Raw genomic sequence first — 72,089 nt, forward strand, 5'->3', positions numbered from 1 at the left:
AACCCTGAAAGCAGCCATTTATTGCCACACACTGAACTAACCAAAAACCAGCCAAAACTGGCTGGGCTATCCCCGAATAATCTAACTCAGTTGCCTTAGCAACACAAGATTCTATTACCACACCAACCAAATGCACAACATATTCCTCCCTCCTTAATAAGAACATCCCCTAAATAAAACAAACACTAAACTAGAGAAGGAGGGTAGACTGCCTCCGTTCCCGGCTAAACCGCTGGGATTATTGTGCCCCGTAACCATGGGTTCACCCTAGCTAAAGATCCAGCCATTGAGGAGGCCTTCTGTCTCTAGGTGGATTACGGTGGACTTCTGGTGGTGTTGCATCTAAAAGTGTCTTGGGCACAGGCCTGACAATGGGCTCAGGGTTCGTAGGGCAAATGGGTGAGGATGTGGTATCAGCTAGTGCCGGGGAGAGGGGTATCTCTGCCACCAGCAATAATGGAGGGGAAAAGTCAGGAACAGATGACTCTTGATTCGGTGTCTCGCTGGAAGTGGTGAAGTCCGGCAACTCAAATGAAGATGTGTCCTGAGGACTGGTATGACCTGGTAGCAGCTGATCTACATGTTGCCACCAGGTGAGATCCTCTGCAGTCCAGACTGCGTAGGAAACAGGCCCTGTGTGAGCGATAACAGTGGCAGGGACCCATTTAGCTCCAGAAGTACAATTCCGAGCCAGAACTGGCTGTCCCGGGCTAAAGGTTTGGTCTTTTGCTCTGGATGCACACCTGATGACTTGATCTTGCTGCTGACGTTGCACAATTTGTCAGGGTTCGGAAGGTTTCAGCAGATCAAAACAAGTGTGCAGCTGTTGTCCCATTATTAGAAAGGCCGGGGATACCTTGGTTGTAGCATGAGGTGTGTTTCTGTAGGATAGTAAGAAGGTAACCTGATGTTTTTGAATGGATAATTGTCCCTTCTCCAATTTCAAAGCTTGTTTCATTGTCTGCACAAATCCTTCAGCTAATCTGTTGGTGGATGGATGATATTCTGCTGAAGTGATATGGTGTATCCCATTTGCCTTCATAAAATTTTGAAACTCCTGAGAGACTAACTGCGGTCTGTTGTTGCTCACAAGTTGTTCTGGCAGACCGAAACGACTAAAGAGTCCTCATAGTTTTTTGGATAGTACGCTCTGCAGTAGTGGACTGCATAATAGAGACTTCTGGCCATTTAGAATGGGCTTCTACCACCACCAAGAACATGCTTCCTTCAAGGGGGCCAGCAAAGTCAACATGAATAAGTTGTCACGGGTTTTCAGGCCAGTCCCATGGGTGTACGGGGGCCCATTGGGGTGCATTCCTCACACCCTGACATGACATACAAGCTCTTGCCTTCTCTTCAATAGCACTGTCCAATCCAGGCCACCAAAAATACCTTCGTGCAATTTCCTTCATGTACACTATTCCACAGTTACTGGAATGTAGCTGTTCTAACATCTGTGATCTCAGTGGTGGTGGGATAATGACACTTCTCCCCCACAACAAACAACCAGATTGGATCGATAACTCTGTCCGCCTGGACATGTAGGTAACAAGCTCGGGTGAGACCGGAATGGTTCATCGAGATGTGCCATGCATCACCAGGTCCAAACTTGGGACAATACTGGGTCAACTCGAGTTGCCTTCTTTACCTGAGTAGCAGTGATGGGTATATGCTCTATCTGTTCAAAGTAAAAGATTTCCTTCTGGGTTGACGTTTGACTGGCAAAGGCAGCCTTGAGACACCATCTGCATTGCCGTGCAGAGTGGATTTCCAATATTTGATTTCATATGCGTGTGCGGAAAGCAACAATACCCAGCATTGCATACAACTAGCAGCTAATGGGGGAATGCCTGTGTGGGGTCCAAAAATTGAAGTCAGGGGTCAATGGTCTTTGAGAAGAGTAAGCTTCCATCCGAACAGGTCCTGATGAAACTTCCTAATTCCGAAAACGATTCCCAATGCCTCATGTTTGATTTGGGCATAGTTAGTTTCTGCTTTGCTTAGAGTGCGTGAAGCATAATGTGTGACATGACTGCTCCCACTCCATAAGGGGATTCATCGCAGGCCAACTGTAGGGGTAAGGATGGAACAAAGTGCATCAGAACTTCAGTATTTAGCAATGCATCCTTAGTTTTGTTAAATGCAACATCACAGGCATCACTTCGGGGCCTGGTTCTGCTCAAGGAGTTCGTGAAGTGGTTTTAGCAGTGTGGCTAACTGTGAGATTAACTTTCCATAATAGTTCAATAGTCCTAGAAACGAGCGAAGCTGGCTAACATTTCGAGGAGGGGGAGCCTCCACAATAGCCTTAACTTTTGCAGGGGCCTTACGAAGACCTGTAGCATCAATGATGTGTCCCAAATATTCAACAAAGGCTAGAAGAATTCACACTTGTCTTTAAGGACTCATAGGCCATACTCTTCCAGACTTTGTAGGGTAGCTTTTAAATTCTTTAGGTGATCCTCCTCATTCCTTCCAGTGACCAGGATGTCATCCAGATAGCACTGGACTCCTGGCAAGCCAAACAAGATCAGGTCCATAGCCCTCTGGAACAGGGTGGGAGCAGACGTTATTCTGAAGGGTAGGCGACAGTATTGATAAAGTCCCTTATGCGTCACAATAGTCAACAGCTCTTGGGACTTTTCATCAACGTGCATCTGTAAATATGCTTGACTCAGATCAATCTTACTGAACTTTTGTCCCCCAGCCAGGCCTGCAAAGAGGTCATCGATGTGGGGAAGCAGGTATTGCTCTGCACACAACACTGCATTGACAGTGACTTTAAAATCACCGCAAATCCAGAGGGAGTCATCTTTCTTCACTATTGGAACAATTGGAGTTGCCCATGGGCTATGGGTAAGTGGTATTAGGACTCCATTTGTGACCAGGCGCACCAGGTTCACTCCAACCTTCGGCCTGATGGCATATGGCACAGTTCTGGCTTTCTGATATTTTGGTTGACTGTCACGTTTAACGTTCAGTGTCATAGTGATTCCCTTCATACTTCCCAGATCCTCTCCAAAAACAGCAGCATGTTTCCTTAGTATAGCAGGCAGACTGGTTTCTTCTTTAGTCATTCAGTGCATTTCTACCCACATCAGCTGGATCTTCCTAAGCCAAGACCTACCCATTAAGGCTGGGTAATTACCTCTCACCACAAACAGTGGCAATTTAGCAGCCTGTCCATTGAGCTCCACCTTAACATCAGTAGTGCCCAACATGGGCACAGCTTCTCCCGTATATGTCTTCAGAACTGTTTTTGTTGCTTTAAGTGGAAGATGCTGTAGCTTTTCTTTATACACAATCTCAGAGACCAGCGAGATGGCTGCACCGGTGTCCAGTTCCATGCGTATAGGTTTACCGTCCAACGACGGGGTTACCCAGTATTCATGTGAGCCCACTGCCAAAGACAAAATGTGGAGTGGCTCTTCTTCTTGTGATGAGGTGTCTCCTTGTCATCCTGGGTCTGCTCTAGGATTTGCAGATTTCCCTTTTTGGTCGCCCAGACCACAGGCCTCTTTTTCTTTTGTTTACAGGCACACTCAATGTATCCCTTCTTGCCACAGTGTTGACACACCAGGTCCTTACACCAGCATTCTGATGCATGGTGACCCGGCTTACCACAGAGGTAACATTCCTGACTCCCCACAGTTTTGTGAGTAGGTTCTTGTCACACCGTATGCACCCTAGGGGATGCACCGATGGATCGCGCCTCCTTTGTTGCCAGTTCCGTAGAGACCGAAATGTCAACAGCCTTCTGTAAGTTAAGCTGAGCCTCTATCAGTAGGTGCTTCCATATTGCTTCACTGTGCAGGCCACACACTAACCTGTCACGTAGGGCATCATTTAATATCTCCTTAAATTCACAGTGTCCTGCAAGCTTTCTCAAAATTGCTACAAATTGTACAACTGTTTCATCTTCTTTCTGGTCTCTTTTGTGGAACCTGTATCTTTCAGCAATTCCAAATGGTTTTGGAGAAAAATGGGAGCCCAGGATTTCCACAATGTCACTGTAAGATTTAGTCTCTAGCTTAACAAGGTGTAGTAAGCCGCTTGGTAGGGAGTAGGTTTTAGCCCCTCCAACACTTTAAGAATATTGGCACCTTCTTCTCTTCTGTAATGTCATTTGCAATAACAAAAAGCTCAAAACACTCAGTATATACATGCCATTGCACTATAGTCTCCTCAAAAGGTTCCAGTGGCCCTGTAAGTGTAGCCATGATTTTAGTTGCAGTTTGCATAGTCAGTTCAAATAAGCCAGTTCTCACCCCCTTCCAGCAGCAAAAAGAGTTTTGGGTTTTTTTATCTTAACTTCTACTTCCTTCTGTTGCTGGGGCAGCACAGACATCCAATCCTCATTGTCATGTTGTTATATCCTTGGGGGCAACAGTTTTAGGAAGAAATCACTGGAGACACAGAGAGTTGTAAACCCTAAAAGCAGCCATTTATTACCACATGCTGAACTAACCAAAAACCAGCCAAAACTGGCTGGGCTATCCCCTAGTAATCTCAATTGCCATAGCAACACAAGATTCTACTACCACCACAACTAAGTACACAACAAGTTGTGCTAATACTTTTTTTTTTTTTTTGGTTTGGTAGCAAAACAGAAAACAATATTTATTTCAGCAAAATGACTAAATAAAGTTTAGTTTCATGCCTACTGCAATATTCTGATCAACCCGAAACAAAAGTTTTCAAGGTTTTAAAAATGTTTTAAATTTTTTAAAAATAAAATTGGAAATTCTGAAACAAAAATACCTTTCCAAAATGAAATGTCAAAATTTCAGAAATGCAGAAATAGAACTCTTTTGACACTTCTGAATCCCCTTCCCCCCTTTTTTTGGCAGAAATAATTTGCCAAAATTGACTTCAATCTAGGAATGGTTTTGGTTGACCTGAAAGTTCGACCTTTTTAGTGAAAAAAGATTTTGCATGAAAAATATCTCCCACCTCCATCTGTATGTTTAATTTATGAAATCTTCTGCATTGGCTGGGACAGCAGCTGGGCACATATTGCAACTAAAGGTTTGAAAGACTTGCTCAGGACTTTGAAGGAAGCAATGATAGAGAAGTACAACTGTGTCATGAAAGAAAAGGGCAAGACCTATAATAAACAGGCTTCTTGACCTTTTTCCTTTTGAAATATCTTATGTTTCTCTTTACTAGTGAAAATTCGACAAACTTTGGCTTTTCCTATGAAAGTCTTTCCTGTTGCCAGCCCTCCCTTTCCTCAGTTATTGGGATTTGGTGTTATGCTCATTGGATTGTGATGTAATCCCTAAAGTAAAATTCAAATGGGGAGATTTTTTTTCTCAGTACAAAGGGAATATGGGGGAACAGAAGGAACAATCCTATATAGAATTCCTTTAAAGAACATTGTTTCTGTTTGGTATGAGATCACCTTAATTTTCTCTTGAAGAAAGGACTCTTCTATTAGTGCTATTCTACATATGATCTCAAGGCCTGGTGGGAAAAAGACAAGTATGGCAGAAAAGAGACCAGTGCGGTTTTCAGAGGCACCACAGAACAGAGCAAGAAGATAATAATCCCTTTCTATACTTTGATGGAACAGTCACCCCTAGAATAATAGAGGGTGTTTGTGTAAATCAAGCTGCGGATAGAACCAAAGACTGAACAAACCAAGTGTCATCCCTCTCAATACTGAGTGCAGATGGTCTCTTCTCCACATGACTCTGGCTTCTTCAGCGCAGCACTGTTCCTCATTTCCAGGCCCTTCATGATCAAGCAGTAGAGGCTCATGCACTAAGCTCCAGAGGTCCTAGGTTTGATCCCGTCCGCCAACAAGCGGGGTCTCTCAGTGTTACAAGTGGGGGCTCGTTCAGGATTTGAACTGGGAAGTCTCTGAAGCTTGGGATGCACTTCCTCAGCTAGGGGAAGTATGTAACCCACACACCTCTCCTGGGTGCGGTGTTCTGTTCCATCTTGTGGCACTAAAACCACTTAGAGCAAGAGATTAATGAGTCTGCTTTTAGCTCATGCAGTAGAGGCTCATGCACTAAGCTCCATAGGCCCCAGGTTAGATCCCGCCTGCTGATGACCTGTGTCTGTCATCAGCAAGGTCTTTGCTTCATGCAAGGTTTCATTGGATGAAACCTTGCATGAAGAACCTTACTGAGTTTTCATATGCCCCTGCCTTGGAGGTTTCACTGGGAGAAGGTACAGTTCTACCCCTCCAATTGGCTGAACAGCTGACAGTGTGACTAAGAAAAGGTGTAAAATTTGGCAGATAACATTATTTCTTCCAAAATAAAAATGTGCACTTGGATCAAGTTGTGTCAGGTTATGAGCTAAAACCCTGTGTTCTATTCTCATATGATGGTGTGATGTGCTGCATCAGTGTCAGAAATCTACACAAAGAGACCTACATCCCCAAAGGTTTGAGGAGATCCTTAATTGCTCTATCTCTGGCCTGTTTTAGTTTTGTTCTTGCAATTTTAGCTTTCTTTGCAGTTCAAGAGTAGGTTAGATGAGCCACATTGGATTATATTTTCATAGATGAAACATGGTGCCCAGCAGTGTTGGTCATGCAGAGTGAATTTGATCTCATTTTTTTTGGTTCTTATCTTGTATGTGCTGACCCTGTATTTTTTCCTCTCAGCATTTCAGCACGAATAACACTTACAATGGTGCACTCAAAGTTGGTATAATTAACGGGTATGTTTACATTTCACTGACAATTCTCAGGGTTTTATAAATCAACTTTAAACATTTCATTTTGGTCAGTGTTTTCTGTATATGAGTATTAGAGCACTTATTTAAAGTATAAAACACCCGTATATAGAATCACAGAAGTTAAGAGATGGAAAAGACCTATTAGGTCATGTAGTCCATTCTTCTGCCAATGCAGGATTGTTTGTTCCCTATTGTACATTTTCAATATTGGTGTTAGTATTTTTCCCAAGTGTGAAATTCCAAAGGTTTTCATATTATTCAGTTTAAATGTTTCCATTAATTTTAGTGACATCCCTATACACACCTAAATTCCTTTTTCTGCTTAATGTTTAAGCTCAAGTTAGTAATACACTTTTATGTTCCCCATGACATTGTTTAGTGTCTATACATATGTAATACACATAATCTTTCCTTGTAACTCAGTCAGAAATGTTTCAATTTTGGGGAGATATTTTTCTGTTTTTTTTTTCCCCCACATCAGCATGTGAGGAAAGAATGTGAGCTTGGGTATGTTAGCCTTAACTGTGATTTACTTTACGGGAGTGAATGATATGTAAATAGTATTTTGTTGCTTACTGAATGTCTTGTCTTTTTGTTCTTGTCAATTTTTTAGTGAGCCCAATTAAAGTAAAATTTTAATCTATTCTGACCTGAAGTTTCAATAAAGAGTCAGTCAGGATAGTAGCAATCAAAAAGGTTCTGTATCTGGTTGTATTGTTCTCTGTTGTTTGTTGTGCTTTCCACTTTGGTATCAGCTGATAAGCACAGTTCAGGGAACAAAAAAAGCTTTGTTGATTGTCAGTGGATGCAACAAAAATTGATTGTGTTCTGATGGTATTTTAAATGGGGAATTTTAAAAATATGCAAAAGGTTAAATGTTCTATTAATATTTGGGTATTTTTCTGTATTGGGCTAAAAATATTGAAAGGAAGAAAAGGCAGCATGACCATAGTGTTTTTATGCATGAGGTACAGAACAAACCATACAGAAATTTTTCTGCCTGACCCATCCAATGGATCGCATGATGGCCTAATTCCTGTCCATGCCCTGTTGTTAAAGAAGAAAATGGGCCTGACTTATCCTTAAAGGACCCCAAATTATATAAGTTATATCATTTGCAATAAGTATTTCTCTGGTATATTTGAGAGATAACAGGGCTAAATTACATATTAGGAGTCCAGCAAAAGGCACTTCTCTGACCCGAAGACATCAAAGGCCTGCTGCAAACAATGGAGGTGTTAAAGCTCTTCAGCAAAGGTTACAAGAATTATTATAATTGGAAGTCTAAATGTAGGAGTTATTGTTGCTCCCCATAGGACTAATATTTATATTAGGTCGCATGTGGAGGAGAAAATTGCGATCAGTGCCCCATTGTGTTAGGTGCTCTGTATAAGCCCCAATCTCTCACTGTAGCTCTACATGGTATGCCAACATAGACTCAGTGGATCCAGAGAATGACATGTTCAGATTCACTTTGCACTTTGACAATATTTAGAACTGAACTATCAAAGATCTGCTGAATGAAAAATCTTGGGATCAGATGAAATTTTATTAGCTGCTTTAATACAAAGGTTAGATGTGACACTTAAGTTTTCCAGAGACAGCAGCTTTCTCAAAACAGTACTCTACATTTTAATCTTGTTTTTTAAAACAATGCTGGTATAAAAGAAATATTTATTAACTTTGTAATGGGATTAAAGAGAATTGGAAGAGTGTGATCATTAACCCAAGGGATAAACGTTATATATCCAGCCAGCATTATTCAAGCCATCATTCATTTGGAAAACCAATTTAAGTTAAGCCTTTTTTAATTGCTTCTCTGTGTACATTAACTCAAATCAAGGAAGGGGCAGAAGCATTTATTTTCACTCTGCCAGATTTTTGCTGTGGATCTCTAATTTTTTATGAATATAATGGACTTGAACAGATATGTCAGCCTCCCTATGTAAATGGCCCTGTCTGCTCTAGGAAAATAAGTACCTGTATTGCAGCAACAACCATCAAGGATGTAATAGGATTGTTAGACAGGATTCAGGAATTTTTAACACCATGTCACAAAGAGATTAGTAGTAAAAATGCCTGTGTTCTGTTTATACTGTTGGCTTAGCACAGTGCAGCTGCATCATTGCTGCAGTACAGGTATGAATTTTTCTAGCATAGTTAGTCACAATATGAAAGTCCTTGACTGCTCACCGAAGTGAGAAAAAATTCACGTGACTAAAGCCTTGTGGGGTTAAACTTTAGGTTGATATTGGTACTTTTTTTTTTTTAAAGCTTTCACCTAAAAGCACAGCCATCAAATGGGAGTTTTTGTCTCTCTCCTCACCCCCATTTTTTTCACCAGCCTGAAAATCTGGTAGCAGAGGCCACCCCTGTCCCAGCAGAGGTGGTGGTTCTGCATCTGAATGCTGTTTGAATAGCGTTGAATCTGACTGGGTGCATTTTAACATTTTGATAATAAGACTTGCCTGCTAAGATGACAGGAGCTTTAAAAAAAAAAAAGACAAAATAGGAAACATTGTTGTTGTTATCATTAGTAGCATGGCAGGATCCACCAGAGATCAGGGCCCCATTATCAGGCCCGTTGACAGCAATTCTGGGCTCCAGGGCAGAACAGTCAATGGGCTGCCAGGCACGCACAAGCCTCGCCCACATGGATGTGGTTCACCTGGCATTTGGGCAGTGCTGTACCTGCACTGGCTGGTGCCCAGTGAGCTGCCGGCTGCGCTGCTGGGCCTGCTCTTCTGGCACGGCCAGGGCTTCTACATGCCTGCCCGGTAGGGTTGCCAACTGTCTAATGTGCCAACCCAGAGACCCTAGCCCCCAACCTTCCCTGAGACCAGTCCCCTGTCCCACCCCTTCTTCAATGCCCCACCCTCTACTCACTCCATCCCCCTCCCTCTGTCACTCACTCTCCCCCACTCTCACTCACATTCACCAGGCTGGGGCAGGGGGTGGGGGTGCGGGGTGTGGGCTCTGGGAGGGAGTGTGAGTGCGGGAGGGGCGGGTGGGATCTGGGAGGGAGTTTGAGTGCAAGGAGATGTGGGGTGCAGGCTCTGGGAGAGAGTTTGGGTGTGGGAGTGGGTGCGGGGTACAGGCTCTGGGAGGGAATTTGGGTGTGGGAGGGGGGCTCTAGGCTGGGGCAGGAAGTTGGGGTGCAGGAGGGGGTTAGGGGGTCATCACTTACCTTGGGCAGCTCCTGAAAGAGACTGGCACACCACTCTGGCAGCGGCTCCTAGGTGGGGGGTCCAGGGGGTCTCCAGTGCTCCTGCCCGCAGACACCGCCCCCACAGCTCCCATTGGCCGCAGTTCCCAGCCAATGGGAGCTGCAGAGTCCGCGCTCAGGGTGGGGGCAGCATGCGAAGACTCTCTCCTCCCCAGGGGCCACAGGGATGTGCTGGCCGCACCGCTTCTGGAAGTGGCGCGGAGTGAGGATGGGCAGGAAGCCTGCCTTAGCCCTGCTGCACTAGCGGCAGCCAGGACTCCCTGGGCCCTTCTAAATTGCGTAGGCCCCTGGGCAATTGCCCCTTTCCCCTCCCGCACCACATTGGCGGGCCTGCCTATTGTGCTAGGCATTGTACACACACACATAGTGAGCGACATTCCTGTCCCTGAAGAGCTTACTGTCTACAGTCAGTGTTGCCCAACCTTATTACATAGGAGGGCCACATAAAGCTAAGCACAACCTTGTGTGGGCCAAACAGATTCTAATAATATTTAAAGTCACCTGTATTGATTTATATTTTACGTTCAGCTTGTTTCGTATGTATTTAGATAGATTGTTTCTATGTACAGTGTCTATTTACAGACTTGTGTAAACTAAAATGATGTAAACAATGACAAAACGCTAATGAATCAGCCATTAGTATGTTGTGTTGAAGCAGGCCACTAGCCTTATGAAATGCTCTGGTGGGCCGTGTATAGCCCCTAGGCTATAGGTTGGGCACTCCGATCTACATAGACAGACCAAGAGTAGGAGGGCAAACAGAGGCACAGGGAGGTGAAATGACTTGCCCAAGGCCTCACAGAGGTCAGTGGCAGAGCCGGGAACAGAAACCTGAAAATCCAGAAACCAAAAATAGAAAAATGAAACTTTTGGTTTCCAAAAACTGAAACAAAATGGCATTTTAAATCAAAGGAAAGGAAATTCTTCAGTTTGCTTTGTGCTGAAAAATCCCTTGGAAAAACCAAAGCTTTTTGACCAGGAAATGTATCGGGGTTTCCAACAATGTCTATTGTGTAGTTTTATTGCATTGTGGTAAATAGCTGCTGCAGTTATGTTTCACTCCACATTTCAGTTATGGCTGAGCGATCTTGTATGTTTCACTTGTAAAGTGTTTTGGGATCCTTTCAGGTGAACTGAGCAATATAAGTATAGTGAATTATTATAATATTTGGGTAGGGACTATGGGACATTGCTAGCTGTATTTCAGTGTGGACCTTCAGACCCACCTCCTTCATCATGCACGTATTAGGCTTTGAGACCCAAAGACACATTTTCACAGATGCAATAACCTTTCTACTTGTGGTAAAACTGGGAAAACCTCCCAGGTATTTAAATTAATTTTTTATGTGAGAAAAGAAACAGTAAAAAGCTAAATTTTATCAGTTCCTTTTAGGTGCATAAGGTCCCAAAAACCTCGACATAAACTATTTTCCCTTTGTCAGCACACCAGAAGGTAAATCCTGAGTGCTAAATCTTGGAACTGCTTGTATATGGAACTTTATGGAATGCCTGTCAGATGTTCTGATTCATTTTTAAGAGTCTGAAGTATCACAGCTATAAAAGATTTAAAAGTTCAGAACAGATCTAGCCACTCAACTCAAAGCACTGTATCCATTCCTTCACTGTTTACCTGCCCTTTACATGCCCTCTGCACTCAAAACTGGAACTGGCGTGTTAACAATGAGCAATGCACCAGCATTATGCTAATGTTCCTCTTTATTCACTCCCATGCCATTCTGCAGAAATTCTTTAACTTTCATGGTATGCTGTTCTTAAAGAATGCAGAGACATTAAAAACGAGGCAGACACATCTGAAAGTTCCAAGGACAATCAAACAGATCACCTCTCTCACACACCCAGACACATATTTACTAATGCGAAATATTCCTACTTAGGGTTGATGGAAATTTATCATAATCCTTTTAACCATTGTTTCTTTCATTGCAACTTCATGACAGACAGAGTAGCAGAAATATGGACAGGTAACCCTAGTCTTGAGAGTGCTATTTCAGTAGTTTTCAACCTTTTTCATTTGCAGACCCCTAAACAATTTTGAATGGAGGTGCAGACCCCTTTGGAAATCTGTTGTCTATATATATAGTTGAATTCTGTTTAGTCCCTTTTCAGTCAAAGTCTTTTGCAGACCCCTTAGACCTAGTCCGCAGACCCCCAGGGGTCCACAGACCATAGGTTGAGAATCACTGTGCTATTTAACCATGATGACAACAAGGCTATGGGTCAAGGTTGTTTTACTTTCATGGTGAAGACTTCTGTCCTGCATGTAAGACTGCAGGATATAAATTTGATCCCCTTACTCATCTTTAAAGCTGCTGTGGATTCTTCATAAGAAATAATGAAAGTCAGTTAGTGCTTGAAATTGGTTAAAAAAGATGCACACAAATCATTAGCAGGCCCCCTGAGTCCTCTACAAAAGGGCTGTCTTTTATTTAACGTGAAAGTTGCTATAATTTCTGGCAGTCACTCATGTGATGGTGAGTGCTGGTATATTTCTGTTCTGTATTTGCTTTGTGGGAGATGCTTTGGAATGTAAGCCTACCTAATGACAGTGGTCTTGTCAGGTTTACTTTTTAATAGCAGAGAAGTAATCTTGCTGCTTTCAATGGCAGCAACTCTCTAGGCAACTGCGGAATTCAGAACAATACAGATGGTGCCTGCCATTTCTTTTTTCAGCACCATGCTGCACTACTAGTCTGACATGTGGAACTTGTTTTATACCATAATGCGGCAGCTGGAGACACTTTTCTGGGAGGTAAAAGCAGTTGTGCTTCCTTTTTTCTCAGCGGCATTGAATTTTATCCACCTGCAGGCAAGATTTATTTTTCCTTCCAAGGTGGCAGATCTCATGACGATCTGATTTGAGTTTTTTGGCATGGTGCCATTCCCTCTGACACACAGACTGGCATGGCTAAGCATCCTTTCTTTGCTAAACAGCAAAAAGTGCAGGCAGGCACCTAGATAACTCTGGACAGACTGCAAAGAAGATATGTAAAGTGTTTAAATAGAAATATCAGCCTTTGGATTGTCCCTCTCTCAAATGACGTGGCTAATATTTAATTACATCAAATTAAACAAAAATGGTCCTAGCTACTAAAATAAATAAATTAAACGTCATGCTCCAGAGCAGGGTGCATTGCAGCCTTGTCTAATCTTTTCTGACAGTCTTTGATGTGCTGTTGACTGCAGCTGGAAAATAGACTGAAACAAGAGGATCATGTGATTGAAGTTCAAAGTGCAAGCATGTGATAATCATAGAGAAGATGGTAGTTTCTTAATCTCTTACACACAAGCTCACTGTAATTTCTTGGTCAGATGCTGTTAGTTAACTGGTTTCTGGATGTCTCTGTATTGTGTTTGTCAATAGTTATCACAACAGTCTGATTTCATCAGCCACCTTTTTATGTTTAACTTTCTTGGAAGTTTTGGAGGCAGTCTGGCATCAATGAATGGAATAAATAAAGAAAAGAAAACATGACACAAAATAAAATTGCATAATAGAAATACCAGTCCCTCGTTCGCAGCGATGTACTCGTGTTCTCACCAGTTTACATGTGATGACCATGGTCCAAGACAGGGCCAGATTTTGATCTCAATTATACTCTATAAAGCTGGACTCACTCCTTTGTCTCTTTAGAAATACATTCCATAAAATCTAATATCCGCATCTTAGGCCAAGACCCTTAATGCATGGAGAGAATTTGAATTTTAGCACATCATAATAATGCCTCTTTGGAGCTCTGAATTCTAAACAGCACTGAATTATGGGATAAATTCCCCTCTGGGTATGGCTGTGGGTTGACCCTGGGGTGTGGCAGTGGGCCTCTAGAGCAGTTATTCTCAACCTACAGGCCACTTGCAGACCAATCAGCATGCAGCTATGTCCCATGTGACATCCTTAGGGCCATCCAGGTAGTATATATATATTGTGTGGATGTGGCCCACATAACACATAGAGAACTGCATGTGTGGCCAACAGTGGTAAATAGGTTGATACACGCTGCTCTAGAGGACCCTTCCAGCAACTGCGTTAATCCACATCTGTAGCATTCCCTCCTGGAAAGATTAATACAAACTTGTCAGATTTCAGCAATGTGTGGCTTAACACCGATTTGCTATTAGGGATCTTAAAAATATGTTCACCAACAGTTGTCTTTGGTAAATTTGCATTAGCATATTGCAAAAGCCTGTTACTTAACTGTAAATATGAGTAGACAACTTATTTAAAGTTTGCAGGAAAGAAGGAGTGGGTGGTCATATCAGCTTGTAACTGCTGGATCAGATAATTCTCTTTGTTTTTGTTGCCTGTTTTTGTTGCTTAAATAAAACAAAGCAGACACAAAGATCTTTTTTATCCAGTCAGATTCAGACCCTGAAATGGATTCCAAGTCCTGTTCACCTCTCCGATCAAAAGGTTATACTTTTATTCCTACGTATAAAGTGAACCAAGTCAGCAAAATATGGCATTTTATTAGTTCTGTGTGAAACCCCAGTGTGGTCGTTGCTTGTATTTGATAGCATTTGAAAAGGAGCGGGAGATAAGAGTACATTTCTTTGCCTTGTCACATGCTCTGCCTGAATCTAAGCCACATGATCATTCTATCACTCTTACTGCCACAGGGAGACTTTGGTGGGACTTGAGCAGAAACCTGAAATAATCGGTAAGGCAGATTTCCAAAAAGATCCGAACGTTGCTTATTTGTCCCCTTCCTATACTGCTTTCAAAATGCAGATGAACAAGTTTAGAGATTTATAAATTAGGGTAAAAAGTTGTTTCCACCTAGCATTTCACAATTGGACAGGCACATTACAGGACTGTTGTTTTTTACCTTTCTCTGCAGCATCAGGCATTGGCCGCTGTCAGAGAAGGGTCACTAAGACTTGATGAACTATTGGTGTGATATGGGATAGTAAATCTGCACTTCTCAGCTTCCTTCTCTTTTTCTTTTTTTTGTTGGAAAAGGAGGAGAATTATGGGGGTGACTGAGAGAGAAGCAACTGAAGAATTCCCTGTGAAACTAAAAAGGGGGAAGGGCAAAAGAGCAGCAGAGAAAACAGGAGAAAAAATTAAAATGCAGGGAGCAGACAAGAAACCCTCTTCTATCCCTGTATTTCCTGTGTAAGAGGAAGAGAAAGCAATAGTCTAGGGGCAGAGTCATGTATGTTGAATCAGAATAAGCTTTATGTTTAAACTGTGGGCTCAATTTTAGCACCCTTACTTTGTGTAGTACCTTATTCCACAAATGGTTCTATCCATTTCAGTGGGGCTACTTGTAGAGTAAGTTACTACTCAATGGGAGTAAAGGTGGCAAGAACTAGCCAAAAGAACAGAATAGGCAACAGCAAAAGTAAGGACTCCATAGGAGATTATGGGGGGCGGGGGGTGCGTGCACATGCATGCACATACAAAATGGCCGTTGCCTCTGAACTTATAGGAGCAGTATGCAAGAAATAGGTTTAACATTGATACAAGCTATTTTACTGTGAGCAGAAATGGGAATAGTCATATTTGAAGCCTATAAGTAAAGATTTCAGCCAAATTTTGAAGCCTTTATTTCACATTTTTACCATGCTTACAAACTGATAAGATTGAAGGGATACAGACCTTAGTGAAGCTGAACTACAGATCCAATGGAACGGTAACAAGCAAAGTCAGAGTGTTGCTTAAATCGAGAGAGATCATTTGCTGTCAAGGAATATAGGAAGGAGCATCTATCTCTGCTACAAATAGACTATAGTCATTTGTATAAGAAATGTGATTGGTGGGACAAAAGGCACTCATTTCTGTAGCTTAAAACTACTGATGTGATTAGGTTAACGTTCATCTATCAATGATCAAATGTCCTTTTTTTTTAAACTTTAGATTCTCTCAAAATCTTGGTAATTAGTTTCAAAATCCCTTAGCATTGAATTGAACAATGGTCAACATTCCGTTACCATTGCAAGATATTTTTAAAGCTTGCTATTCTTTAAATTCTTTAATTTGTGTTAGTTGTCCTTTAACTTTTTAAAATCCTTTCACTTATATTCGTACCTCTCAGTGTAGTTTAGTCCTGTAATTCTGTGACTACAGACTAACTATCCAGCATGTGGATGCCATGATTTATCTTCATAAGTTGTGTAAATTTTTTACTTTATTCTTATGTATTATTTGTTGAGCACCAATCCTATGCTGAGCATTGCATAAGAAGAATATGGCAAAGTTCCTGCCCTAAGAAATCTAAATGGATATACAACACGAAATTGCTGGGAGACCAACAAGAGCAAAGTAGCTTAGTTTACCTGTATCTAGAATGCTGAGTTAATGTGTTATGTATACGTGATTATTTAATGTTGTTGGCTGGCTGAGTTAATGAACTACCTGCATATAAGTACTTAATACTGCTGGGTGGTCATCGTTGTGTTACTGTATGTTTAATAATATGTTAGAGCACCTACACATTTTTGAGTGGGTGTTTTTTATTATTGTTTATATCTAAATAAATATAATATTGTTTAATTTTAATGTGTTTCTAGGCTTTTTTCTTATCATTAATATGGAATTTTTGAACCTTGCAGAAATAGTCAGTCTTCTGCAGGCATCTGAATGAGGAGAGAGTGGGTGCATGGCTTATAGGAATAGAATGCCTTCCTCTGGTTTATTGACTTCAGTGGGAGTAGAGTTAGGCCAACAGTAAATGCTTTTAAGAATCCCACTTTAATTCTTTCCTTCTGCACTTCAAACTGTTGTGTTCAAACTTTGTTCAAACTTTGACATATTACTAGGGTTGCCATCTTTCTAATTGCTGGTAACCAGACCTCCAAGATTCCATTCCTATCCTATCCCTTCCTCCATGGCCCTGCCCCTGCTCAGCCTCTTCCCCGAAGGCCCTCCCCTCATTGTTTGCTCCTCTCCTCCCCTACGCCCATTGCTCACTGGATCGTCTCAAGGAGCTTGCAGGTAAAAGGCAGCTCTGGCTGAGCAGGCAATGGCAAGGGTTAATGACCTGGCTCCTCCCCCGCCCCATGATAACTGGACTTTTGGTTCAGATGCCATTTAGGGTTTCCAGGTCCACTTTTTGACTGGAATTTCTGGTTGAAATCTGGGCACTTGGCAACCCTAAATGGCATCTGGACACAGAAGCCAAAAACTGGACTGTCCGGGTAAAACCCGGATGGGTGGCAACCCTACATATTACATCCCAACTATGTTCTCTCTTCCACAACTTAAGCAAATGAAAACTAGTGAGCAGGAACAGCAGTCAGGGGAGTTTTGCACAGGAGTTGTCCAGGTGAAGGAGGAACAACTACATGACATTTGAGGTGAGTTTGTTGTCTGATAGTTTGTGTGTTGTGTGCTTGCTGGCTTGCTTGCCATGTGTCTGCTTGACTGAAGTTTTTAATGTGGTGTGTTTTGGGGCTGTGAGCTGAGCCAAGTGGCCTGTTAGGCTATGCTGAGACCTTATGGGGAGACTGTAGCCTGATGTGCTTTGATCCCTAATCCCTTTAGGATCCCTTGACAAGAGGGTGGGCTAACTCAGGGCGAACAGGGGTTTACAAAACCAGCTTCTAAACCACCAGAGGAACTAGGGAAGAGGAGCAGCAAGCAGGAGAGTTTTGTGAAGGCGTTTAGAGGGGGAGCGTCAGAGTCAGATACACCTAGCTAACACATTCTAAACTCCACAAAAAACGGAGAACAAACAAACAAACAAAAACTCTGCAAGAGTAAAAATAATGCAGGCAGAATTCCCAGCAACAAAGTGAGGCTATCCAGTTTATTGCATTGAATGTAAAATATTTGATTATCTGTCCTGTATGTGGTGTGTATGTGCCTTTGGTGCAAGCAACTCATGACCCTCAGAGACCAAGTACAGGCTCTTGAGATCAGAGAGGGTGAACTTGAGGAGCTGAGGGAGACTTACATAGAGGAGAGTTTCAGGGACACCAAAGCGTGGTGCCACCCCCAGTCTGACAACCTGTATGTTGAGGAAGAGGATGAAAGTCTCGAAGGAGGAGAATATCAAGCTGGAGTGTAGGAAAACAATCCTATAGTTGGGACCCTCCTTCCAGATGATGTCATGGTATTCTCTTGCATTGAGCATACCCTGCTAGGGGAAGGGACACAATTATTAGGAAGAGACAGGTAAAAATAATGGGGATTCAATTATGAGAAATATAGATGGGTTTGTGATGAGCAGGAGAACCACATGGTGAATTGCCTTCCAGGTGTGAAAGATGCTGATCTCTAGCAATCTCTAGATAGGCTTACATAAGAACGGCCATACTTGGTCAGACCAAAGGTCCATCTAGCCGAGTATCCTTCTGTCTTCTGACAGTGGCCAATGCCAAGTGCTTCAGAGGGAATGAACAGAACAGGTGAGTGATCAAGTGATCCATCCCCTGTTGCCCATGTGATGGGTTGGATCACAGAAATCCCCTTGGGGCTGCCAACTGATGTGCCAAGAGTACTTCTGTCCCTGCTTTCCCTGCCAGCTTGGGACTCCAGAACCCTGCCTGGATGTGCCAGACACGCTTGCCAGCCACAAACACAGACCCAGGTCTGAACCACGTCCCACAAACTGCAAGCTTAACTGAAAGCAGCTTAAGAAGTGTTCCTGTCTTTAACATTCAGATGCCCAACTCCCAGTGGGGTCCAAACTCCCAATAAATCCGTTTTACTCTGTATAAAACTTATACAAGGCAAACTCATAAATTGTTCGCCCTCTATAACACTGATAGAGAGATATGCACAGCTGTTTGGAGCAGCTAGTCCTAGCACCCACAAGGGGAGAGGCAGTTCTTGATTTAGTCCTAACTGGAGCACAGGATCTGGTCCAAGAGGTGAATATAGCTGAATCCCTCAGTAACAGTGACCATAGTGTAATTAAATTTAACATCCTTGTAAGGGGAAAATGCCAAAGTAACACTGAACTTCAAAAAGGGGAACTATGCAAAAATGAGGAAGCTAGTTAAACAGAAATTAAAAGAACAGTTGCAAAAGTGAAATGCATGAAAACTATTTAAAAACACCATAATAGAGGCTCAAACTAAATGTATGCCCCCAAATTAAGAAAAAAAAAAGTAAGACCACCAAAAAAAATGACACCATGGCTAAACAGCAGAGTTGAAAAGGTGATTACAGGCAAAAAGACATCCTTTAAAAATTGGAAGTCAATTCCTAGTGTGGAAAATAGAAAGGAGTAAAAACTGTGGCAAGTAAAGTGTGAAAATATAACTAGGCAGGCCAAAAAAGAACTTGAAACAGCTAACAAAACCACAAAAACTAAAAGCAAAAAAGAATTGTAAGTACATCAGAAGCAGGAAGCCTGCCAAATGGTCAGTGAGGCCACTGGACAATCAAGGTGCATAAGGAGTATTCAGGGAAGACAAGCCATTGCGGAGAAGCAAAATGAATGCTTTGCACCTGTCTTCACTGCAGAGGATGCAAGGGAGATTCCCATACCTGAGCCATTCTTTTTAGGTCACAAATCTGAGGAACTGCCCCAGATTAAGGTGTCCATAGAGGATGGTTTGGAACAAATTGACAAATTCAACAGGAATAAGTCACCAGAACCAGATGGTATTCACCCAAGAGTTCAGAGGGAATTCAAATATGAAACTGTTAACTGTTAAGAATTAATTGTTAAGAATTATTAACTGTCGTATGTACTCTATTGCTTAAATCAGTGTCTGTACCAGATAATGGGAGGATACCTAAAAGAATAGAATTATCAGACACACAGATGAATATGATACATTGGGGAAGAATCAACAAAGCTTTTGTAAAGGGAAATCATGCCTCACTCATCTGTTAGAATTCTTTGAATGAGTCAGCAAGCATGTGGCCAACAGTGATCCAGTGGATATAGCACTTGGACTTTCAGAAAGCCTTTGACAAGGTCTCTCACCAAAGGCTCTCAAACAAAGTAAGCAGTCATGGGATAAGACTGGGAAGGTCCTCTCATGGATCAATAGCAGGTTAAAAGATAGGAAACAAAGGGTAGGAATAAATGGTCAGTTTTCACAGTGGAGACTGGTAAATAGTGGGGTCCTCCAAGGATCTGTACTGGGACTTGTGCTGTTCAACATATTCATAAATGATCTGGAAAAGGGGGTGAACAGATGATGCAAAATTACTCAAGATAATTAAACCGAAAGCTGACTGTGAAGAGTTACAAAGGTATCTCTTACAACTGGGTGACTGGGCAACCAAATGGCAGATAAAATTCAATGTTGATAAGTGCAAAGTAATGAACATTGGAAAAAATAATCCCAACTATGCATACAAATTGTTGGGGTCTAAATTAGTTGTTACCACTCAAGAAAACGATCTTGGAGTCGTCATGGATAGTTCTCTGAAAACATATGCTCAGTGAGAAGTGGCAGTCAAAACAGCTACCAATGTTAGGATCCATTAGGAAATGGATAGATAATAAGATAGAAGATATGATAATGCCACCATATAAGTCCATGGTATGCCCTGGAATACGGTGTGCAGTTCTTGTCTCCACATCTCAAAAAAAAGTTATATTAGAATTGGAAAAATACAGAGAAGGGCAACACAAAATGATTAGGGCTATGGAACAACTTCCATATGAGGACATATTAAAAGACTGGGACTGTTCAGCTTAGAAAAGAGATGACAAAGGGAGGGATTTGATAGAGGTCTATAAAGTCATGAATAGTGTGGAAAAAGTGAATAGGAAAATGTTATTTACCCCTTCTCACAACACAAGAACTAGAGGTCACACAATTAAATTAATGGGCAGCAGGTTTAAAACAAACATGAGGAAGTATTTTTTCACATAGTGAACAGTCAACCTGTGGAACTCATTGCCAGGTGATATTGTGAAGGCCAAAAGTATAACTGGGTTCCAAAAAGAATTGGATAAGTTCATGAAGGATAGTGGTATTGGCAAAGATGTCAGGGAGCAATCCCATGGTCTGGGTGTCCCTAATTTTCTGACTGCCAGAAGCTGGACCTGGACAACAGGGGATGGATCACTCGATAATTGCCCTGTTCCGTTCATTCACTCTGAAGCATGTGATACTAGCTACTGCTGGAAAACAGGACACTAGGTGAGTTGGACCATTGGTCAGACAAAATATGGCTTTTCTTATGTAACAACTGTACGGGAAGATGTCAGCAAACCAGTAAAGTGCCTGAAACCACTATGTCTTATTGCTGAAAGCTGCCAAGTTAGCAGGCTGAAAATTGGCCATGTCCCAGCCTCAGTTTGATCAAAGCAGGAGGGGAGGCAGTTTTGGGTGCCACAGAAAGGGCAGCTTGACCCCACATCCTTCCTGGTAAGAATTGTGTTTTGAAGTTGCTGATACATGCATTTTAGAAGAGCAGGATGTGTCCCAGGAATGTCTACTGGGGCCTGAAGGCTGCAAACTCTGGAAAAACCCACACCTGGTTAATCAATAAGCAGAAGGGACCTCTTGCTTGACCATTGAAACTGCTTACTTAACAAGTTTCTTTAAGGGACATGTCATTCTATTACTAATGTATAAATAAGGGGAAAAGTTTGAGGTAGTTGGACTCTTTTTGGACTCTCCCTCTGGATACATCTTGCGGTCCCCACTGGCAGACGGAAGATTTGGCCACCGGAAACCTGCCGCTGTGTCACTCAAGAGCCATACTCCGCTTTGGTAATTATTAAGGGTTGGGGGTGTTTTACTAACCTGTTGCGGACGTGTGTAAGTGCTTGAGACTAAGTAAAGTTTAGCTTTACATGAAAGCACTCTTGTGTTGTCCTGTTTGTGACAGCCATCTATTGGTCGGACAGCCGTGTCTCTCCTATTTGTTTCCTGACACCACCTCACACAGAGTAAAAGTTACCAAGAGCTTTGGGTTGAAAGAACCCCGGGTAACACAGCAAACTTCTGAAGTTTCTTTAATCTGCCTGCAAAATCGGAAAGATGGTGCCAACTCCCACATTTTACCCACATGACATTGTTATATATTAGATCCTTAACAGGAGGTTAATTATAGGGACTTACAAATGGGACCAGTGAAAATGTAAGTCAGTGTTTCTGTTCGACAATCTTGGAAGTCTCCCTTTTATGAAAGAAAATAACCTTCCAGCGGCTTACAAAAGCGACAGTGCTACTGGGCAGAACAGGTTGAAAGAATGACTATAATGTGATTCATATGATTTCAGTGTCTAGCCAAGTGCCAAATTTGGGTGCTCTGGCAGCATACACGGTCTTTGACATGGTGCTTACCAAGATCATCAAGGCTATTGATTAGTTTGTGTCAAAGCTATTTTGCTTGGCCAGGTTGTATATGTCATAATTTAAAGTCTGTGGTTTCTGTTGTGAAATTCCTTCCTTTGCTGGCTCTGGGAATGTTTTGTGCATTCCTCTTGAATTTTTAAAAAAATACATAGACTGTAAAGTGGTTCATAAAATATAAAAACAGTTCATTGTGATACAGCACCAGTAAAAAGATATACATTAGTCAGGTAGCTGAAGAGAGTCTGTTCAAGAAGCTGGAGTGTTACTCTCTAGGACAGCTGTTAAATCACTTTCCCCATTAACTGGTGACATTTGAGTTAAACTAATGAGAAGTATGTCTGCCGCAATGTAGTGCACATTTATTCTTGGAGATTGCTTTTTCAGCTTACACACTGTTTTACCAATACTCTTAGCAACCCTTACAACTGTGTAATGATGCCATCCATTAAAGCCAAACTGTTGTGGACAACCTTATTTGATCCAGTCTGAAACTTTTCTATTTCTGACCATCATCTTCTCATCTCTCCCTCCCTTCTCCTCTTCATCTTTCATTGGAAAATATAAGTGAGACAAGAGAAAATGCATTCTCACTGTTTGATCCACTAGTGTACATATGCTATATGAAGAAAAACAGACAAAATGCAAAAATGATGTTCTTGATAAAACAGATGCTTCCACGCTCATATGTTGCTATAATCTAAATTGCCATAAAAATCCCAAGTGTTTTAGGATAAGCCTAATGCCACTTTCACAATAGGAGTGTTTTAAAGTACAACCTTAAATCTCATCTGATACAGTCTGTGGTTTAACTGAATTTTTTCCATGAGAGATGGCTGCAGGATTCTTTACTGCTAGGGGTATTTAGCTGCTTGCTTTAGATTTATTTATACCTTACGTGTCTTATAGTTTTTTGCTATCAGTCTTCTGTGGTACTCTAAGGGCTCTACTCTCAGTTCTGATCTTTTGAACTAGTGCAAACACATGTAGATTCTGGTTTTTCTGGACTCTTCTGGTGAATTTGATTGGTGTATAGTCTGCAAGATATATTGCCTCTTTGACAGATAATGTACTGTTCTGTTTTGTTGTACAGGAGTTTCATTTCATGTGATGGGGAAAACTGGGTTTCTTCCTCTTGGCTACAAAGCTTCCTACAAGAGTTCTTAGAGTGTTTCAAGACAGCGGAGTGTAACCAACAACAAGAATTCCCAGAGCCACAAAGATGGAAGTAGAGGAATAAGCCAGTTTAGTAAGTCGGAGTTTTGGCACTGGACTCGTCTCTTTTGAGGAAACCTGCAGAGAGAGGACATGACCTATTTCTCTTTTCACGGTGTGTGGTAGTAGGCTGTAGGATAAGGACCCTCGAAGACTGGGCAGTAGGAAATGAGACCCAAACATAAAAAGAAAAAAAAGTCTTCCAGTTACCACTGGAGTTCATTTAAACCCATGTAGATGCACTTAGAGTATAAAATTCCACTGATAAATAAAACCTTTAAAAATCAGAATCCTGTAGAGCCAATACCCCTGTCTAGTCACTTGAAAGAAACACCAAGAAATGAAGGCTACATATGTAAATACAAAAATCCAATAATTGATTTTAGTATGAACACAAACATGTATGTCTTATTCATTTTCATATATGAAGCATCCATGGAATGTTCTGAGTGCTGTACAAACCAATAATTACTCAATAGGTCAAAAGGAGTTCAAGGAAGAAAGAGTATCCTCACAACTTCTTAAGATCATATAAAGGATATTCATATTTAACTTTCACCAACCAGTATCCAGCCCTATTCAGCATTTCCTATCCCAGCTCCCAGCTCTCTCAGCAGTTCCCTGGTCATCCCCTAGTTATCATTCTCCTTCCTGAGGAAAAGCCTGGGGAAATGGGTGGGTCATGCAGCATGTTACTGTGCCCTAGCAGAAAAAAACTATAAGGGTGAGTGGGTTTAAAAACCAAGGTCCCGATCATCAGCCTCCTCCAGCTTATGACAGGAAGGAGACGCTATTATTTATTATTTGTATTACCACCGAGCACTTGTTATGGATCAGGACCCCATTGTGCTAGTGTCTCAGAATGACCTCAACAGCCGTGGTGCCACAGAGCGTGAAGGAGGTCTCTTGGGTAGCTGGGACACAATGTCAAGACTGTATTACATTCAAAATCGTATCATGCAAATGTATTCACTCCTTTAATTTACTCCACTTTGACAAGTAACCCAAGGTTTACATATAGGTTTTTCTTCTCATACGTGCCACTGCTGCACTTAAATAGCCTCAATGCCAGTCTATTTCTTCTGTAGATGCATCAAAACCTAGATGCAGTTGGTTAAAAAAGCATCTTGTCTTCTTTGAGAGATGGTCCCAATGTGTATTCCACTGTGGGTGTACATGCTCTTCATACACCTGAGACTGGAATTTCTAGCAAATGTCTGTTGGTCTGCTCCTGTACCCTTCCCCTTCTTTTTCTCAAAACCGAGGGTGTGATCAAATTGCCTCTCCAGTTCCTTTCTGCCACCCGTGATCTGAGACAGAACCTCTTCAGCATCTTCAGTGTTAACATGCTTCTCCTAAGTCTATCTGTAATTACCTGTAAATAGTTGTAGTTAATAGTCTTAAATAAATTTATAGTCAGTTAAGTGTAGTTTTTAGTAGTACAGGACAAAGTGGAAAAAAAATTTCTATCTGGTGAACATCATCTGATAATCCCAGAGGATGCCAACACCCATGCCATGATGGAATACTTTCTCATCTTAAAGACTTCAGGACTATCCTTTAGTTCCTGGGGGTACACTTAACAGCTATCAGTGTCTGTCACTCTGTGGTGGCCAACTATTAAATCTTCAGCCACCCTGTTACAGTGCGTTTTCTAAAATATCTTGTCAGAGTCTTTCCTCTGACAAAGAAATCTACCCTGATATGGGAACTCAATCTAGTCCTATCAGCATCAACAAAGAATCATTTTGAACCCTTAGTTTCATGTTCCTTAGCCTACCTATCAATGAAGGAAGCCTTCCTGGTTGCAGTCACCTCAGCCAGAAGAGTAGGTGAACTGGAGACATCATGGCTGATCAGCCTACACAATCTTCCATAAAGACAAAATAACCTTGAGATCACACCCTAAATTTATACCCAAAGTAATGTAAGAATTCCATCTAATCAGACCATGCACTTACCTTTCTTCTCCCCAGAGCTACATGTCACCAGTGAGGATAGGAAATATCACTGTTTGGATGTCCATCAAGCCTTGGCATTCTATCTACAAAGGACAAAATCCTTTAGGAAATCACCTAGACTGTTGTATCCTTTGTGGGAGGTGTGAGAGTGGAAACAATCTCTTCTCAAAGACTTTCCCTATACAGGTAGGGACCACACATCTCAAAGAATTCCAGTTACTATACAGGTAAGTAACATTTTCTTTCCAGACCATCCCAATCTCCGAAAACTCTGAAACCTCATCCATCCAGATACACTTACAAAGCATGCAACTGACCTTTACATGAAGTAGTAAAGGTAATACTACACTAGAATATAAGGTCTAAAAGCAAGAATGAAGGAAACATGGTATTGTAGGTCGGGTATTTTTCTAGTATTGAAAGGAAGAGCTTTTTTCTCTTGAATTAAAGACACAGATATAGTATAGTACATGTGAGATGTTTCTTAAATCGAATAGAGTACAGGGGACCAGGAATACAAGTGCAGAGAATGGCTTTTCAAGGACAGGAACAGTTGGAAGCATTTCTGGTCTGATACTATTCCTATTATCCATTAGAACAAACTCAATGAGGACTAAATGTGGAACATCAGAAATCAATAAAGCAGAGGATATGGAGATCAGTGGACTGTGATTTTAGAAATGTTCTTTATTTAAATAGCTCTAAAGTTAAAATTTTTATTACCCTTATCCAGAGCAAGAAAGTGTGATGCAAGTTTTGTTGAGTGGCTAAAATGTATTCTGAGCTTGCTTGTTTGGAAATGTTTTCAAGTCTGTTGCTCTTGCATACTTTGTTTATAGGATTCCTCCCGCCCCCCCTGCCCCCCCGCACCCCCCACCAATGAGATCACAGCCTCCTCTTGAACATGGAGTCCAATAAATTGCATACATCTATTATATGGGAGGACAAAAATCTATATTAATGCAATGTTATGATTCCATATAGAAACACAAAAGTTGAGAAATGGTACCTTAATGTTGCCATAACAACATCATCTTACTCTCATTGCATTCACTTGTCCATGGCTTAGATTTTGTCAGAAGTACACTTGGCAACAAGTTGAGGAGGAGGAAGAGCTATGCTGGTTTCTGCTAGCATTTTTACAGATGCCTTCTGAGCATTCTTGTACTGGAAGTGATTTTTCTATCACTTGTAAGTTTTAGTTTTAATTTTAATTATTCTCACCTAGTTTAACAAAGGGATCACTTTTCACCAAGAACTGTTACATACAGAGTTTGGGCATGGAGAGTTTGGTCATCAGTTTGAGTTATTCTCAAGCAAAAAAAAAGAACAAAAGACTTCCCAAGAACAACAAAACAAAAAACCTCAATATGCTTAGAGAGTGTATTTTTGGTCTCCAATAGCTGGAAAATGGTGACAAGGATTTAATCCCCTCCAGAAAAACCATCTTTAGGTTGTGACCAAACATGGAAAGTTTCAGCTTTTTTTCAGAGATATTTTCAGTTTTGAGAAAGCGGAAATATGATCTTAAGCAAAGAGTGTCAGCATTGGTAACTCATTTCATTGTTTGAGTGAAGAGAGTTTGACAAGCAGGTTGCAGATGCTAAAATATTGACAGTAGAGCTGTTTGAGAATTTTTCCACAAAATGTTTTGGGTTTTTTTGTCAAAATATGCTAATTCATTGAAACTGGGATGCAAATTCTGGTCAGCACCAGGGAAAGAGAACCCCCACGCCTCTAGAATAGCCAGTAGCCCAGTTATTATGGCACTCACGTGGAATATTTGGGCAAATCAGGCAGAGCAGGAATTTGAATCTGAATCTCCCACATCCTGAGTCAGCACCCTAACTGTCAGGGGCTATTATCTATTCTGGACACTCTGCCTCCTCCTGCCCCCCTTCCTCCCTAACTCTAGCTTTTTGTTAAAAACCTTGAAGGTCTCAATTTCATTCTTATCTAGACTGAGGAAAATTTTCACAGGATAGCATAACCATTTCCCACCCAGCTCTAATCCACATGCCTTTTTGGCAATAGGCTGTTAGGATATAGATATTCAGGCCTGTCTGCAAAGGCCTGTACTTTAAGAATTTAGGTGTATTCTTATCACTTGGCTAGTTCCAGGTATAAAAGAAAGAATCAAAACCACTGTCTGCCAGTGTAAGGGCCTTCTCTTACTGTGACAGTTTGTGGCCCTGTGCTTAGGCTCAGGTCTTTGGCTAAGCAGCAGAGGCAGCCATAAGCTGGGAAGCGAAGGGTCACATCCTCACATTCCAAACTAGTCACATTGAAATAAGGTGCTATTGGGCTGTTAGGCACTATCAGGACAGGATTGTATTCCTATCACCTCCAGAGAAAGGGAAGTGCCTAGAAAATGTAAAAGGAAACTTAGTTTGATAGCATCCTGTCTGGCAAGAACTCACTTATCAATAGCTGGGATGTGAAATCCTCACTTCTGTGTTGTCTTGTCATTGTAGTTCCCACTTTGCTATTGTTTGTCTGTATAATCTCTGTCTGGTTCTGTGATTGTTCCTGTCTGCTGTATAATTAATTTTGCTGGGTGTAAACTAATTAAGGTGGTGGGATATAATTGGTTACATAATCATGTTACAATATGTTAGGATTGGTTAGTTAAATTCCAGGAAAATGATTGGTTAAAGTATAGCTAAGCAGAACTCAAGTTTTACTATATAATCTGTAGTCAATGAGGAAGTGACTGGGTGTGGGTGTGGGTGGGGGTGGGCATGGGCATGTGGGTGAGGGAAATAGGAGCAGGGAATGGGGGTAAGAAAATTGGAATCATGTTTTGCTAAAGGGGGAAATGGGAACAGGGAATGGGAGTAAGGAAGTTGGAATCATGTTTGGCTAAGGGTAGGAATGGGAACAGGGACACAGGTGTAAGGCTCTGTGGTGTCAGAGCTGGGAAGGAGGACACTAAGGAAGGAAACTGGAATCATGCTTGCTGGAAGTTCACCCCAATAAACATCGAATTGTTTGCACCTTTGGACTTCGGGTATTGTTGCTCTCTGTTCATGCGAGAAGGACCAGGGAAGTAAGTGGGTGAAGGAATAAGCCCCCTAACATAGGCCTCCTGTTTGCAGCCTACCTCAAATACGAGCAGAGAGTTCTGCATTACTTGTTCAGAATTAGAACCATGTTTCTTTTTTGTGGCTTATATTGTAGCCTATGATAGCTTTGTTTGTTAGGAAATAATGTAATAGGTGAGCTGCAGTGATGAAATATAAATGTTGCTAGCCCTTTTCCAGAGCACTCAAACTACGATGAGGTCAAAGGAAAACCGCAAATTTATTTTGAGTTCTGTATATGTACCATTTTCTATACAGCATTCTTGACCACCCTTCTCTAATTTTAATGAGAAGCCATTGTGCTGATTCTTTGTACATCAGTGCTATTTGCCTCTCTGTAGGTACAAGGGAACACAATTGAATTGGAGGCATAAAACATTGATTCATACAGCCAAAGGCCTTGCTGTTAGTTTGTGCTCAGAAGGTTTAGCACATCTCTGAAATTCCCTGCATTACTAGCATAGATTCTATTACACATTAACTCCAAGTATGCTTGGTTTTCTTTTCCCCCAGAGAATAAGCATGTCACTTTCTAACCATCATTTGTGGTTTTGGACATCTTATCTACTCAGTGGTTACTTATTAAATGGAGCTGTGGAATTACAGGAAAAACTTGCAAATACCTATATTTGTAGCAAATATATAAACATCACTAGTTTGTATTGATGAAAGGGACGGGGAAGGTGCCTATATCTAAATATCTACTTTGGGTCATGGTTCGTTCTACTGCAGAAATCCTGATCAAGTATGTGGGAATTTTTAGTGTAGCTCAATAGCAGTATCAGACTAATTGGCTCTCTAGATATTCCTTGGGCATTAATTTTCCACTGGAGGCTTGCAGGCAGCTCATTTGACATAGTAAGTGGAGTGTTGGCAGTCAGGTGGACAAGAACCTTACTCAGGTTCCAAAATACCATCTTCAAGTTGCCTAATTTGTGTGTGTGTGAGAGAGAGAGAGAAAATTCTTGGCTCTCTTTGGAAAAGTTAGTCTCACAAGAACATAAAATTTCCCATCTTGGACATAAATTCTCCCAGAAAGAAGTGCTCAATGTAGAAAAGGCTGGGAAGTAGCAAAAAAATTTAAATATCTGAGACTGTTTTCATCTCACAGGATTTGAAATGGAACAGGCTGTACGTGAAATACAATTTCCCCCAAAAATGTAATGTTTGAAATTTTGTCTTTTGGGTTTTTTCTCACTTTTTTCCTTTTTGTCACTGAGTGCTATAAGATGGATGATCTCCATTTTCCTCCCCCCCACACACACACACTTTTTCAATTTTTCTTTTTCTCATTGTTTGTTTTACTATTTTGTAATCTGTTGAAATTTCTGTAATTTTCCCAATAATGAGGCAGTTTTGAAAAGTGAGATGGATATAAGAAAAAACAATAACAAAAGAAGTGGGGGGAAAAATCTGGCACCACTGGACCTCATCCATTCTACTACATTCAGTGGTACAAAGGAGGGAAAAAAGAGTAAGAAAGGGAACTCTCCCTATCCCAGAATGTCAACATTTTTGCTTATGATGAATACATGGGATTTTAGAGTAACAGCCATGTTAGTCTGTATTCGCAAAAAGAAAAAGAGTACTTGTGGCACCTTAGAGACTAACCAATTTATTTGAGCATAAGCTTTCGTGAGCTACAGCTCACTTCATCGGATGCATACTGTGGAAAATTTTGTTTCAATTAAATCTTTTCATGAAAGATTCCAGTTTCAATATACAGCCATTTTTAATCAAGAAGAATGTTCTGAATGAAAAATTTCTACCAGTTCTACCTGAAACAATCTAGATACTAACTTCAGAAAATAGTGCATGTTTATGGTTAAATAGCATTATTGTTTCTGAGTTGTAAGCTACTACTCAGCATGACTAAGGGTATAAGAATTTAGGGCCAGCTTTTAAAGGCTTTTAGGTACCTAAAGATGCAGATAGGCATCTAATGCGATTTTCAGAAGTTGCACTTAAATCTCACAAGGCACCTATCTGCATCTTTAAATACCTGTGAAAAATCGGAGTCTTTCCCCTTAGATTGTAAACTTCTTGGGATGTTAACTATCTATTTCCCTATGTGTGTACAGCACTACGCAGATGGGGTCATGATATAATTTAGGGCTTACAGATGCTATTATATTTTTATTAAATATAGACTGTTGAAAACACGTGTTTGATAAGTTAGAATATATGAGATATATAAGATAAAGGAATACAGCCAAACAGAGGCCAGTATAAGTTATGGGTTACAGTAATTATACACATTGCTATAAAACGGATGTATTTTTATTAGTTCAATTTTTCTTCTGTATTTTTATGTGTATCTCAGTGGGCATATGTTTACTTTTGGATATTGGAAGGTAAGTTAAAACATAACTGACCCAGGAAGCTTAACATGTTTATCATATCAATATTTTTTAGGTAGTTCAGTTTATCAAATGTATCTGACACACATCTTTAATAGACACATGCCTTACACATTATGGAACTGCCAGCTCCACTGATTGGAAGGCTCACCACCATCATGGGTGGGGACAATAGATTGTTGGGATTCTATTACCTGAATCGGGGGCTCTTCCCCTTTAGGTTCCTTCTGTGTGGGGGCTGTAGCTCCTTCAGGCTCCATAACTAAATTCAACACTACAGTCTGCAATGGGCATATTTTTCTTCAACTCATTCTATGGGAGGTACCAGATTTAGGATGTCTATGACACACAGTACTACACTGTGCTGGAAATGCAGGTACAATAGGTCAAATTCAGACCTAATGTAAGCAGGCATTAAAGACAGTGGAATAGCACTCACTTATGCCGGGGTTCAGTTTCATCTATTACACTCTTTGGACAACTGCTGGATGAGGTGAAAGTGTTAAGCTATGCAACCCAAAGCACACAGGTGAATGTCAGACTTTAAGGGATGTAAATTACAGGCCCTTTTGGATCAAGACAGTTCCATCTCTGTTGGCCGAAATCCCCATTCTCTGGAAGACAAAAATCCTGGACCACATGTTTTTTTTTCTTTTGCTCTGTTACTTTGTTCCAAATTAAAAAGAAAACCCTGAAAACATCTGCTTTGTTTTTCAAAGTAGAGAAGCAAAGAGGACATGCGTGGTGCTTGCATTTTTACAGGTCTGAAATATGAACGTGAGCCACAAATTCTGGATTTAGACTGATACCTCCCCCTAGTTTGAGGGAGATGGGGCTGAGCTGAAACTTTTGTTACAGAGATAGCTCTGAGCTGAGAAATTGAAATATGGATCTGTGCCTCCCCCAGCACTGAGGGGTACAGGTATGGTACTCCAGTTCATGCCTAACTCTAAATTTACTTTGTACTTTACAACAGCATCTGAGTAATAGGATTACACTCTAGTAACTGGGCCAAGTCTTATGAGGTGCATTCAGTAGTTAATAATCTGGTGACCTGGAGGATATGCTGCATTTGAGAATGCAGGGGAGGCAGGGAATTGTTGGAGGGCAGGGCAGTTTAAGTTTTTGAGTTGCCTGGTTTTCTGATGCTGCTTTATATTGCACTGTACTGTAGTTATATTTGGGTATTAACGTTATGTCAATGGCATATTCAATGTGTGACCGAGGATGTAGTTTTAATGTAATACAATGCATTTGTATACATTTGTATAAATACAAAGAAAAAATTAAATAAATGGAAATTGCAGGTACTCAGCACCTTGTGGAATTTGGACCTTATACCACAAACTGGCAGGTGGGGAGACAGGCTTGTGGGTGGAGTAGATCTACTTATGTGCAGTATATAAGTCAATGAGAGTAGGATCAGGCCAGTAGTTTCTAAGATGATTGTCTGCCCTTCGATCAATTTCACCTTCTGGAGGAGGCTGACCTTCCAGTATGCCTTTTTTTGAACCGTGCTATACATGCATGACATTTCAGACCCCTGGCAGGTTTTTCATTGTGTAAATAATAGCGCACTACTTCTGTTATTCTGACATCTCACTTTCAGTGAATGCTTCCAGGAGAGCTTTCATTAATTGATTGAGTTTATACCTTTCTTGGAGGAAAGTGTATCATTAAGTACCTCTCACAAGTCAGAGTGGCCACTAATAGCTTCAATATTCATAATGAGTTGCAGGCGTGACAATGAGTAACTATTCTGGTCTTATCTGTAAATGTAAATTTAAGTGAACTTTGATTTATATGACATCGGCTTCCTTAGTAAATCAAATGTGCTGTCTGAAAGATTGACAATCCTATAGCTAGCCACACTCATAATTCACTTCTTCATACTGTGGAAATGCTTTGTTACTATCCATTCTCTCTTTATTATTATTTGAATAGCACCTGTAGACTGCTAGTGGTACTCTATTAGCTTGAGTCCAGCCACTCACTGATCTTTGAGGGACTGATTCAAAGCCTGGTGAAGTCAATGGAAGGACTTCCCAACTTTCTTAAAAGTAGAATGTATGGTGCAGACTGGGGGGGGCGACGAGAGGGTTTGGTTTCTCACTCGAGGAAAATATCCTGTTTTAACGTGTCATCCTTGATTAAGTCAGGCCCATTTTGAAATAATTCTCTTGTCATTTTTAATATTCTCAGCGTCCTCTTCCAGAAGCACTAGAACTGGGAGTGCTGCTGCACCCCCGGCTTAAAGTAGTTTTTGTCATATACAGGGTTTACACTTTGGTTCAGTGGCTCTCAGCACCCCCACTATACAAATTTTTCAAACACCCCTGCCCTCTTTTTGTAATCAGCAGTCTCCCAGAAATAAACGTGAGTTGCGCTTAAGTAAAGACACAATCTTACGGGGCAGAAAAATGATTTTATATATGTCCTTCAAAAGAGCAATATATACATGTAACTATCTAGTTTACTTTATACCAACAGTGAAGCTGAAGTACAAAGAACCAGATTCTCAGTTGGTGTTAAATGGTGAGACTCCGTTGACATCAATGAAGCTATGCCAGTTTACAGCAGCTGAGGATCTGAAATATGCATAAACAAATGCATAGTAAGAGCCCTAAAGAAAACAAAAGCATTGAAATATTCTAATATACTGTGTGCGTGTAAGAATCCCTAGAGAGACACATTCTGGAAATTTATGAGGAACTGCAATTATAGTGTGGATAAATTGAGACAATGAAACCATCTAATTTTAGATTTATGAGGTCAGATGGCAAACGTTGCAGGGTTTATATTTTCCTCCTTTGAAAGAACACACACATTAACAAATGATGCAGTGCACAATACTGAAAAGCAGGAAATTTGCTGCATAGCATGCAAAATCTATTAGAAGTGAATATTTTCAGGTATTTAAAGAAACAACAATGTGGTGTTAATTCACCAAAAAGATTTAGCCATAAGTTTGAAAAGCTGAGGAGAAACTTGAAGTAAAGCTGAATATTTGCAACTTCACTCAGCCTTAATCCTAATGCTACGGCATTGATACATTTTCATAATCTCTGTGTTTGTGAGTCATCCGGGCAGCTGTTGCAGCTCAAACTCACACTGGGCTATGTAATTATTTTTAGAAAATGGGAACGTTGTCATCTTTGCCGTGCAGAGGGATTGGGCAATGCAATAGGATCCCCATTGCTTTTCTGAACTTGTGACAATGAGGAACAAGTTCATACCAGTGATTATTCATGAGCTTTGTCATAATCAGGATATGTATGTGTAGATAGAGAGTGGCTGGGAACAGTTTCAATTAGAGCTCTGTGTGCCTGGGACTAGTGATGCTTGCTACAGGTTTTGCAAGCTGGTGAAAATTACCTTCAAAATACAATATATCAGCCCCGCAAAGCCCGAGGGGCTGCCAAGCCTGAAGGAAGGATCTAAGAAAGAGGAAAAAAGGGTTCTGCATGACAGACGAGAAATCTTTCTTTCAGGGGTAGGCGGTAGGGGAAGAAATACTTGGGATTACTGGATGGCTGAGGGGATGGGTAATGAGATGTGGTGACTTTCCCGTTTAGGTCACCTGTGACCAAAAGTCATTACCATTTGTCAACTGTTCAGTGGTCTATGTGAAATGAGTCTGTTGCCATCCGTCCCATTTGGAAGAGCCTACATCATAAAAACACAGCCATCAAAAATGGTGCAAATTGGCACCTTTGCCATCTCAGCAGCAGCACCCCAGATTGTAGAGGAATGGAGACAGAACTACCCACTCCCACCTAGAGCCTGATCATCTTTGCTGATTGTGTCACGTGTGACTTTAACCTGCAAGCTCTTCAGGGCAGGGACTGTCTCTTTGCTTGTGTTTGTGAGGCAGGTAACATACTTTTGGGCATTCTAAAATAAGAAAGCCAGTAACCACAGCACCCTAGGCAATACAGATGAGGAAGTTGAGGTTAAGAGAGGCTGATTTGCCCAAGATCAGACACTGAGTCAGAGTCAGGAATAAAACTCATGAGGCTAACTCCCAGTTCCTTGCTCACACTGTTCCTTGTTTTATTCTAAGGCTGCCTTTTTCATCTCCAGTTTCTAGTCTCCTTAGGTTTTGTGTCTACTTCAGCTTCGCTGGAGTTTCACCTTCTTTTGCTACTCAAACAAAATAATTGGGTGTGACCCTAAGCACCCCTGTGTTCACACCCTGCACACTGTTGTAATAATCTTTTACAAAATATACCTTATAAGGTATCATCTGAAAACTAATAACTCATTTATATTCTTTTGTGATGTGTGTATGCTGTGTGTATTAAGAGTTATGGATGTATGCCGGAATTATGACGTAAGTGTGTTTAAACCAGGCATGTCAGGGGGAGTTGGAAAACAGGTCTGCCCTAGAAAAGGGCATGCATATTTGCTTCTTTGACCAGCCCAGTCATCAGGCAGAGACAATGAAGGTTCATTTTTATATTTCAGGTAAACAAAGCTGTGACGTTACACTCCATATTCTTCAGAGAAATATTGTTATGATATGAATATGGCATAATGAAGATATGTTTTATGCAAGGTGGGGCATGTGAGATATCATTGAAAAGGTTATGATCTACTGAAATTGTTTATCCAATTTGTATGCATGCATCATTTCTCTATCTGAGATTAGGAATATTGACTTTGTAACAGTTGCAACTGTGTGTGTATTTGGGGGAACACCCACCAGACAGTAGGCAATGAGCCTGAATGAGCCATTTAAGAAGGACAGTAGAACTTTGAAGATCCTAATCTCCCACCATCCTGAGTAGCTTCCTGGGATGTTGCTTTGGCACTGCAGGGTCATCTGATGACGTCACCTGGTACAGAGTACCACCTTGGACACTGCTTGTATTTTTCCACTGGAAACAAAGAGTTCCCACCTTATGCAAATTCTATTTAAGGCTGCGGAGTAAATCATTTAGGATTCGTCTCCATTGCCTCCCGGTCCAAGAAGGAAGATGGCTAAAAGCACCTGAAGGGAAAGACTGGGGTTGAGTCAAGGTTGAGATGGGGGTCCAGTTTGTAAAGAGAAATAACTGAAACTCTAAACTACAGAAACTGTGCAACTTGTCTAAAACAACATTTAGGGTGAGAAATTACATTTTGTAACCTGTTTCTTGAGTGTATTAAGCTCAGTTTTTATGTTTTGTTTTATTTGCTCAGTAATCTGCTTTGTTCTGTTTGCTATCCCTTATAATCACTTAAAATTTACCTTTAATAGTTAATAAACTTGTTTCGTCATTTCAAAACCCAGTTTGTGCAATTCATATCTGGGGAGGAGGCAAAAAGCTGTGCATATCTCTCTCCACATTGAGGGAGAGGGCGAATTTTTACGAGCTAGTGCTGTGCAGATCTTTCTATACAGCGCAAGACAATATTATTTTGGGTTTATACCCCAAAGGAGGTGTGCATGTGCATGCTGAGCAATCCCCAGTCTGATTCCTCCACACAGAGCTGATCTCTGTGTCCATTTGCAGCTGGGTATGCCCTACCTATGTGTGTGTGTGCTGGTGAAGGCTTGAAGGCCTGGCACAGCTAGGACAGGGTGAGGAAACCTATGGTGGTGGAATGGGCGGAACCAGTGGGACCCCAGCACATCAGGTGGCATCCCAGACAGGAGGTCCAGTCAGACATTCCAAACCCATGGGAAAAAAGGCAGAAATTGGGCTCGTTTCTGGCGTAATTGGCTTGTGAGTTGCTTGTTGGCTAGTTTTTGGCTTGTAGCTTGTTGCTGTTCCTTTTTTTTTTTTTTTTGATTGGCTCCCAGCAATCGGGGCAAGCAGGGGCAAGGGAGGGAGAGAGTCAGGGATGCACAGCGGGCCCACCACAGTCCCAGACTGCACGCCAGGCAGATCTAATCACATAGAGTGTTGGGGTTCTTAGGAATTGCCTTGTTTTGGCCTTGTTTTGAAATGGGATTAGCTTTTTTTTGGCTTATTGTGGAAGTCGGGGTGCTTATTTACCACATGAAAGTTGGAAACTGTGGGTCCAACCCATCATAAAAGCTATCAAGCAAAGAAGTGGGGGAAAAGACACAGTGGCATCTACACCCAGCAGAAAAGAGAATATTGGTCTGGGTCAGACATTTCAAAGAATACATTGCAAAGGTTTACTGGTCTATAATGATAAGGGTGTTGAACCTCAAGTTATAAACAATTGAATCAGTGGTTTGTATGCAATACAGTAGAACCTCAGAGTTACGAACATTTCAGGAATGGAGGTTGTTTGTAACTCTAAACAAAACGTTATGGTTCTTTCAAAAGTTTACAACTGAACATTGATTTAGTATAGCTTTGAAACTTTACTATGCAGAAGAAAAATGGTACTGTTAACCATCTTAATTTAAATTAAACAAGCTCAGAAACAGTTTCCTTACCTTGTCAAATAGTTTTTTTAAACCTTTCCTTTTTTTTAGTAGTTTGCGTTTAACACAGTACTGTACTGTATTTGCTTTCTTTTTTTTTTTGTCTCTGCTGCTGCCTGATTGCGTACTTTCAGTTCCAAATGAGGTGTGTGGTTGACCAGTCAGTTCGTAATTCTGGTGTTCATAACTCTGAGGTTCTACTGTATTACTGTATTATAAAAATGTATAGAGTGAGATTTTTTTCTGAAAGCTAATAGCGCTATATAAGGAAATACAGATACTTATTGATATTATGCTTTAAAGTTTGTGGCCAAACAGGGAGAAACAGATTCCCTCCCAGACAAGAGAGAAGGCAGCTATCTACTTGTCTCCAATGAGATTAAGCAAGGTGTGACCAAAAACAATGGAAGCCCCATTTACATAGAAATCAGCAAAGGGATGGGAAGTCCATAGGAAGGGAAGAGGGGCATGAGTTCATCCTGCCTCTTGAAACAAAGTAATTGAACTTTGGAAGATATAATCAAAGACAGACACAATCGTGGGCATCCATCACTAGACAGACACAAGAAGCCAGAGTTCTTCCAAGCTGCGAAAGATGCGTCCTCCAGCCAACCGGATATTTAAGTCTGTGGAAACTGAATATAGGTGAGAAACCTGCTTAGGCAAAAGTCTCTCACCTAGGAAGGCAAGAGAAGCCAGCATCTGGTATTTCTGTGGAAGTGCTAACTGTGAGAAAATCAGCCATGGCTGGGAAGAAGAATGATTGGTGAGAGAAACCATCTTGAACAAAGCCTGTACCTTGCTAGATTAAATTTTAGACTTTTAGATGTGTGCTTTCACTTTTATTTGCTTGTAACTCTTTCTAACTTTCTTTCTTGTACTTGGCATCACTTAAGCTATGTTCTATTGTCAGTACATTTGTTTTATTTTTACTGTAAACCTACTCATTCCTGAGTTTGCAGGGAAGGATGTATATTTACCCCAATTAAGTTAATAAGCTGTGAAGTGTTTTTGTGTCTGTAGAGGAACAAATGAACCTTATTATTTCTCTGAACTGTCCAGGAAAGCATTGAAAATTCAGGTCTGGGAGTGTATTGGGATCACCTTGCTGGTTGTATCCAAAGCTGGTAGAGATCAGGGAGCATGGCTGGTGTGTTGCTAGAAGACTGCTGGGGTCAGTTCTTGGACGAGAGCTGCAGTCATATATAGACACTTAGGGTGTGACCTGCATCCTTGTAGGTTGGTTGAGAGCATACCAGGCTAGGAGCCACAGGAACAAAGCATTGTGAGGCACTCAGAGTTACAGGATAGGAGGTGACACAACCCCTCGCAGGTCTGGATTGCACCCTGAATCCTGTCACAATGGCATAGTTGGGAGGATTTTCACACTGCTTGCTATTTTAACTGAGATTTACACTTTAAGCACTGGTGGAACAGTTGAAGTGATTCTCAGTGTGAAGGCTGGGAACAGTCAAGAAAAGGTTATTTTCTGTTGTTTTTTTTTTTCAGGTGAGGGAAATAGAACAAAGGAAAGAGTAGAGATGAGTTAGCAGCAGAAAAGGCAGGAGAAGCAAAAGACGCAGATGCTGAGCTCACCAAAGAGCAGTTAGCAGAGCTGTGTGCACAGTGAGGTCTGTCAGCAGCTGATCAGGAACAATCAGAGCTAGTGGCCATGCTGTGTTCATGTGCCATGAGGCTGGCTGGGGCATCTGCTCCAAATGGGGGCTAGAGGGGGTCCCTTTTCCTCCTACAGGACATCCAGGAGACCAATCAGATGGTTCCCCAGATGATCCAGGAAAGTCAGTAGCAGTGGCGAGAGGTTCAGAACTGCGGAGGCTGGAATGGAAAAGGCTGCTAGTGGAGGAGAGACGGATAGTGCTGGCAGGCTGCTAGGGTCAGAGTTGCTGGACCTGGACTTCAGTTATATACAGTGTGACAGGGTCGGGCCAGATGGCTACAGGAGAGTAATAGAGGCAGATATATTAGCCCCAGGTTAAGTAGGTCCCTTTTCCCTGGGTAAGGTAACAGGGAATGTTCCAGAACAATTAGGAACCTTCTGGAGACAATTAAGACAGACAGGCTGATTAGAACACCTGCAGCCAATCAAGAAGCTGCTAGAATCAATTAAGGCAGGCTAATCAGGGCACCTGGGTTTAGAAAGCAGCTCACTTCAGTTTGTGGTGCGCGTGTAAGGAGCTGGGAGCAAGAGGCGCTAGGAGCTGAGAGTGAGAAAGCATACTGTTGGAGGACTGAGGAGTACAAGCATTATCAGACACCAGGAGGAAGATCCTATGGTGAGGATAAAGAAGGTGTTGGGAGGAGGCCATGGGGAAGTAGCCCAGGGAGTTGTAGCTGTCGCACAGCTGTTCCAGGAGGCACTCTAGACAGCTGCATTCCACAGGGCCCTGGGCTGGAATCTAGAGTAGAGGGCGGGCCTGGGTTCCCCCCAAACCTCCCAACTCCTGATCAGACACAGGAGGAGTTGACATGGACTGTGGGTTCACAAAAATGGCCAAACTAAGGGCTGCCATGAAGCTCCAAGCTGAGCAAATCTGCCAATAAGCGCAAGACCCACCAAAGTAGAGAAGGAACTTTGTCACAACAGATACTAAGGGTGTGACCTGCCTGTTTGTTGCTGGGAGCTACAGTAGCAAAACATTGTGAGGCATTCAGAGTCACAGGATAAGAGGTGACACAACCTCTCACTGCTCTGGATTGCACTCTGTCACACTGGGTAATTTGCAAAGAGGGGAATAGGAGGTATTTTAAGATGTATTGGGTAGACAGTTTGACTGTGCACACCTGGATTTTTATTTTGGGGGGGGAGGTTTGCAAATGGTGACCATTTAAAAAGTGGCTGTGTTTCTTTAGGTGATGCACATTCATGTAATCAGCCTGAGCTGGATTATCGTTGAGCCTGACACAGCCACTCAGGAGAGTAAGGGTACATCAGACTCTGCTCAGTCCCCTCTGTGACCTTATCAGTTCGTAATTCTGGACATGGTGGGAGGGTCGGCAGGGTCCACAAGTCATTGTTCAGCCCCCGTGAGCAAGTGGGAGGATGAGATTAGAGAGGGGTGAGGAGTGGGTGGAGCCCTAGCTTTGCCATCTTCTCCCAAGCATGCTAGCCAGCAGAGCGTGGGGAGAAGTGAACTGCACCCTGGAAAGGGCTGTGGTAAGGTACCTTTCCTTCTGGGGTGCAAGAAGAGATCGGGGAGGCGAGTCATGATTCCTGTCCAGGATTGCTGCACCAGGGGCAGTGCAATGACCTGCAGCCCCTTACGCAGTGCTTAGAGCAAAGGCTGACTCTAGTTCTAACAACCAACGGACCCGAGCTCTAGGAAATTATCAGGGCACACTTCTTTATGATGGGCTCAGGCTACTTCCATGTATGAATTTACCAATAATTGTAATTTCTCCATTGATTAAATTGGACCTTTGTGGATATTCAATCATCAGAATTCAGTTTTGAATGACATAATGATATCGTTTACTTATAACAGCAAAAAAAGTGCCTGCAACTATTGTGCCACTCTTCCATATTTCACTACCAATAATAATAATAATAATAATTATTATTATTATTAATAAATAAAAACGGGAAAAGGTTCAGAAAGCACTTCAGGGTACAATTATTCTCTGTAATGATTATTGTTATATTATGTATTATTGTTTGCAGGCACTGAAATGTAGTCACGCAATAACTAGCAGCCTGCTCAGAAAGTATATGAAAGGAATTGATTAAATAGATCTAGATAAAAAACAAGAAATCAAAGCACACTGCATAAAACCACAAGTCCATAAACTCCACTACAGTGGAACTCCCCTGTAATGAATTCCATAAAAGTAAAACTCGGCAGGGCTTCTCTTATATTCCTACCTTATTTGGTACAGTGCTTGAGTCTTACACTGTTCACAGTAAATGAAAGCTATCACAATTGTTGCAATTGTCTACGCCTTGCAAAGAACTTTCAAATAGAATTCCTTACAGGTTAGCAGATAAAGTGGTGGAGTAATTTGATTTATAGAGCTCTTTACAAAGACAATGTGAACTGAGGACATTTTTAGGGTGTCCTCCAAACATTTTTGAGGCAGATGCTGCACATATCATTTCCGTGCAAAAGCCTAGTCTGCGCTATACGTTGAATCATTATTGTATTTCTTAATATAGTGCTATTGGAAAATTTGAGAGAAGTTGGAGAGGAGGAAACTTGGTGTCTATACCAGTATCTGATGCTTAGGTTCCAGGATATACTTTTCTAGAACGATAAAGGAAAAAATGTAAACACTGAAGATTGATCCAAACTACATTTTTGATCCAGATTTATGATTTTCTAAACTTCATGGATGCTTAGATCCAGGGTTTTGCTTCAGGACTATCTCTATTAAAACCATGGTTAATATGAGTAGCTCTGACTAAAATCTTTGTTCTATCATGCAGGGAAAGAGCACATAACCAGGCAACGCATTTCAGGAAAATTATTCCAGAATTTTTCACAATGGGGTTTTGCTCCAGAGCCTCAGTGATTATTATCTGAACTAATCTTTTGGGGATTGCCCATTCCTAAATTTGCCAGTTATAATTGTATTGCAGAAGCTAAAACATTTTCTGAATGAGATTACATATTTTCTGCAGATAAACAAAATTCTGCCTCTCATAAATATTTCATCAGGAATTGAAAACATGTGAACTTGTTTTACAGATAAGATGCTACGGTTTTAGAAAAAAGAATAGCTAGAAGTTGAGTTTCAGGAAAAATGACAAGGAATGAAATTCAGAGTGAATTAAATTATATCAGTTTAAGTAAGAAGAAAATGGAACACTATGCATGCACCTAAACTGCATGTACAAATACCACAATTATATGTGCAAATGACCAGTAATTAGATGCTTCTAGTAATAATTAATATGATAATTAACTGGCAATGCACATATGTATTTTACCATATCTGTATATTGAATTACATGCACAAATGCATATTTATATGGTTTATATTTGCATAATTACAATTCTGAAAACTTGACCACTACTATATGTGCATCTACGTATATCATATATAGATAGACTATATATTGTAATATGTTTTTGATGTTAGTATAGAACAATATTTTTTTCACTAATGTATGTGTATATGTATCTATTTATCTATACAAACACACACCTAGACGTCCACACACGGAAAAAAAATCTCAAATTATCTTAATTTAAATTTGAGCCCCTGGATAAAAATTTATATTAGAGCAACTGTTCGGCCTTTTTGGTCTTTCTTGACATATTACCATTGCAGGTAATAGGATGCACTTTGTGAAATCTCAGCTTCCAGAGTCATGGGGTTAACATTTAATCCATAGTTCTCACTGTTATGGGCTCTACAGGGAAATATTAGGTTGTCACATATGCTGTGCATCATGCGGCAGGAGTTAGTGTGCTAGAAAAAATAATGTGGTTGCTGAGTTTCATTGACTCTACTCTTGCATGCTTAATTATTTGTTATAAAGTCCACATTAAAAAAAATTACCATACTAGTCTCCGTATGATAATGTCCAAAGGAGGCCAGGTAACTGAAAGTTATTGTAATCTCTAATGTTTCTCTTTTCCCCTGTTTAAACATGCATGTGACTCCCATTGGCAATTATCCAGGCACACAGAAGGCTATAATGTAGGTGCTGTGATGGGGTGCATTGGGCTCTTTGAGGCCCCCTGCTGGAGGCCTTGTGATCCTACCGTACCCCACCCCAGGAAAGGAGCAGTGAAGGTAGGTCATAGAATCATAGAATATCAGGGTTGGAAGGGACCCCTGAAGGTCATCTAGTCCAACCCCCTGCTCGAAGCAGGACCAATTCCCAGTTAAATCATCCCAGCCAGGGCTTTGTCAAGCCTGACCTTAAAAACCTCTAAGGAAGGAGATTCTACCACCTCCATAGGTAACGCATTCCAGTGTTTCACCACCCTCTTAGTGAAAAAGTTTTTCCTAATATCCAATCTAAACCTCCCCCACTGCAACTTGAGACCATTACTCCTCGTTCTGTCATCTGCTACCATTGAGAACAGTCTAGAGCCATCCTCTTTGGAACCCCCTTTCAGGTAGTTGAAAGCAGCTATCAAATCCCCCCTCATTCTTCTCTTCTGCAGGCTAAACAATCCCAGCTCCCTCAGCCTCTCCTCATAAGTCATGTGTTCTAGACCCCTAATCATTTTTGTTGCCCTTCGCTGGACTCTCTCCAATTTATCCACATCCTTCTTGTAGTGTGGGGCCCAAAACTGGACACAGTACTCCAGATGAGGCCTCACCAATGTCGAATAGAGGGGAACGATCACGTCCCTTGATCTGCTCGCTATGCCCCTACTTATACATCCCAAAATGCCATTGGCCTTCTTGGCAACAAGGGCACACTGCTGACTCATATCCAGCTTCTCGTCCACTGTCACCCCTAGGTCCTTTTCCGCAGAACTGCTGCCTAGCCATTCGGTCCCTAGTCTGTAGCGGTGCATTGGATTCTTCCATCCTAAGTGCAGGACCCTTATTGAACCTCATCAGGTCCTGTCTAGAAAGGCTGCAGGGAAGTGGCCAATCAGAGCTCAGCAGGCTCAGTTAAAAGAAGCTGCAGAGTCTGAGCAGGTCAGTTGCTGCCTAGGACCAGAAGGGTGAAGAAGGACTAGAAGACTGTGACATTCCACAGGTAAAAAGTCTGGGAAGAAACCCTGCTGAAGCAGAAATAGGACTGGGAAGCTCTCCAGGCAAAGAGGCCTGGAAGAGAGAATCCTGACTAAAAGAGGGGGCTGTTACAAGCTCTTCAGGCAAAGAGGCCTGAGAGAAGACCCTGAGAAGTCAGGACTGCGGTCCGAAGAAGGTGATGGGACAGAGTGGGACGGAGCCCAGGGAATGCAGCAGCAGCAGCAGGAGCTATAAAAGAAACCAGCATGTGGCTGCTATTTGTAGGGTTCTGGGGTTGGGAACCAGAGTAGTGGGTGGGCATGCGTCCCCTGCACCAGCCACTGGAGAAGTGACCTAAGTCCCAAGGAGGGGATCAGACTGCATTTAAAAGGCCAAGAAAGGGGCTGGGAGTTTAAACAGGCCCAGGGACTGAAGACCCTGGAGAGAGCCAATCATTTGTTGGACTGTGTTACCCCAGAAGGCGACTGAAGTTAAGAAGTGAACTGGCTGGAGAGCTGGGAAAACACAACTGCCAAAGGCAAAGAGTCTTCAGGGAGAAAGCCCTGGGGGCACTGCTCTAATCTGTAACAAGGCAGAAGCAGACTTAAAGTCAGCCCAAAAGGGGCTGAGAACTAGGCCCAGAAAGAGGGCTGCAGACACCAACAAGGACACAGTGGTAATCCTTGTTGGACCCAGAAGGAGTTTGTTCATGCATTTTACTGTGTCACTTAGCTAGAGTTGCCACCTAGACAGTTTGGTTTTTGGTTTCTGTGTCCAGGTGCCATTTAGGGTTGCCAGTTTTTGGGCGAAAATCCAGTCAAAAAGGGGACCTGGCATTGTCCAGTCAGATGTACTGAGTGGACACCAAAAGTCTGGTTACCATGGGGTAGGAAGAGGCGCTGGGTATATTAACCCACAGCAGCCCCTGCTTAACTGGGGCTGCTTTCTACCTGCAGGCAGGCTCCTTGTCAGGCTGCAGCAGCTCCTGTCTCAGCCACAGAGCAGAGGACGCGCAACTGGAGTGTGGGGAGGCAGATGGAGATGATTCAGCAAGAAACGGGGGGGGGAGTGATGGGGGTGGGGCCTTGGGGGAAGAGGCGGAGCAGGGGATGGGCCTCGGGGTTCCAGTTACCAGAAATTAGAAATGTGGCAACCCTAGACTGAGCTGGAGAGCTCAGCCACTGAAGACCCACCTGGCAAGGTTAACAGCGGACAGGGGGCACCAGGAGCTGAGAGAGTGTAGGTTCACACCTGACTGACAGGAAGAGCTCACAAGAGGTGTGTCCCCGCCATCACAGGTGCACTTTCTGGTATGATTGGCAAGAAATGCATTATGTTATAATGTAAAGGTAGGCCTAATCTGAAATCCTAGATCCGAAACATCTCTGAACTTGTGGGACCTTCACATCCAATTTCTGTAGATTCAAACAATTTAAAGCCAGAAGGGGCCATTATGGTCCACTAGTCTGAGGAGAAGTGTGATAGCCCTTATTTGTAGCGTAGGCTACCCTCTATTTCTAGAATGGATCAAACCAGGGACATGATCCTGAGAAGTGCTGTTCATCTGCAGTCAACTGGAGTTATGGGTGCTTGGCACCCCTCAGCAGCAGGCCCCCAAACCCTACATCTGAAAACCTAATGCTTGGAGATGTTCAGATCTACATCTATATCCAAACCTAGGCCCTAGTCTCACAATATGATCCATCTAGGCAGCCCCATGCAGCACTTCAGTGGGACTCCACAGCAGCACTTCGATCTGCCTGCACAAATCAGATTGCAAGACCAGGGCTCACATTTCATCCCACCGATCATTGTTCCGGAAATCTGATTTACAGCAATGTACACATTTCTGACTTGTTCTTTTAAAATATTTGAAGCCAAACTTTGAAAAATGTGGCATGTAGCTACAATGACACAAAATATATCTACCTGAATGTATTACTGGTGTATGTGTGGCTATGGTATGTGGGGAGAGTGGAAGGATATTAGCTGAGAGTTTTAAAATTTTGAGACCAGTCTGTGGCACGTCTGTGAAAATGCAATGTCTCTTCAAAAAATGGTTTTAGAGTAGCAGCCGTGTTAGTCTGTATCCGTAAAAGGAAAAGGAGTACTTGTGGCATCTTAGAGACTGAGAAAGCTTATGCTTAAATAAATTTGTTAATCTCTAAGGTGCCACAAGTACTCCTTTTCTTTCTTCAAAAAATGTGTTCCTGTAGCTAAAATTTCATTGGAAGTGTGTGCAATTCTTTTTTCTTCCCTGGGACAGAAATTTCAGTGTATCTTTTCATTGTGAATTTTCAGGCTTTGAGCTGGGGCTGAGTTTTGTCCAGGGGGATGTCCACTGATTCTCTCATTGGCTGAACCAATCCCATGTTTTCAGGAGTGTCAGCAGAAGCCATTTTGATGTATTTAGCTAGGCCTGTTTGGGAGAGGGAAGACCTATAAATGCTAGAAGCCAAAGAGGGGCTAAAAGCCAAAGAGAGCGTGCCATCTGTCAAAGGCAGCAGATGGGGATTGCAGGCTAGTTCACTCCTCCTAAAATGACAACAGGTGGTTGTTGTCTAGTGGAGGATTATTCTAGCACCTGTCTGGGGGATGGAGATTGTGACGATGGAGGGGTAGGTTAGGAGACTATATAGGTTTAGCTATTTGGGATATGCACCCAAATTTTTAGATGTCGATTGAAAGCAGACCTTAAACTGAGGTTATTCCATCACGAGCACCATATGTATTTTTTCCAGCATTGAGGCCGCTTCAGTCTGCGATTTGATATGTAGTGTTAGTTTGATGCCAGACATTGCTATTTTTTGTATTAAAAGTCATGTTATTCCCCTTGTCTTAAAAGCAGAATAATAATTAAGGAGACAATGGATCATTATTTCAGTATGACAGTCACAATTTATGCACTGTAACAAGTAAAAAGTATCAATTTATGGGCAGGTATTTCACTAAAAGCATGGCTTGGACTACCCAACTAGCTTGAAGGAATTATTATTCTAACATTTATATTAATTGTTTTCCTTTAAAATAAATCACCCTATATGGTATGTATTTCTTTTTCTTTATTGGTAATTTACAGGTTAACAGAACTGGTAGAATAATTCTCCAACAAATAACTGCATTAAAAAAGTGTTAGGTAATTTCTGGCTATCCTAAATTACAAGGTTTTTATTTTTCTTCCAAGACAGCTAGAGAAACAATCTGTAGAAGACTCTGTTGCTATAGTGCATTATAATTCCTCTGTGCATATAAATTTGGCATGAGATGCTCTCCAGAGCTTATGGAGTATTTTTTGGTATTAATTTTGAGAAATAAACTTTTGATGTATTTGTCATTGATGTATATCACATATTATATGGTGTCCTGTTGCATTGAGAAAGCTGACTTCAATCTGAGTAGCTTATTGGTAACACTTTGACTGCAACTGGCATGAAAGGATGGAATACAAGGTTTGTTTGTAGTGAAAAACCATAGGTGGATGCTTTCAGATTTGATTGTTACTAAAATAGCATAGGATCACTATGGTATGTACCATGCAATACAATTTCGATGAACTGTTTAGCACAGAGCTGCGTAATGCTAGTCTTCGGTTAAGATATCCTTGAGGACAACGAGGGAAGAATATTTTTTTCCGATCCACCAAGCTTAGCATTTAGAGAGAAGAAAGGAAAACTATAAAGTAAGATACGTGGTGTGTCAGTCCAGAGCATGGTAAATGAAAAGAAGTCTGAAAAGCTGAGAAGTAAAAAGGTTAAAATCTATGTTTCAGCAATAAGCTTTGCAGAAAGTGGTTGCTCTGATGTGGATTAAGCTGTACACTGACCTTTCAAAGAATAAGCATTTTTCTCAGCTGTCACTATATCACCGCACAAAGCAAGCACTATCATTAGGGAAAGTATCCAGGCTGGCAGACTTCGAAGAGATTGTGTCGATGAGTCATGACCCACCAATTCAGCAAGTAAAGTGAAGGTTAAAACATATATATTATAATAAATTGACCTAATAACTTCAATTATATTGCTCCCTCAAAAATTATTTGAAGGGAAGATGTGAGATTGCTCTGAGTTAATGTGTTCTTAAGTATTTTTAAGTAGAAGTGGGTCTGAACCACTCCCTGGATCTGAACGTACTCCCAGTGTGTGTGTGAGTCAAAGCCTGGATCTGGATTATGAATTTGGTAGCTGATCCTAACGTTATATTGGCCTGCACTAAAAACCCAGAAATGAGCTCCCTAGCAGATTGGGTGTGAGGAGTTGACATCTGGATCTGACATATAGATATAGATTGATGTAGCTTAGCTATTTTTGAGTCCATCATCATTATACCTTTTTTCTTTTTGCATTCTTACGTACAAAACATTGTCTAATGCTTTCTCTGCCAGATTCTCAAAGAGCTTCACTAAAATTATTAACTAATTAAATGTCATAGCATTTTGTGACCTGAAAAAGAAGCTCTGGGTAAGCTCAAAAGTTTGTCTCTCACCAACAGAAGTTGGTCCAATAAAAGATATCACCTTACCCATCATGTCTCTTTAATATCCTAGGACCGACATGCCTACAACAACAATGCATACAACCATGTAAGTCTTGTTGTTCCTAGTTTTTAGGGACAGAGGTCAAGGGCTACACCTTCGAGTTGCCATGAGCCCTGGGCAAGTGGTAGTGCTTAGTTGTATTGCCCCCAGGAGCAGATGAGGGACCTGCTTCCCTCTTGCTCCAGGGGAAAGTAATCTGTGCTGCCTGGCCTTTTGGTATCAGGCGAAGTTAAGGCTCCCCCACCTTACTTCTGCTTATCTATTGCCCGCCCAATTTCATGCAGTGGTTGAAGTTGAGGTTTTCTTGCTCACAGACCCGCAATGCTGGTAATTCACACAGCAGATTAAGAGGGCACTTAACACCCCATTATTCCCCTGTCCAGTGCATAAAACAGCTCATGATTGAGCCCTAACATCCTGATCCACACCCAAAGAAGTTAGTAGGAGTCTTTCTATTTCCTTCAGTGGGTTTTGGATCAGGCTTTCAGATATATCTACATACACTGCAGCTGGGAGCAAGCCTCCCAACCCAGATGGACAGACTCACCCTAGCCGGGCTTGAAGTAATGCGCTAAAAATAACAATACGGATGTTGTGGCTCTGGCTGGCGCTCAGGCTGTCCAGCCCACCCAACCCCATAAACTTGAGTGCCTGAGCCACAGTGTCCACACTGCTGTTTTTAGCGCACTAGCTCGAGCTCCGCAAGTGCAAGTCTGGCTGGCTGGCCTGGGAGGCTACGCTCTGAGTTGCAGTGTAGACATAAACTCAGTGATTTGGCCAAAGTCACTGGCAGCCTGTGATAAGGCTAGCAATAGAACGCAGATCATTTGCCCCCTACTCCTGTCCTTACTTATGCAGTGCCGCTTTTCTGCTATATAGGCTGCCCGCGAGGACCCCTGTAGTGAGAAGCCTGTCGGAATTGACAGTACAACCTGATTTCTGGAAGTTCAAGAATCCAGATGTGAAGATTTGCTCTGCATTTCCACTTGGCATCCAAAGTCTCAACCTTGGTCATTTAAAAATGAAACAACACATTAAAAAAATTCCCTGTGGCTTTTTTTTTAAGTTAAAAGTTATCCATCCTTTTCATTCAGTAGACGTGTATTGAATTTCTTAGAGTTCATCTGTCTTAAAGTGAATTTTTAAATGAAATTGTGCAGGACTTTCCACTGAGACTAAAGGACTAGAGGTGGTTTCCAGACACTAGAGGACACTTGGGGAGTGTGGCCAGCACGTCCCACAGCACACGCTGCTTCCCGCAGCCCCCATTGGCCTGGAATGGTGAACTGCGGCCAGTGGGAGCTGCGATCGGCCGAACTTGCGGACTCTGCAGGTAAACAAACAGTCTCGGCCCACCAGCGGATTTCCCTGGCACGCTGCATGCCAAAGGTTGCTAATCCCTGTACTAGAGTGATGGAAAAACCCCTTCTGTTGCTGTAGTAAGGGTCGACTCTACAGACATTTCAAGAGGCAGGAGCGAGATTGATGAAAGAATTCTTCCATTGACCTAGCTGTGTTTACGGTGGGGTAAAGTTGACCAAACTAGGCTGTATAGGCATGACATTTTTCACAGCCCTGAGTGATGTAGCTAGGTCAACCTAAGGTTTAAGTGTAGACCATGCCTAGGAATAGGCCCTTAGGGCCTGATCTAACTCTCTCTGAAGTCAATGAGAGTCTGTCCATTGACTTTAATGGGAGTTGGATCAGGCTGTTCGGTAGCTAGGAAGCCAAAGGTACAAAGGCAGCCTCATTCTGTTGGCTAATTTAAACTGCTGGAACTATCCCCTAATTTAAGCATTAACAAGTGAAGTAAAATAACAGGTAAATGGATTCCATCTGAAAAGAATAAAAGAGGGGCTTCTGGAAATTCAGTCCACTCAAAGCCTCAGTGCATGTCCTCACTGCATACTTAACACTGCTGATTGGCACCCAGGATAATCTAGTTCAGATCTGAGCAGGCTCACTACAAACTAATATTTGAATGCATTCAACCAACTGCATCCACAATGGAGCTGCACTCCCTTGTCTGTGATGCTGAGGCTTCTGGGATGATATGCCTTGGTTCTTAGAGCTGCATTAAGCTGAGCTGCTCTATAAATTTTTCCCAGTGAACTGTGGGAGAGCTTCTCTGTCCTCCTGGGTACATGGGGTGGAATTGTGGGAAGGCAATGAAAGAACTATCAGCACTCAAGTGGTTTAGCCTGCGTTCACACTGCAAAGTGGGTTACTGGGCCAAGTGTAAGCAGCTCCCACACGTTTAGCCTTCAGCCCCAGACTGGCCAGCTAGCTTGGGTGTAAAGTTCCACCACATTTAGGTGTGAGGTTTTCGTGTGTGGATGAGAGTTGGATTAGGGGCCGCACTCAGGTAAAAGCTTGAGTTGAAGTGAAGACAAACCTTCAGACTGTCAGAGCAACAAACTGCATACAGCATTATCCTTTGCTTTCCATGATTACTCCAGCTCTTGTTCGACCGGAGAAAGCTGGTTAACTGTTACTGTTAATGTTCAGCCCTCCATCAACAGCCTCTGAAAACATGTCAGAAGTTTCCACTGGTACAGAAAATACAACACAAATAAGCACAAATCAGCTTCGCCTATCCAACCGTGTTCACAAAACCCAAGATTAGTCGAATCCCTTGTAAATCACTGCTAGCCAAACCACTTCAAGTATGTCACTCAGGTTATGCATGCTAGGAAGTGCACGCTGCTGAGAGGAATTTAACACTTGACTCAGTTACCCAGTTTCCTTATACAGTATGGGAACATTTATTGATTTGGGTGATATGATCAGCACTTTTTTCGTTGCGCATATTTGAAAACCACAATAGGAAAAAAAGGCAGTACAAATTTCAGCGCTTCAAAATGAGACCAAGGCAAACAAAACATGGAGGAGAAACTATATATATGTTTATGCTAGTCACTCTCCTTACAATGTGCAATCAAGTCGGTATTCAGTGGGATTGAAGGCCTGAGAGCACTTTGTTAAATCAAAAATTGGCATAAAGCTTTATCCATGTATTATTAAAGCACTGAGAGGAAGGGGAAAATGGCCTTCCTTATTAATTTATTTTGTTCATTTTAGTCACACTCTCCTGTGATCAAGGGCTCTTTCCACTGTGGACTGTTAGCAAACTATTTTCCGTCTCTAGTCACGTGGATATTTATCACTGAGCCTGGCCAAATATGGGGAAAAGTTTTACTGCAACATAAGTTGGTTGTACTCTTGATGATCTAGTGCCAAAATATCCTACCCCTTAATAGTCCATACTTTAGTATGATGTTGAGACCCGTAGCTTTATCTGCACACCTGCTTTCTATCTGAATCTGTGCAATTTTGGTGTGCCAAATAGTGAATCTGGGACTCTGTAGGCACGGAGCACAATCACAGCTACGCTAATCATTGCTCTCTTCAGCAAATGTGGGACTGCGCTGCAAATGCCCAGCCCCCCCTCCCAGCCCCCAAGTTGGAGTCCAATACTCTATCTGCCCATATATGGTGGTGCCTTCTCTGATATCCCTGCTTGAGGAGCAGGGACAGCCTGGCTGAGTGATAACTGTAGAGAAACAGTGGGGGCTGAGTAGCCCCCAGGACCAGAGCCCCCTGACAGCCCTCTATCACAGCTTATGTCATATCTCTCTCTTATTGTGCAACATGTTTAGACCATGAGTCATTTCCTATTTGTATATCCCTCCTTTGCAACTGACCACTGTAGCCAGTAGTTCAATGGCTTTGTCAATAGCACTTTTAGGCTATTTTTTTGTTCTCTCTGGCTAGGTTTCTCCCCCACCTCCACCTTTGGGACACAAAGGGCCTTTACGTACGTATTTATGTAGCACATAAATGTAAAGAATCAGAAGCATCACACAGAACAAAATCAATCACCACTTCTCTCTAGCAGATATGGTTCTTTGTGGACATTAAGTGCAATTGTCACATGGAGTTAGACGCGTGAAGTGAGGAGTCCTGTCCTTGTGGAACTGTGATTGGTGTTTTGTCACTGTGCTTGGATTTGGGAGTTTAAGTCTCAAAGCCTCCCCTGCTCCCCCTTCAGAGTTTCCACTGAGGTAGGGCAGCTTTAACTTTTGGTAGGGCTTAATGGGACATGTACTAAACAACAACAAAGGTTTTTAAGGGCTTGTGCTAAATAAGCATGTTCTCCGGACACAAGACACTGGTTACATTTGCTCCTCAAAGAACTAGTCTAGCTCAAGTGAGAGCGGCCACACTGTGAAACATTCGAACTACACAGATTGATTTGATTAGCACTTGATGAGGTGTGCTACCCTGAACTCTTGGTGCATCCCCATTATGTTCCTAGCTTAGGCATCAGCAGCATCAAGCTTCAACCCATACCCCTGATGGGCCAGATAGTTCAAGTTTAAAGCACCACTTAACTCAAGCTGGAGATTTTTGCAGTGAGATTAGAGGTGACGCTCAAGCTGTAACTCAAGCTAAAGACAGACCCTTGCTTTACGTTGAGAAGGATAATGGTAATATAGCTCTACTTTTGCTTATGCCTCTCAGGCCTGGGCTACACTACCAAGTTCAGTTGACATAAGTTGCCTTGCATCAACCAATCTATGCATGTGTCTGTACTCAAATTTGTCTTCGCAGATGTAAGCACCCTGTTACGACGATGCAGACAAGCACCTCCCCAAACAGCATTGTGCCATGATGGACATACTGTGGTTGATGCAGTGTGACTGTAGACTTTATGTGACCTATGTTGACCCTAACAGTCCTCCAGCAGCTGTCCCACAATGCTAGACACTGACCACTCTGATGATAATGGTGAACTCCACTGCCCAGGATCACAGAGACTGGAAGCCACTCGCTCCCCCCCTAAAAACACCCGGTGTTTTTTTGAAATGTCTTTCTCTGATTGCCCAACTTGGTGAACACAGTTAGTAGCTCTCCCTTGTTGTGGGCAGCTGCCCAACCAACCTTGCTGACTACATGATCTAGATGTGCTCCTGCCTGGAGTAGACAGGAGGTATTGGATCACCTGAGCCACTGGGGATAAGGGACTGTGCAAGCACGGCTACAGACCAGTTGCAGAAACATGGACATCTATGAAAGGATTGCACAGGTGATGCAGGTGAAGTGGTACAACAGGGATCAGCAGTGGTGCCACATGCAAGTGATGGAACTGTGGCAGGCATATCACAAGGCTAGGGAGGCCAACAGTCAATCCAGTACTGAGCCACCGACCTGCTGCTTTTACGACAAGCTGCATGCCAAACTTGGCGGATACCCAACTAGTGCCCCATGGATACTATGGGAGAGCCCGAGACACAGACCCCCTCCCGTGAACAATGAGGAGGGACACACAGCGGGGGAGGCCTGGCTATGCTGCAAACCAGGACGTATTGGAGACTCCTCCTCAGTTTAGCAAGTCTTGTCAGCCAAGCACAGATGAGCCCAATCCAGGAAAAAGGAAATTCAGGTAAGTGGATGCATGCATTTTCCAGTACAATGTTTAAATGTAAAGATGGTACCTAGACATGCATCCGATAAAGTGAGCTGTAGCTCACGAAAGCTTATGCTCAAATAAATTTGTTAGTCTCTAAGGTGCCACAAGTCCTCCTTTTCTTTTTGCGGATACAGACTAACACGGCTGCTACTCTGAAGCCCAGCCCAAGTTACCAAAGACACGCGTCAACTTTTCATTGCATTACTCATATGCAAAGAGGTAGTGGTACAAGAAGCAAATCATAGGACTTGGAACAAGTCCTGTGTTAGTGACCCCACAATGTGAAAAGATTTGTTGTTTTCCCTGTTGTCTTTCCTTTATTTACTTTCTTACTTACTTTAGGTGATTTTTTTCAGTGATTCTTTGAGGGATAAAAAATGTAGAGATAGGTTAGTGCATTCTAATCTTATGACCGTCCTCATAGTCTATCATTAGGCTTGGCAGAATTTGATTTTTTTAAAATAATTTCCACAGATAATATTGATTGTTTTTAATCTTTTTTTCAATTTTTATCAATTTAAATTTTCACAGTGGTGGGGAATTAATGGGGGTATTCAGACAATTTAATGACAGTAGATGTTGAGATTAAAAAAGTGAAAGGTCTATCACTGTTCAAACACATTGTCAGCATCATATATCAAAATAGAGAAAGTAAATAGCCTGAAATGAAACTTCAGCAAGTTCTCAAGCAGTATTTGTCTTTGCATGTATGTACATTTTGATTATTATTAAAGGAAATATTTTTTGTTGTTTTTTGTGCGTACAATGAAATAGATATCAGAAGGGTAGCTGTGTTAGTCTGGATCTGTAAAAGCGGCAAAGAGTCCTGTGGCACCTTATAGACTAACAGATGTATTGGAGCACAAGCTTTCATGGGTGAATACCCACTTCGTCAGATGCATGCGACGAAGTGGTTATTCACCCACGAAAGCTTGTGCTCCAGTACGTCTGTTAGTCTGTAAGGTGCCACAGGACTCTTTGCCACTTTTAATTAAATAGATGTTCGCTGACATTAACTTATAAAAATATAAACCTTTCAAGATTATCTATCATGAATAGTTATAGTTATGGCAGTCACTAAGAACACTTGCTCCATACTGATCCATGTCTTTGATGTTCACTATTTGTTTATTTGGCATCCTCTCACTGTCACGTCCAGCGTAAGATCCTTCCCTTAAAATTTCCATCAGTCTGATGTTATTGTCACGGTTTTGCATTCTCTGTGGTGTTGAGTCTAAAGATGGTCTAAGTTTGGACCTTATACAACACAGTCCTAGTGCTTCCTTTCTTCTATTCAAATCCAAAAAATGGGCTTCTTGAATGATTCTTATGGGCCATTTAGAAGAACAGTTGCCAGAAACTGTTGTCAATGTATTAACCTTAGATATTTACCAATCAAGGTGTCCCGTAGGTTTGATAGATTCTGGGTTTAAAATCTTTTATTTTCAGTTTCTAAATAATTGCCTATACTTATAGATTCACGGAGGATGAGATGCTTGTGGTTCTGCAGCCTGAATCTAGTTTTTACTGGACTGTCTGGTCTTCAGTCCCAGTAAACAAGGGCCTGGTCATCATATTAAGCCTGAGCATTGCTGGAGGTGTTCAGAATCTGTAACACTTCAGGGGAAAGCTGGTTTGCTTTTCACTAAGGTTAATAGCTTTGCAGAACTCAGAAAAGCATTCACAACTGTTCTTGACTGAATCATCATAACAGCAAGCAGATGCTTATATATAATCATACCTTTTGGGAACTGTCTCAGATCACTTGTCTGCCTCAAAGGATGTTTCTCGTCACTACTCATCTGAAAGACATAAAAATGACTCAGATGGCTTTCATTTCTACAAGAAACAGTGTACAATTCAGGATTCTTTTGTTGTTTACACATTTTAAGCAAGAGGCATGAAAATGGCACTTATTTATGTCAGGAGTGGTTTCTTTTGTGGAAATGAATAAAAACACCCTCCACTTTTTATTTATTTATTTATTTTGCTAAATCAAATGTCAGTTTGATTTGTCTCATGGGATACATTGAGCTGAAAGGAGAATGCATCTACAAATAATGCTTTTCAACAGAGTTTAAGCACCTTGATACACAGCATACTACTAGTCAATAGAGCCAAACAAAGAGAATAGAATGGGGCCTTAAGGTAAAATACTTCTTTAAATACTAGTGTACGTATGATTACTCCCAGCTGCCCAAGTTAAAAATAAAGTAGCTAATCAGTTTTTTAAAGTTGCACTTGCAATAATGACAGGTTTCAGAGTAGCAGCCATGTTAGTCTGTATTCGCAAAAAGTACTTGTGGCACCTTAGAGACTAACACATTTATTTGAGCATAAGCTTTCATGAGCTGTAGCTTATGCTCGAATAAACTTGCAATAATGTTGCCCATACTTCCTTTCAACCATCCAGGCAATTAAATAAAGTTAACTCATTTTCCTACCCTGCTTGTTTGCTGCACTTGTATCTAGAAAATGCTTAGGAGCAGATATTGACACAAACATTTTGCACAGAATATCAGACTGGTCCACTGGCTTTCTGGAATAGTTTGTGAAAAAGTTTCCCCATTTTTTCACTGTACAGTATGGGTACTTTTCACCATTAGTATCAAAGAAGTGACTCAGTGAGCTGGAATCAGAACCCAGGAATCCTGACTCACAGAGACTGATTCTCCATTGCTTGCCCTTCGGGTGGTCAGTTACACCAGTGTAAGGGGATTGTAAAATGGGTATATGATGCTTCCACATCAGAGAAGTAGTGCTTTATAGTCACTTAGCATTTGTTTTTCACAGATGTAATTGGATATACATGGTGCACAAAAATGGGAATTGGGCCCATAGTCCCCTGCTCAGCTGGCTAGACCACATTCCCTTCCAGACATTTAAATATTGGACTGCTGTAAAAAGCAATTACAAAAGTTAGTAATAATCAGCAATCAAATGGAAAGGCGGGGCTGCTCTGACCATGACTAAGGATCATTTTTATTGCCCATCATTTTTAAAATTTACTCCATCTTTCATTTTGTTGCATTGCCTTGAAGTGAGAAGTCTTATAGGTGGAACAGGCTGACGGGCTTTGCTTCCAAGTCCGATGCATCAGGAAAGGTGATGTAGTCTTCTTCAAGAGTATTCCTTGGACTTACTGCCCTCTTCCTGACCATGACTCCATTTCAAAGAGCACATTGGAATCGATGGGAAGACTCCGACTGTCTTCAGTGAGCTTTGGATCAGTGCCTCAATTTCCCAATGTGTAAAATGGATACAGTACTCACATACCTGCTTCACAGCGGTGTCACAATAGATGACTTTACTCATGGAAGTTTGTAAATACAGCTGAGCGCTTCAGATCAGGCACAAATTAGTATTCTATTAAGTGGATACTAGAAATCTGGTAATTCAACAGTTGTAACAATTCCATCCTTTCCCAGATACACACAGAGGGAAAAGGTTAATTTCATGCATTGAAAAGAGTAAGCTTCATTAATAACGACTCTTCTCAGTGGAAGTAATTACTTTTGGAAGGGGAGATATTCTTAAACTCTGCCACAGGTTAACTTCCTTGGGCCTTGTCTGTAGTGGCAAAAATGGGACATGGGGTTCACTACTGGGGCAACTGCAGAATAGTCATGTTCAAACATTATTGCCACAGTGTTGTCTAACCCCTGTAAGGGTAGATAAGACAGTGGTAAAAAAGCAGTAACTCTGTCTACGTTAGGCTTCCACCATTGCTAGTGATTTATGGGTTCCATTCCTGCCAGTGTCGATGCAGTGCAGAGGCTAAAACACCACACTTGCAAATATTTACGTATGTGCTGAATTATCTTCACCCGTATGTGCAGCCTCGAAGTCTGTATCGATTGTGATCTAAATGACTTTCCCAACTAGGGTGACCAGACAGCAAGTGTGAAAAATTGGGATGGGACCGGGGGTACTAGGCTTCTATATAAGAAAAAGTCTCAAATATTGGGACTGTCCCTATAAAATCGGGACATCTGGTCACCCTAGTCCCAACATCACAAAGCAACTCGGTAAGAGAGCTGGGATTAAAACTCAGGTTTCCGGACTCCCAATCCTTTGCCCTACCCACTGGACTCAACATCCTCCCTTAAATTTTAATGTCTGGTTTAAGGTAGAAGGCTTAGCCACAGCACAAAATGAATGCAGGAGACTTAATTTTCACAGGAGTTGAACCTAGACTTAGGCATTCACTGCCAGGTGAGATAAATATGACCACTAACTGCAGCACATTCAAAACTAATGCCCCTATTCAGCAAAGCACAGAAGAAGTGGTGCTTAAAGTTAAGTATGTATTTAAGTGCTTTGCTAAATCGGGATGGGCTGCTGAATTACTGTCCAAATGCAAAATGGATTGATCCAAGATAGCTTTTCCTCAATAAGTTCATCACCTACACACACAGGTCCCCTCCATCCCCAAACTATACATTAAACAAGCTTTATGGAAAATAAGTCTCATAGGCTCATAAAAATTAAGGTCAGAAGGGACCATTATGTCTCGTCAAACAACTCTGATTTTGTTCTTGAGTTTGGTTGATAAAGATAATGATGTAAATGTAATATACTTGGACTTTTGTAAGACATTTGAGTTAGTACCACATGACATCCTTATTAAATAATTAGCGCTATGCAGTAACAACAAAGCACATGGTAAGTGCAGTAAGAACTGGCTGACTGACATTAAAAAACGTAGTTGTCAATGGGGAATCATCACAGCATGGGGGTATCTCTAGTGAGGTGCCATAGGTATCAGTTTCTAGACTGATGCTATTCAACATTTTTATCAATGATCTGGTAGTAAACAAAAAACCCTACTGACAAAATTTGGGGATGACACAAATGTTGGGGGAGTGGTGGATAATGATGACTACAGTACAGTCATACAGAACAACCTGGATCACTTGGTAAGCTGGGCCCATTCAAATAAAGTGTGTTTTAATACAGCTTAATGGAAGGTCCTATATCTAGGAACAAAGAATGCAGGCCATACCTAAAGATTGGGGGACTATATCCTGGAAAGCAAAGATTCATAGATCTTAAGGCCAGAAGGTACCATTAGATCATCTTGTCTGACCACCTGTATTATCCAGGCCCTAGAATTTAACCCAGTTGTCCCTCCGCTGAGCCCAATAACTTGTGTTTGACTAAAGTATACCTTCCAGAAAGACATCCAGTCTTGATTTGAAGGCATCAAAAGATGGAGAATCTACCACTGTGGACAGACAACTCAGCCTGGGCTCTCCCCGTGTGATGCTGTGGCCAAAAAGGGCTAGTGAAATCCTTGGATGTATAAACAGGGGAATAGTGAATAGGAGTAGGCAAGTGTTTTAACGTCTAAATACCATATTTGTGAGATCGATACTGGAATACTGTGTCCATTTCTGGTATACACATTTTTTAAAAATGTTGAAAAGTTTGAAAGGATACAGAGAAGAGCCACAAAATGATTCAAGGGTTGGGGACAGTGCCTTGCAGTGAGAAAGTTAAAGAGCTCCATCTGCTTAGTTTATCAAAAAGAAGATCAAGAGGTGATTTGATTACAGTATATAAGTACCTTAATGGGGAGAAAATACGGGTGCTAAAGAGTTCTTTAATCTGGTGGAGAAAGGCATAATAAGAATCAATGGCTGGAAGTTAAAGTAAGCAACATTCAAATTGGAAATAAGGACATATTGCCAACAGTAAGAATGATTAACCACTGGAACAAACTGCTGAGGAAAGTTCTGGATTCTCCATCTCTTGATATCTTCACATCAAGACTGAATGCTTCTTTGAAAGATATGCTTTAATCAAACACAAGTTATTGGACTCAATACAGGAGTAACTAGATGAAATTCTATGGCCAGGAGGGCAGCTTAGATGATCTAGTGATCCCCTCTGGCGTTAAACTCTGTGAATCTATTTCTCCTATAGGCTGTGAAAGAAGAAAGAGAGAAAGATTATTATTATTATTTTATTATTATTTTCTGTTTTTAAATTCTTGGGAGGCACTAGGACTGTGATAATGGGGACCACATATGTATGCAGATAGATAGCAGAGAAATGTACTCCCTACCTTAAAAAGAAATAATCTTAAACATGAAATATAATAAAAGGAACATCAAAAATAACACCAATTATTTTTTCCTTTAATTATCACAGTTGTTACAGCTGTCAAGTGAATTATAACCTCTTAAACATGCCAATTTTGAAAGTACTTTAGATTACAAGCAGAAGATGACAAGGGAATAAGAGTAATTGGAATTAAATTTATACAGTGGTGAATTCTCAGTTTAATGTTGTCTAAATGGATTCTAATATATTGAAACTGCCAGAAACTTACACAGGATCATGGATAAACATAGTAGAAATGTGCTGTATAATGTAAGTAGTGCTGCACCAAACTTTTGTAACAAGAGTCTGACCCAATTTATAGTCCAAATCAGGCATCGGTTCACACTGAATTCCATGATGGTTCATGAACCTTTTGGTGAACATGGCCTGAAAGTCAAGCTGAAAGGGAGCATAATAGTGTGGCGGGATGTAAGTGTTTTGGAGGTTTTGGTTTTGTTCTGCAGTGACATTAATTCTTTAGTTTTCATAAGGTGAAAAACCTCACATGAGATTGGGAGAGAAGGGTCATACGTCAACTCTCTGAAGGGATAGTGGCCCAGCCTGTTGCACTGTTATTAGTTTATATATATCATAGTAGTGCCAGTCAAGGTCAGTGCCCCATTGTGCTGAGTACCTACACATATACATAGGAAGAGGCAGTCCCCACTTGAAGATCGTGCTGTCTAAATAGACAAGACAGGCAATGGGGATATAGAGGCAGAGAGATCATAGAATCATAGAATATCAGGGTTGGAAGGGACCCCAGAAGGTCATCTAGTCCAACCCCCTGCTCGAAGCAGGACCAATTCCCAGTTAAATCATCCCAGCCAGGGCTTTGTCAAGCCTGACCTTAAAAACCTCTAAGGAAGGAGATTCTACCAACTCCCTAGGTAACGCATTCCAGTGTTTCACCACCTTCATAGTGAAAAAGTTTTTCCTAATATCCAATCTAAACCTCCCCCACTGCAACTTGAGACCATTACTCCTCGTTCTGTCATCTGCTACCATTGAGAACAGTCTAGAGCCATCCTCTTTGGAACCCCCTTTCAGGTAGTTGAAAGCAGCTATCAAATCCCTCCTCATTCTTCTCTTCTGCAGACTAAACAATCCCAGCTCCCTCAGCCTCTCCTCATAAGTCATGTGTTCTAGACCCCTAATCATTTTTGTTGACCTTCGCTGGACTCTCTCCAATTTATCCACATCCTTCTTGTAGTGTGGGGCCCAAAACTGGACACAGTACTCCAGATGAGGCCTCACCAATGTCGAATAGAGGGGAACGATCACGTCCCTCGATCTGCTCGCTATGCCCCTACTTATACATCCCAAAATGTCATTGGCCTTCTTGGCAACAAGGGCACACTGCTGACTCATATCCAGCTTCTCATCCACTGTCACCCCTAGGTCCTTTTCCGCAGAACTGCTGTCTAGCCATTCGGCCCCTAGTCTGTAGCGGTACATTGCATTCTTCCATCCTAAGTGCAGGACCCTGCGCTTATCCTTATTGAACCTCATCAGATTTCTTTTGGCCCAATCCTCCAATTTGTCTACGTCCTTCTGTATCCTATCCCTCCCCTCCAGCATATCTACCACTCCTCCCAGTTTAGTATCATCCGCAAATTTGCTGAGAGTGCAATCTACACCATCCTCCAGATCATTTATGAAGATATTGAACAAAACTGGCCCCAGGACCAACCCCTGGGGCACTCCACTTGACACCGGCTGCCAACTAGACATGGAGCCATTGATCACTACCCGTTGAGCCCGACAATCTAGCCAGCTTTCTACCCACCTTATAGTGCATTCATCCAGTCCATACTTCCTTAACTTGCTGACAAGAATACTGTGGGAGACCGTGTCAAAAGCTTTGCTAAAGTCAAGAAACAATACATCCACTGCTTTCCCTTCATCCACAGAACCAGTAATCTCATCATAAAAGGCGATTAGATTAGTCAGGCATGACCTTCCCTTGGTGAATCCATGCTGGCTGTTCCTGATTACTTTCCTCTCATGCAAGTGCTTCAGGATTGATTCTTTGAGGACCTGCTCCATGATTTTTCCAGGGACTGAGGTGAGGCTGACTGGTGATAAAGTGACTTGCCCAAGGACACATAACAGGTCAGTGGCAGAGGAATAGAATCCAGGCTCCTAGGCCAGAGCCCTCTCTGCTAGACCATACTGCTTCATTGCATTGACACATAACAAGAGTTTTTCATCAATTCAGAGGTTCCCTCCTCTTCTTCCTTTTCCAGGTGGCAGCAGCAGGCTCCCTTCACTCTCTCCTTTTCTACTGCCCAGAGACACACGCCGACCCATCTTAAAGCATATCAAGATATAGCAAGTACAGAGCCATGCTCCAAATGTATGTTATTGGTATAGGTTACTCCGATGCAGTTGAGCAATGAATAGAATTCAGTGGTTTTTGCGCTTGTAGTCCTTTCTGTTGAGCACTAAAGCAGACTTTCCCTTTTGGGACACAAGAAGATCTGAGATTAAGTCCTGGCCTTACTGAAATCAATGGCAAAACTTGCATTGGCGTCAATGGGGGTAGTATATCACTGCTGGAGTGTGCATTCCATTAATTGAGACACAAGATGGCATCACAGTAGTGGATGGGAAAGTGCAATTTTTGTGAGCTCAGAACTGGCAACACCAGGAGAGCCATGAGCAGACTGCATGTTCTGTGTGGGACATTGACTTTTAATAGGAGGGTTCGGTTGTGCATATTTCTATGCAGGTGTGCAAATTTGCAAAGAACCTGGCACTCCTTCTTTGTCCCTTAATGTAGGAGTCATTATTGTTGTTGTTATTTGTATTACTGTAGTGTCTAGGAGCCCTACTCATGGGCCAGGACCCTTTTGTGCAAACACAGAACCAAAAGAATGATGCTGCCCCCAGGATCTTACAATCTAGGTAAAAGACAAGAAACAGCCAGTGGATGCAGCTAGATAGGGGAGTTCAAGGAAACAATGAGATGGTATTGGGCAGCACGATAGGCTGTGGTCTCAGCACACCAGTGGCTTATCCATTGTCAAGTTTTTTGTAGGCATCATTGCAAAGCAGAGCTTTGAGGCGGGATTAGAAGGTGGATAATGAGGTAGCTTTTTGGATGTTCATGGGATGGTCCTCCTAAGAAAGTGGGGGCAGCATGGGAGAAAGCATAATGGGTGTTTTTGATGATTTTGTCCACAGTGATCCAAAAAGCAGATAGAGGGAAAGACTTTGCATGGGGCAGAGGAAGGTTAGGAGCTCTGTTTTAGTAATAATTTAGCTTGAGATAATGGCTAGACATCCAAAAGGATATGACAGAGAGACAGGCTGAGATTTTAGTTTTACCAGCAGGAGCCAGGTCTGGAATAGAGAGGTAGGTCTCTTGAGTTGTCAGCAGTGATGCCAGTTGAATTTGTGTTTGCAGATGAGATTACCCAGAGGTAAGGTGTAGAGGGAGAAGAGAAGGGGACCAAGGACAGAGCCCTGTGGAACACCCACAGAAAGACAATTGCACTTCTGACTCTTATCTTTAGCACTAGAACAAACTCCATGTTAGCAAAAAGAGTGGCACTCACCTCTCCATAGTTATGGAGAAGGGGGATAGGACTATGGCATCACCTCTCCCCTCAACCAGCCAACAAGCTGACTTCACAAGGGAGACTGTGTACCCCTGTACTGCCTCCTACTATGTGTTTTGTGGTAAAGACACAACTAAGCCAGAGAATTCAACCAGTACTTTGTACAGTAGGGCTCAGATCCTGGGCAATATCTGAATTTTTCTGTCTGTAACTTTAAGCCACCTGTATACCCCACAAATCATGATCCTGGGGATAGTCTGGAGTCATAAAATAGAACAACCTCATGGCTGATCTTCTGCCTAGATTTCAATAGCCCAGAAAATCATTGCAACAGCTGCGGCTGGCCAGGGCATAGAGACCTTGGGGCCATGTCCCTTTTACTTGGCAAAAGGCCAGGAATGAGTGTGATGTAGGAGTCTACAGTGGTTCTGTGCAACCTAGGGATTCCCCTACATGGAGGAATCTTCAAATGGTTGGCTTAAAATGGTAATGGAGCAGAGCACAGCATGTCAGGGGTCTGGCCCTGGGTGGTGACAGAAACTGCCTCTGAGCAGTGTTACCTTGAAAAATATTCAACTGCTGCTAAAACATGGATTCCCTCAGATGCTAATGAAAGGGAACCTCCTTCCATATGCCCTGGTTTGAGAACTACCATTAGGCACATACTGGGCCAGGCACTACCCCAGGTCATGGCCACAAATTTTCCCAGCCAAAACCCCTGTCCTGGTGTCTTCTATACAAGATGCTGGCAGGGAGGTTGACTCAAGTTACTATCATATATATTATTTAAAAACATAGCTTGAGACCTACACAGGGGCCAAAGTTGCCTGTCTATCTAGTAGTGCATAGGCAGGAGTAATGTCCATGATTAATATTTCATACTTAGCTAAAGTATTAATAGTCTAATAACAACTGCATCACTTTGCATTCATAGTTCTCACCAGATTTTTATTTCTAATTTATGGTCAGTAAGATTTCAGAATGGAGAGAAAGCGCTAACTTCAGATTATATGATTTCTGGATGGCTGCCAAATGTCAGAGTAAACCTGACAATGCCATCTAAAGGCCCAGGACACAGTATGCTCAGAGGAATAATGAAAAGATGATTTTATGGAATTATATTATGACACTGTGTGAATCAATTTTAATTAAGGAACATTGTCTTCGTCAGCTGTGATTAATCTGGAAATATTTGAAGCTCCCAGGCTTGAAGGATATACATATTTTTAAATGGACTAGAGATGTGATGCCTCTTTTACAGAGCATGAGTTTGGGCATCTAATGCAGAGCACCTAAATCCTTGTAAATTGTTATTGAATGCTTTTGTTACCATTGTTTCATTCACAGCTCTGAACAAAGGAAAGAACAGGAGACTGATCCCACTGGCCATAGCTAGAATCAGGCCTGTAAAGTCATGTAGCATATGGTACCCTGCTAGCAGTTGATTCCTTTTATTTTTTTTTAAAAAGAACATTTTTTTACTTTCTAAGCCTGTTTAAAGTTCTCAGTGGGCAGGATAAATATTAATCAGAAGTTTGAATTAATGACAATGATTTTATATTTATATAGGACCTTTCATTCTGAAGGCTCAAAGCACTTTACATAGGTGTGTACAAAGAATACCAAGGGATTATTTTAATCCACCAATGAAATGCATCTGCTTTTGGGGTAAAATGCAGCAAATAATTTAACAGCACACAACAACAGTACATGAGAGTTTTAAACAGCAGGGGAGGAATAGCTTTTCTTATTGAAAGAAGGGTAGGTAGGCAGAATGGAATTAGCCAGTTGGAATTTGGCTGGTACATTGTGCTCAACGTTCCTTACCCTTGTTGAGAATGCAATGGAATCTTTGGAGTCTATGCTACAGAGTTGGGTACTGTAGAAATAGCTCAGATTCGTTAAATCAGGGTTTTGTTTTCAATCTCATTTGAAAGACATCATCTCCAGCTGCATAGCAGCACTGTCTTAACACCAGGAAGAGATTGGTTCACTGGCAACTCACAAGGAAAAAGATCACGTGTTCATTCACGCCCTACTGCTCTATGGCTAGCTCTGCCAGGCATCTAATGTCATCCTAAAGAATAGAGAGGGTTAGTCCTCATGCTATCGTGAATGAGCCCTGCCTTTCTGTAAAACGGAGACCCAGCCAATAAGATGGCCCGCTTGTGTTGTTGTTTGGATTGCAGTGCTTTTCTGCGTCTACTTTGGGATCAGGAAGTCATTGGGGGGGGGATGTGTTTTAGGATATATTTTTAGCCGATTGAAAGCTAATGAGACAGGAAAAGCTCAGTTCTTCTTTATGAAATGTACAGTTTGTATTGTTTCAGTACTTACAATTCTGCCTAAGCTCTACATCAGATGTTCACTATTTTTTACTCTACTACAGTGTATCCGTTTTCTGCCCCGCTTTGCATTCTGTCCAAATGATGACAAATCCAGCTCAGATTTCCTTTTATTATTATTATTATTTATTATGAAATGTTGAAATAAAGAGACATGAAAACGGTCCAGAAGGCTGATGTATTAAGTTAGTCTAGAAAAGTACAGTGCCTATAAAGTAATAGATAAATTAGTTTAAAAATGGTAAGCCCCTGTTATACTAATAATTTGACAGAAAGTGTCCCTCATTCTAGATGGATGATGATGGCTGGCTTTTCTGAGATCAAAGGTTCGTTCCTGGGTTCGGATTGCTCCTAACGTGCTGCATGATCGTGCCACTGTAGGGCTCCTATAAGTGACACACCTATTAATGGAAAAGCCTTTTATTAAGCTTTTGCAATCTCTAATGTTAATTACTGCAGTTAATTAATGAAACTGCAAGTAGAGTTCAACTGAGGGTTTTCTAAACTGTTAATGGGGCTTCATTAATAATGTGAACGACTGTCTACTGGGAATTAACTGGCAACCATGAGAATTATTACATGTAGGACCTCAGTTTGAACTTGTATGACTCCTGCTCAGATAAATCACTCATGTCACCCAGACGCTAAGGGTCAGTTTCTATGCAGTACCACAGCTCTGGGCAGAGGCAGCTTTAAAGTCACTTCACTAGCTTGAGCAGTTGTAACTCTGAATACACTGCAGGAGCAGATCTTTTTCAGGGTAGACCCTTCTTTAAGGCCAGAACAGTGGCTTAACAACAAACCTCAAGTGCAAATACAAAATCACTCACCGCTTTTTCGTAATTAGACTGGGTAGATATTCAGCCTCAAAAATACGACACAGCACAGCAGGTCTCATCCCTGTAACTGGTACATCTTCAAGTGATATCCCGACCTGTAACTTTAATTGCGCACATTAAAAGAACTGTAATTGTTTCAGAACAGAGCAACATAGGCACTTAGGTTCTGATCCTGCAAACACCTACACACATACTTGACTTTAAGCATGTGGGTAGTCTCATTGACTCATTTCTACTGTTCATGTGAGTAGGGTTAAGCAGGTGCACACACATTTACAGGTTTGGGGCCTCAGCTAAACAACACAGGCTGCTGAGAGCACATCACTTGAATGTTTTGCTCTCTTTGCTGGCTTCCCTTTGAACACTGGATCAAATTCAAGGTCTTGATCCTCATTTTCAAAATCCTCCATGGGAATGGCTCAAGTTACCTAAGGAACTTATCACTCCTTGTGAGCAAGACCTCTTATGACAGCTAGTGCACCGTAACATGGAAATGTCAACCTCAAGAAGTGAGACCTGTTTGTGCAAGAGACAGCTTTCTGGGCAACTTTCAGAAGAGATCAGAATGACCAGGAACCTCCATGTATCTTCAGAATGAAATGTAATACAGTCTGTCTCCCCTCAGTGACCCCATCAAAATCACATTTCCCCTCCCCACAAAACCCCATCCCAAATAATAATAATAAAAAGTAATGAAGCTAACATAATCTTTGTAAGCCATCAGTTTCTTCACTTTACCTATATGTTACTTCCCTGCTCCCCTCCCATTTGTCTGGTCTACTTACATTGTAGGTATTTTGGGATTGGAGAGGTCTATTAATTTGTTTCTACAGTTCCTAAGTAAGTTCCTAGCTTACTGCAGAAGGGCCTCTGTTTACATAGATTATAAACTCTCTGGAGCAGGAAACTTCTTTATGTTATGTGTTTGTACAGTGAGGTCCTGGCCTCTTAGGAGAAGGGCTCCTAGATAGTACTTCAATGGAAATTAATATTAATAGGTATTATTTTATATATTTTAAGGCCAAAGGAACTATTATGTTCATCTTGCCCAACATCCGGCATAACACAGGCATATACGCCAAGTAATTTCTGCATAAAAATGAATAATGTTCTTGTTTGAGTTCTAGGCACTCCCATAACACAAATAAGAATTAACAATAATCATGATATTATATGTTTTAAAACTTGCTAGAGAATGGGTGAAGGAAGAGGATCTACAAATATCTTCTTATGTTCACTTTGATGGGCACAGTGTTAGTAGACAGAAAGACCAGTAAATTGGTGGAATGTTGGTCAAGTGCTGACCAGTTTGCACTGGTCTGTCGCAAAAAAATAAGGCCTTTCAGAGGAAGGACTTCTTGAAGTGATGAAATAACATGAGTGTTTTGGGCACAGGCAAGTTGTGTAATTGGGGAAGCACTTTCGGGTAAATTGGTAGGTCAAGTTAACCCTAGTTCTTTACGATTTTGAACCTCTTGAAACAGTATCCCTACAAAAGCTGTTGAAAAATGGGAAATTGGGAGAAAAAGTCAGAATATTAGAATTTTCAGCAATATTCAGCAATATTTCCTTTCAACCTTATCATTTCTATATTATATTACAGTCAAAATACTAAAGTCAAAACAAAACCTTTTGATGATTTCCCTTCAAAAATTTCAGCGCAATTGATACTCTCTCACAAAAAGCTTCAATTTCTTGAATCTGTATTTTCTGATGGAAAACTGTTTGGTCGGAAAATTTTCAATGAGTTCTAATATCTACAATTCACTCTTCATTCAGCAGCGTACTGTGTAATCATGCAAGCATGTTCACCTGAGGCATTTAGGTGTTCAGAAACTGCAGAGACAGAGTGATACAAATGCTTACAAAGAGATTCAGATAGGTTGGACAAAATACTAGCTAATATAATATTGGGATCAACCCTGCATTGCTACTGGTATGGACAAGATGACTGAATAGGTCTTTTCAGCCTTTGGCTACTAGGAACAAATTATCACCACTTTGTATCTAGCAAATGAGAAATCGGAACTTGGGATTTTTTTCCCCACAACAAACCTGTGCTATGTTATTTGTAACTTTCTGGGTAATTGTGATTCGCAGCACTCACAGCCCCCAGACTCTTCCAGTTGTGCAGTGCGGTAGCAACTTGCTGCTCTCAGTTATGATTCTTTTCAGAGAAATTCAATCAAGTGAGCATCTGAAGGATTATGGACTAAATCATGCTCAATCATAAGTGTACAGGACAGAATTGAGAAGGATTTAGCCCTATAAATGAGCTAAGAAAAAAGAAGCTGTGATAAAAGTCATGTGTATTCCAGCAGGTAGCTTTATGAATTAAGGACTCGTTTAAAGGTTTGGGAAGTGCATTCCTTTCTCTCTTCTTTTCTTTCAAAAGGAGAACTTAATTGCTAGGCATCTTTTGCTAAACTTTCAAGAGATGAGGTAATAAATGTGACTTGGGTTCCCACTGTGGGGTGTAGCTTGGCTCTGGCTTTTACTGAGATAGCAAGATGGGCTAATATTCGAACATTACCCTGGGCAGCATTATTATGTCAATAGTGTTCCTAGCCTTTGGCTCATTTTCTCTCTGGATAATTTAAATCAGCACTATTAACAGATGCCTAATCCATGTATAACCGGAAGAGTCTATTCAGAGTAGATGCTAACCTCATGAAATACTACCACTGTGCTGATATGACAAATGGACCACTTCCTTCTGATTTCTGCTGTGTTAAATTGCATAAACTGTCAAATTGCAAAGTAGGGTACCTACAGCTAAGGACGCAGAGATTTCCCAGATGCTGTGATGGGAAATAGGACAGCCATGCCATCTTTGTTGACTCGAACATACAAATAAATGGATTACCATCCTGCTAATGAATCTGACCAGAAATAAGACCGAAATAAACTAAATGAGGACTAAAGTAGAATAAAGAGTAATATGCCTCGGTTAGACTGAACTGACAGACACCAGGGCTTAATATTGTCTTGAATCATTCAGGTGATACAGGATATTTCAACGATTATATGATGCACTAAGAACTTCACTGAGGCATTTTCCTTTCTGCCTGTTTATTTATCAATATTATTGTTATTATATATCATTAGAAGGATGGCTTTGTGGTTAACACATTGGAATGGGGCTTAGATTTCCTGTATGACTTCAGAAAAGTCACATCATCTCTCTGTGTCCTACTCCCAGATGGATAACGTGGGGACAGTTCCCTTTCTTCCAGGTGTCATGAGGATTACTTCATTATTGTTTCTGAGGTACTCAAATAATATGGTGGTGGAGACTATAAACTCACCAAGAGAGACAGAGAGATGTGGGCCTAACAGAAATCAAGGAAGATAATTTTGGGTTGGTGTGGAGTGAGATGGAAAACAGGGAGTCCAGAAAAGAGAAGGGCTTGGTGAGTATGGTGGAAGATGACCACAGCAGGAACAAATATTTTAGCTGAAGTATCAGCATGAAAGGGATTGATTTTTTAAAAGATCCTGTAGAGAAATAAATAGCAGGATTTGGCTAATGTGCTACTCTGGATCAAGTACCAGTGCTTTCTAAAACCACCATGAAATCTAGAATTTATGGTTATCTGCGGGGGAAAGCTACTCACGGAATAAGGTGCTGTGAAGTGTGAATAACGGAAGCTGAACTTGGTCCTGAGTTAGTAGTCAAGCCCATTTTTTGCTTTAGTAACTTAGCTCACAAATTTCAATTGAGGTCACTTACTTAGGAGTCTAAAAATGCAGCTTTTAGTGCCTAATTTTAATCTCTCATGTTTGAAAATGTTGGTCTAAAGTTGTTATATATTCTGAGTTTTAATATAGCAAGGCTGTATTTTTATTGTAGATAGTGTGTATTAGTCTGAATTCTTCCATATGTATTTGGGAACGGGGGAAGGCTGTACTGAGAGGAAATAGGAATAAGAACATAGTCAACGACCTAATTCTAACTTAGAGAGATAAGATGGGTGAGATGATATCTTTTATTGGACCAACTTCTGTTGGTGAGAGAGACAAGCTTTCGAGCTTCCATGGAGCTCTTCTTCAGGTCACCTGTCCAGGACTGGCTCTAGGCACCAGTAAAGCAAGCACGTGCTTGGGGCACAGTTCCAGGGGCGGCATTCTGGACACCCTTTTTTTTTTTTTTTTGCTTGGGCAGTTGTGTTTGGGGTGGCAAAACACCAGCCAGCCCTGCACCTGTCTTTCTAATATCCGGGGACCAACCCAGTTACAACACTGCACATAATCCTAACTTAATAGCCAACCTGCCTCTTCTGATAAAATCTAACTGGGGCTGAATTTCCCATGCACTGGTTATGCTGACTATCTTTTAACACCAGAGCCAAGCATACTATGGCTTTGTAAACAGGTAAAACAGGTTCAAAGAGCAGGCATAGAGTACAGTATATTATGTAATGCCCAGCAGGTGTTCAGTACTCAAAGGGACAAGCTACAAATCAATTATCTCCAAATACCATGGCCAAAAACTCCTCCTCTTCTCACTTACCAGCAACAGATCCATTTAAATAACAACACCCAAAGCACAAAAGCAAAATAAAGCCTAGTGAAAGTCTATTTCAATGAGGATTGTGCATCATCAAAATTTTTTCCTACTGTACTTCTTCAATAAATTCTTTTTCCCTGATGTAGAGATCAAGAATTAATCATCCTGTTATATAAAATGCATACTCCATGGGGAGGAGGCATAAAGCATGCACGAGATGGATGGATTTTTCTAGGGTAAGGTCACCCTGAGGGGGTGAGTGAATAGGGAAAAGAGCTCACTGAGTGATTACTGTTTCCAGAACCACTGGAGAATTTCAGGCTTGATGCAATCCTAGAGCCTGTGATTTTCAATTAACTCCTTGCTTCTGTGGATTTGTAATTATTGAAATGTATGTTGGGACATTGTTTTCACGATCCCCAGCATAAAACCCTCACTATGGAAAAAGAAAAGGAGTACTTGTGGCACCTTAGAGACTAACCAATTTATTTGAGCATAAGCTTTCGTGAGCTACAGCTCACTTCATCGGATGCCATACTGTGGAAACTGCAGAAGACATTCTATACACAGAGACCATGAAACAATACCTCCTCCCACCCCACTCTCCTGCTGGTAATAGCTTATCTAAAGTGATCACTCTCCTTGCAATGTGTATGATAATCAAGTTGGGCCATTTCCAGCACAAATCCAGGTTTTCTCACCCTCCTCCGCCCCCCCCCCCACCACACAAACTCACTCTCCTGCTGGTAATAGTCCATCCAAAGTGACCACTCTCTTTACAATGTGTATGATAATCAAGGTGGGCCATTTCCAGCACAAATCCAGGTTTTTTCACCACCCCCCTTCCCCTCTCTGGTCACCCAATTACAGACATGAAGGTCGCTATCTTACAACAAA

The 72,089-nt window shown here is 41.6% G+C and overlaps 1 long non-coding RNA gene across 1 annotated transcript; it reads left to right on the forward strand.

Moving 5' to 3' along the window:
* Positions 1–21,445: 21,445 nt before the first annotated feature.
* Positions 21,446–25,622, forward strand: LOC140910738 (uncharacterized). The gene is made up of 3 exons (XR_012158709.1): positions 21,446–21,571; positions 23,250–23,486; positions 25,348–25,622. It is a non-coding gene; the product is annotated as an uncharacterized lncRNA (long non-coding RNA).
* The last annotated feature ends 46,467 nt before the right edge of the window (positions 25,623–72,089 follow it).

The sequence above is a fragment of the Lepidochelys kempii genome, chromosome 4, assembly GCF_965140265.1.
Source record: "Lepidochelys kempii isolate rLepKem1 chromosome 4, rLepKem1.hap2, whole genome shotgun sequence".
In the NCBI taxonomy this organism is placed as follows: domain Eukaryota; kingdom Metazoa; phylum Chordata; order Testudines; family Cheloniidae; genus Lepidochelys; species Lepidochelys kempii.